Source organism: Pecten maximus, chromosome 16, assembly GCF_902652985.1.
Source record: "Pecten maximus chromosome 16, xPecMax1.1, whole genome shotgun sequence".
NCBI lineage: Eukaryota > Metazoa > Mollusca > Bivalvia > Pectinida > Pectinidae > Pecten > Pecten maximus.
Window position 1 is genome coordinate 1,793,766 of NC_047030.1, and position 72,089 is coordinate 1,865,854.

Here is a 72,089-nt window from a genome sequence, read left to right on the forward strand (position 1 = left end):
TTACGTCCGACCAAAACATCGTCAATTTTAAACGCACACAAAAAGCACATTGTTTTATCTAGGCCACTACAAAAGTTACCACATTAACCAAAAACTATCATACTTATGGAATGTGGTCTTGATTATCATGCACATTGTTGTCATTTATCCGTATTCTCGAAAACCCCAGGGACTTTTCGAAAATTGGAGATTCCCGCCGATCTTTCCTGCGTTGTGCTTGACTTTCATACTCAAAATACAAACACTTGGACAGCAAATTGTGATATATTTCATATTGATGACACTTCTGCACTTTGATATTAATAAAATTAAAGCACATAATTGGATCTTGGTGATGATTTCAAATAGAAATTATCGATAATTATGTGTCTGGTTTTCAAGTTTTCTCCAATATGGCGTCTGGTACAGACTGAACCGAGCGACCGCAAAGGATTGTGGGAAGGTCAGGGACCACTACGTAAACACAAGGGCAAATAGAGAGCTGCCAATCTCTCTGTATATATGTCTCTGATGTTATCTATGGTCCGTTTTAATAGACATTTAGTGAGATCTTACATGTTTTATACGGCCCGTTATAATAGAATATTGCTCAAATGTTACATATGATTTACGGCCAGTTATAATACATATTTAGTGGGAAGTTACATGTTATATACGGTCCGTTAAAACAGAACATGATATAATTGTGACATGTTGTATACGGCCCGTTATAATAGAGCGTTATATAAATGTTACACGTTATATATGGTCCGTTTTAATAGACATTTAGTGAGATGTTACATGTTTTATACGGCCCGTTATAATAGAATATTGCTCAAATGTTACATATGATTTACGGCCAGTTATAATACATATTTAGTGGGAAGTTACATGTTATATACGGTCCGTTAAAACAGAACATGATATAATTGTGACATGTTGTATACGGCCCGTTATAATAGAGCGTTATATAAATGTTACACGTTATATATGGTCCGTTTTAATAGACATTTAGTGAGATGTTACATGTTTTATACGGCCCGTTATAATAGAATATTGCTCAAATGTTACATATAAAATCAGATTGGTAGAAACGCCAAAGGAATAAATGAATTAAATTTACCTACAGTTAAGGATCCACTTCTTGGCATTGGGAGTCCTTTTATATAATCATTATCAAAACAAACTGCCCTACAGGTAAATTCAACATGTTAGAGTTTAGAGATACACCTGTTAATTAAGATGTGGTATTTACCGGGCTATTATCTTAACACGCCTCTGTGACCGCGGCTTGCCGGTCTCTGGCCTTTGTGGTGTTGGCCACTCGTCGGTTATAAAACGGACTCGGATGTATCTCAGTTCGTGTTTCTACGTGTAGATATTCATATAACATTATCATGACCAGTCCTAGGACAGGACTTTTTTTATTGTTTATTCCACAGATCAACCGATTTAGCTCGAGCTCTCCAACAAATGAAATGTAACCCAAAACCGATGAGTGGATGAGTCGAAACAGAATATCACAAATCGTGCAACATCGTTGCCTAAAATATTAGCATCTCTAGAATAAACTTTTAATAGACTATTAATGCAATGACTCAAATACGGTCTCTGGGCGAACCTCACACGTGAGGTCACTGTGCGGAATATATCCCTATATAGGCTATTAGAACCGGTAGATAATCAGTTTTGACGGTATGTATCGATACAGTTTTTGATAATATTTCTCAATATTTATTTAACGGGTTTTACGTCTGCTATTACAGCTGACGACAAAACATGTGCACGTACGCTGACTTGTCGATCATTCTCACCAACCAATGGAATTAACGGACGCCTTTCTACAGTGTTTGATTGACAGAGTCAGAGATCACTGGAGTGTAACAAGCTTTAGTGTCTTGTCAATCATTCTCACTAACCAATGAAACTCACGGATGCCGTCAGATACCCCGTTTGATTGACAGACAGCTAAAATAGAATCATCTGCGTGTGACGAGCTGCCGAGAAAATCAGCGGTTATGGCTGCCATGTTTATGCAAAACACCGCATAAAAAGTGTTGCATTCAATGAGTAATTTATGACTTAAAATATGATTGAATACAAATCATTGAAATCACAGTGGTGATAGAAACAGAAACCATAATTGGACCAGAATGCAAAGCACTCAATATACATGATAAATATAAAGACATTAAATGGTTATCATAAATCGGTACATTTAGGGAATGTATATAAACATTGTACATGTAAATTATATTGCAGAAAGGGCCGTAGTAATGTTTTAATTACATTCTGAATCCATTCTGCTTTTGATGCAATAATGTAATGTTTAATTCATTTTTGTGTTTTCCGTTTAGATACCACATTAACGATATTACATGTATACAAGATACCCAGATAGGCAGTTATTTACAGCTCTTTTGTGTCTACACTTTAGAATAGATACACAACTAGTTGTCACAACATTCGATATTCCGCATATTTTAATATGGTCGGAGTCTGATAACATGATAACACCGATGTTTAAAAGATAACGGAATAAGGATTCAAATGCCGAAGTTTAGATATTTTGATGAGATTTGGTAAAGCTGTTCTTATGTCGCAGTGGTTTTTTCTATTTTCCCAATTCAATGTCGTGTAATGAATGCAACATTTCTAAAATAAATGAATATTTTTTAAAAACGTGAATACGTCAATGGAGAATGCTGGACGGATGAAACAGCTTATGTTAAGTTACATTAAATATTAACGGTGCTTAATATATTGCGATTGTTTTTTAATGTTTATAATATGGCCATAATAACGCTATTGATGGACCAAGGGTCTAAAGCTTTAAATAAAACTTGAAATGTTCTTCAATTTCATCCGAATCATAAAGGCTTATCTACACCGCCAACATGGAACCATGCATAATTCTGATAAACGATACCGATACCACTACCGCTACCGAAAGACGAAGGGATATAACTCGTGTATATCAGAAATGAACAGCAAACAACTTGTACCCACTGTATATCGCGGATCGACATGGACCACGGGCTTTAAAATGAAATGCATGTCCACCACGTATCGCGGATCGTCGTGGAACACGGTGTCTCGAGTTGAACTATGCCCACCACTAATCGCGGATCGTCACATACCGTGATGCCGAGTGGATACCGTATCAGTCAGCTGATGTCCACGATATATGACGGAACGTCGCGGAATGCCATATCCGGTGGGCGAGTGGGGTCCGCGATGCCCACGTCCGTGACGGACGCGTGGAAACCGCAAAGTCCACGTAAGCTGTAGTGTACATACACACAGGGTGATGTCTATTAATATAGACCTTGGTAATATACACGATTTATGTCTGGTATACATACACACAGGGTGATGTCTATTAATATAGACCTTGGTAATATACACGATTTATGTCTGGTATACATACACACAGGGTGATGTCTATTAATATAGACCTATGTAATATACACGATCCATGTCTGGTATACATACACACAGGGTGATGTCTATTAGTACAGACCTTGGTAATATACACGATTTATGTCTGGTATACATACACACAGGGTGATGTCTATTAATATAGACCTTGGTAATATACACGATTTATGTCTGGTATACATACACACAGGGTGATGTCTATTGATATAGACCTTGGTAATATACACGATTTATGTCTGGTATACATACACACAGGGTGATGTCTATTAATATAGACCTTGGTAATATACACGATTTATGTCTGGTATACATACACACAGGGTGATGTCTATTAATATAGACCTATGTAATATACACGATTTATGTTTGGTATACATACACACAGGGTGATGTCTATTAATAAAGACCTATGTAATATACACGATTATGTCTGGTATACATACACACAGGGTGATGTCTATTAATATAGACCTTGGTAATATACACGATTTATGTCTGGTATACATACACACAGGGTGATGTCTATTAATATAGACCTTGATATAGAACTTGGTAATATACACGATTTATGTCTGGTATACATACACACAGGGTGATGTCTATTAAGATAGACCTTGGTAATATACACGATTTATGTCTGGTATACATACACACAGGGTGATGTCCTATTAATATAGACCTATGTAATATACACGATTTATGTCTGGTTTACATACACACAGGGTGATGTCTATTAATATAGACCTTGGTAATATACACGATTTATGTCTGGTATACATACACACAGGGTGGTGTCTATTAATATAGACCTTGGTAATATACACGATTTATGTCTGGTATACATACACACAGGGTGATGTCTATTAATATAGACCTATGTAATATACACGATTTATGTCTGGTATACATACACACAGGGTGATGTCTATTAATATAGACCTTGGTAATATACACGATTTATGTCTGGTATACATACACACAGGGTGATGTCTATTAATATAGACCTTGGTAATATACACGATTTATGTCTGGTATACATACACACAGGGTGATGTCTATTAATATAGACCTATGTAATATACACGATTTATGTCTGGTTTACATACACACAGGGTGATGTCTATTAATATAGACCTTGGTAATATACACGATTTATGTCTGGTATACATACACACAGGGTGGTGTCTATTAATATAGACCTTGGTAATATACACGATTTATGTCTGGTATACATACACACAGGGTGATGTCTATTAATATAGACCTATGTAATATACACGATTTATGTCTGGTATACATACACACAGGGTGATGTTATTTATATAGCCCTAGGCAATCATATTTCGCTATGAGGGGCCGCGGTGGCCGAGTGGTTAAGGTGTCCCGACACTTTAACACTAGCCCTCCACCTCTGGGTTGCGAGTTCGAAACCTGCGTGGGGCAGTTGCCAGGTACTGACTGTAGGTCGGTGGTTTTTCTCCGGGTACTCCGACTTTCCTCCACCTCCAAAACCTGGCACGCCCTTAAATGACCCTGGCTGTTAATAGGACATTAAACAAAAACAAACCAAACCAAAATCATAATTTCGCGAGGTTGACTACAAGGAATGAGCGCGAAATAGTTTTCTCTAATGGTTGCCCCATAGGTGGCACACCTGTATGAGCATGACTGGCACGTGTAGTTGGTGAGCTAATAAATCAGTTCAGGACAACGCATCGGTCAGTGTAGACGGCTGATTGTTTAGTGAAGTCTCAGTTGACCTATTGTGATCGCCTTTTGTCCGGTGTCTTCCGTCGTCCGTCGTAAACAATTTACATTTTCAACTTCTGCTCAATTACCAACTGGCCAAGCTACCTGATATTGGGTCTGTAGCATGCTGGGATAAAGGGCTACAAAGTTTGTTCAAATGGATGACCTCGACCGTCATTCAAAGTCAAAGGGGTCAAATATGCTAAACTTTTTAAACGACTTCTTCTTGATAAATAAAAGGCTCAGGGACCCAATATTAGGTCTGTAGCATACTGGGATGAAGGGCTATAACGTTTGTTCAAATGGATGACCTTGGCCTTCATTAAAGATCACAGGGGTCAAATGTGCTAAAATATATCAAAACTCAGGTGACTGTTAAGGCCCATGGACCTCTTGTTTTTCAATGATATTGTAATTTACAATTTGTCAATTTTTAGATTATTTTTGTACATCTTTTAGGATGTAAATATATTAGAAGGATTTTGCTTTGTGTGTTACATGTATTAAATGTGATAATTAAATGGCATCAATGGTACAGAGGCCGGTGCCTTGTAAACAGCCTATAGGTGTTTGTTGTTGCCACCTGGGGGTGGGTCATTGGAGAAATACGATTTATGTCTGGTATACATACACATAGGGTAATGGCTATTTATAAAGACCTATGTAATATATACGATTTATGTCTGGTATACATAAAACATCGCTTGTGGTGGGATACTAACCAACAGGTGAAGTAAAATTTGGAAAACAAAAACGACAATTTTATATCATTAATGTGTCAATATCACTCTCTCAGGTGTAGTCAAGGAGTCTTTCTGATAGCAAATATAAGAAGATGTTTGGCCTTGATATTTACTTCTTAATTGTAGATAATTATTTACTACAAATTCGATGTACCAGATAAAATATTCTTCGTATCTAAAGTATATCAAACGTATCATCCTTTTCAATCTTATCTCCTGCGTAGGGAGAGAGATATCTGAGATCACGGTGTGATTAAAACCATAAGACGAGATCTACTTTCGATTTACACTTGTCACACCCACCGGGGGTACAACGGAGCGAACACCCATCCAAGAGCTGACCACGCTCGACGTTGCTTCACTTCGGTACACAGATAAACTATCTATTGGATTATGCAGCTGAAATACCCATATCCATGAACCATCACACACAACCGTCCCTCTGGTTGTTATAGCGGTGCCGCATCATGACCAGACCCATGACCCCCCTCCCCCCCCCCCCCCCCCTCTCCTAGTCACCAACAAGTCTCCAGGAACATTGTGCTCCTCATGCTATCCGAGGGCACCCTACAGGATATAAGACCCTCAGTTACTCAACTGTAACCCCACCTCCACATCCCCCAACACTGCCCGACCAAAAACTGCTATATCATTGAGCTACCTTCCATGAACCTACCTTTGTATCAACATTCCTGTTATATAATTTCATTTCAACATATTTTATTGTATAACATTTATACAAATGGGTTAGACAGCAGGTTTGGCCTATATAAGTCTTCCCCAATACAATCCTGTTATACAATGTATGATATATCATTGTGGATATTTATATCCCCCGTGAAATATGCAGTAAGGTATGTACACTGGGGTAGGTTTCTAAAATGTATAAGTCTATAATGGAAAACCCGCAATACATGTACATGTAGTCGTGAACTGACACCGTTAGCAAAGCTGGTTTACTTATGTGAATTGTTGGCACTGAACTTTTGTTGATAATTACAGATAATCACATGGATTTCTTATACATAACAAAGTCACCAACATGTTTGAGTGTCGAGAACGTTTAGGCGTTATAAGATACCACTGTAGTTACTGTACGTTATGTATATATATATCAGCTAATCACGGAGATATTAACATTTTTGGCATTTCAGTTCAATTGTTTGATGTATTTAATCATAGGCAGTTCTCGGTATACACATTACATAGTCTTTACAGAAATGTTTGTGTCTAAAGAGTTAATAGTCGTGTAGGAACTGATAATGAGTCAATAGTATTTTCTATAACTTGCCTGATATAATAAATATCACAAAGACATTTGTTGCGGGTAACCATATACGATATCTCGATACACAAATTACAATGTCATTACGACAAGAATGCTTCGTAAAGCGTCCAGACATGGTCATGGAAACTAGACATATGTTGATAGAATTGGCAGTAGTGGATGATGGCATATGTATTAATATAATCCATGATTTGTCTTAAAAGATATCAGCTTATCAGAGAGAAATTTACATGTTTGTTTTTTAACAGTTTGTTGAGGATACTCTCGTTGAAGCGGTCGACAGATAGCTCCCCAATTCTATACGCTAATCCCTCCAACAATCATGTTGTGGGTAATGACAAGTTTGTTCCTTTGTTATGCTGATCTATCTATCTTGAGTTTATTAGCTCAGGATAGAGAAACTATACCAATTAAAATTTCAAAGATACATGTTTGATTTCAGCTTCGAAGACACAATCAGGATGGCGACCTATAACAGACCATTCCAGTGTTCCATTTGTAGGAAACGGTATAATGGCGATATCCAAAGTATAGGTTCGAAATGCCAAGATTGTGCAATTCGGCATCTTGTTGGTTTTGTTGTCAATGCGCACAGAATGCAAGCATTGGAAATGGAGGAGGAGAGAGAAGAGGATAGAGAAGAGGAGAGAGAAGAAGAGATAGATGAGGGGATATATGAGGGGATAGAGGGGGATCATCACCAATCAGTCGGTAAATAATTTTACTGTGTTATTGTGTTATTATGTCACCAACCATATTGTGTTATTATGTCACCAACCATTTCCCTAATACCTATAACTAATAAATGTCTGATACATGTAATCTAAGCTTGTTTGGGGTTTACAAACAATAGCAACAGTAGTGTAATATACAGACAGTTGACCAGGGGTGGTGAGAGAGAAGTCATTGACATTCTGACCTCACGATTTAAAAGGGATTTTGTGCACTACTTGAAACATATTTGGCTATTTGATGCCTTCTAAGAATTCTGTCTAAAGTGTAAAACAGTTGTCTTTTTAAGGACTCTTTCTAATGACATTTAAATCCATTGCCTTTTAGAACCCTTCTGATGATTTTTTTAAAACGATTATCTTTTAAGAACCTTTGTCTAGTGACTTGTTAAAACTATTGTCTTTTAGGAACCCTTTCCAATGACTTTTAAATTTGTTGCCTTTTAAGAACTTTTTCAAATGACTTTAAAATCTGTTGGCTTTTTAGAACCCTTTCCAGTGACTTTTAAAAACTATTGTCTTTTAGAACACTTTCTAATGTCTTTAAATATATTAGCTTTTAAGAACATTTTCTTATGAATTTTAAAACTATTGTATTTTCAAAACCCCATTTTAATAGCTTTTAAAACTATTGTCTTTTAAGAACCCTTTCTAATGACTTTTGTAAACTATTGTCTTTTAGATACCATCTCTAGTGACTTTTAAAACTGTTTTGTTTTTAGAACTTTTTCTGGTGACTTTCAAATCTAGTTGTCCTTTAAGAATCATTTCTAGTGAGTTTTAAAACTTTTTGTCAGCACCAAAACACCTTTTTTTTGTTAATATTTCCCGTAATGTTGGGCTGTTTAACTATAGTGCATTGAGGAATCCGGAACTGAAAGATCGATGGATCATTTTATTTGTTAAATACACAAGTCTGTTCATATATTAATCATAATTTTGGGATGACATTTTCTTTGGTTCACTAATTTTAATTCTTGTCGATTTTAGAATGTACACAAATATTTCATACTATCCGACTAGGGCATTACAGACCTATTATGACGCATTCTGGGTGGTTTATTTAAAGTGTGCTTCTCTGATTTCGTGAATATTTTTATTTTTGTACCGGTAAAATCTGGAGTGGTAATGAAGTCATTCTGTTGTTTTTAATTAAGACACATCAAAGTGGTGTCGATAGCAATTCGAATTATCACCGAATAATGACTTCTTTTGCTCTGGACACTACAGGTTATTATTTGAAGATGTCTTCACCATGCCGAAGGTCAAAGAAAGACCTATACCAGGCCTGTAGGTAGTGTTATAACGGAAGGCGATAGTTTGGGTATATATAGAAGAGCTATGGACAAGCGGTGCTAACTTTGATATACTGCTTTGTTGGTTTTTTTTTGGTTTTTTTTTATTTTATTATTATTTATTTGTTGTTGTTGTTTTTTTGTTTCTTTTTTTAGGTTCGAATAGCTTACTGAAGAGCAAAATAGCTTTTATATTTGAGTATTTTACATTTGGTCATTTAACATTTTAGTCGGAATCAACGCATTCCTGTAGGTTTGAACTTATGTTTTTTTTATGAAACCCTATCAATACAATTTAAGATACTCTCATATATATTATTATGTTTAAAGTTTTAATTTGTTATAAGAAAATTAATGTAATTGCTTTGTATTTCTTCCACTCAGCACCTGAGGTAAGCGCAAGGTGGATATTTGGCGGTGTAATCTTGGTACTGCTGTTGGCGATCCTAGTCCCTCTCGGTGTTCTTATCCACAGCCTTCCTGCTTATATCGTTCTACCGTGGAATGAAGGTAACTATGAATATACTTGAGAAAATAGTTTGGTCACAATCAGCTGCCCTATTTGGAGGAACAGTTAGTTCCGACCCATAATTGTTGACCAAAATACCCCGTTATGTTCCAGGCGACCCTGCTGTAAATGAATACGTGATATGGTAATATCTTATCCTGGATGGGAAAGCACACTTTTAACTGTGGGGTATTTTCTTTTATTACTGTCGGGTTAATACAGGCTGCACGTGCTCTATGCACGTTCTCAACAATTGTATTACGTCATGGCAACATTAAACAATACAATGGCGTCACTCACATTGGATTGCATTCATGTAATTGCCAATATTAGATACAAATGATGGTAAACGGTAAAGGAAAATAATCATTCACAATCGCTCACACTAACCATAATCACAGGTTTCAAACATCTTATGGATCATGTTGTTATTGCGAGGGTGTTTAATATCTACCGAATGAAACAAAAGACTGTAATTTACTTTAGAATTTAATACATTCAGTAAAAATTGTTATCATTTTCTTCTTTTTTAATTTACAGTCGAACCGGTGAACATGATATGTAGTCCCAGAACAAAAGAAGAAATATACCAAAACTTGAGCGTGTTGAAGAAACTGTCTCACAGGACTTTATGTACATTCAATGTATTCCATTATGATCTGCGAAGTCGAAACAAGACATATTTCATGCTTGATATCGACATCGACATAGCAGAAGCATACAGCGTTAGCAATGCTGGGATGCTGTTTACCATGAAACTGTTCCATTTAAACAAAAAACAAAATACCTATCACAAACAGCGTAACATGTACTGGGCTGTATCGTGGTGTTACTCCAATGACGAACTGGGTCTTTGTTTGGACGATATGTACTACAGAAGAGAGACAAGATTGACACAGAAGGCCATTAGCAAGGTTGTGATGGGACAGAAGAAAGTGGTTTCGTTTCTGTTTGTGGTGAATAATGATGACAAGATTATGCATATTTTTTCACCTATCAATCTGTTGAAGGATGTTGTTTTTCTTCAGCATTACTACGACGAGCAGACCTTAAGTTTATGGATTTCGCTTTCTCAATCAAAACTTGACAAGTATTTATCTGCCAGAATAAGAAGTGGAGCACATGTTAAAATAGGTGATCTACCAAATCCTGTCATTGCCACTAATTACGAGATTATCAAAGGTGCATTTACATATCCATTCCACTGGCTATCTTATCACCTTTGGACATCACGTGATCCGCCTCCTACTGACGATAAAAAGGACGTGGAGGAGACAATGCATTCTGAAACGTAATTGGTTGAAAAACATCAACTTTCTTCACACTTCATACAGATTTTTCAACTTATTGCTTCAATGTCAAAGATTGTAAGCCAAATCCGGAACAGGTCTATGAGATGTCGGGAAATACGGACACTTTTTAATTGTCTGACAAACCACATGTCCCCTACCGGCTTCCGATAAAAATAGTAATAATGAACTTGACATTGAGCAAAAATCCATGAACTTATATAGTCCTTTATCATTGTTTGACGTTTGGTCGAAACCCCTCCAGGAATGAAGCTGCTAGATTGTTGACAATGTAGATTCTACACCGTTATGGAAAGGTACAATAGATGTTCATTTTAACGGTATAAGGTTACATTATTTAATTAATATATGTTTAAATGATGAGTGTCGTATGAATTTCCTCGTACGCCAGGATACCACTTATGCTTTCTTGTTGATTTGTTTTTTAATCAATAAAACTGTTGAAACTGAAAAAAAACTGTCGTGTTGCTAAATTTACTGCGATCAAGTCATCTGATTACAGCTTAAGCAAATAACTTTTATCTACGATGCTTTAGTCCTCAAATTAATTCGAAACATTTTTTTCTCCGTTTTCCTTCACAATATCGTTGTGCTTCTTCAGTAGATTACAAAACCCGGTGATAACTCCAAACTTTGGATACTGTCACACTATATCAAATTTGTATATCATTTCAAAACGTCTAATCAACATCATACTAAATAAACATACAACATATATAACCCGGTATTATATATCATGTTTGAAATTACTTGTGTCACATATTGAATTGTGTTATACTTAAAAAAGTTATTAGTCATTTTGTTTCATAGGTTTTCGCGCTGAAATCATTCGATTAATCTTTAACTGGGGCTATTGCAGCTTTGTAGAATATATAGAGGATATCTAACAGTGTCTTCAGTAATACCAAATATATTTCACGAGTGGGGCTAACATTTTGATATTTTTCACGAGTGCGCAGCACGAGTGAAAAATATCAAAATATTAGCCACACGAGTGAAATGTATTTGGTATTACTGAAGACACTGTTAGATATTCTGTTTATTACATTTTTTATCAACGAAAAACTTACCCCGTATGCTAACTAGACCTACAGCGATAATTTGTAAACAAAAAAAGTAGTTCCCCCTGTCCAGGTGCTGACATATATGTCAGGCTTTCTGATTGGTCAATTATTTTGATATTTTCTAATCATTAATTTGATTGGTCAAATCTGCAAAAGTGATAATTTTTCACTAGTGAAAAATATCACTTTTATAGAATGAATAACTTTTGATATTTCACTGGTAAAAATGTAATAAATTGTTTTCTGCTCCAAGTATTATGGATGTACCAAATCATCAGTGTAATGGGCGTGAGAATCGAACCTGCTGCCCACATAGCATGATGGTAAAAGGCGACTAAATTTGGGATCTTTTCTTTTCTCTCTTCACAACTTTCTTCTTCCTAATGTCTCCCTTGACATTGCCTCACTTTTGGCATTTAGTTCGAGCGTTCGCCCATGTGAGGAAGGCTTTGGGTTCTGTTCCCTTGCCAAGACATGTGAGAGCCTACTACTGGTTAGCACTCGTATTGTGACCTTGTAGGGTATCCTGCTGTGTTTCTTCGACAGTATGCTTCAGTGAGATAGCACTACAAATAAATCGCCATCAGTTCCGCTGTATCACAAGGATACAAAAACAAACATACCACAGCTTCCAAAAATACACACACTCACATAGACAAATAGGAAGATACTGTATCTTCTCAAAACACAATATATCACCACACACATGCGTCACGCGCACAAGGGAAGCCAGCCTTAAATGACCTTAGGTATTGATAGGACTTTAAACAATACGAAACCAATCACTGCGCCAATCTGTTTACTTTCGGTTGTACGCAAAATTTTGAGCCCGTAAAAATATGTACTTTTAAAGTGGGATGATAGATATATAAAATAATGTTTTTGTCTATTTATAATAATTGGACTAAAGAACCAGATTATATGCTATCAAAGCTGTAGACTTACATTACACATTCTTAATCATTTAAAGCGAGAAGACAGGACTAAATACTTATCATAGCTATTTACCATAAAATACCTTTCACTGTAGCAGACTTCTAAGATTTCTTTATCAAGGGGTGCAGAAAAGTTCTACAAAAGCCTGGGTACCCAAGATTCTGTCTAATCTAGTCAGAGGCAACTGTTGTGTTTCATCAACGGTAGAGTTTGTTTGTTTTTGTTTAACGTCCTATTAACAGCCAGGGTCATTTAAGGACGTGCCAGGTTTTGGAGGTGGAGGAAAGCCGGAGTACCCGGAGAAAAACCACCGGCCTACAGTCAGTACCTGGCAACTGCCCCACGTAGGTTTCGAACTCGCAACCCAGAGGTGGAGGGCTAGTGGTAAAGTGTCGGGACACCCTAACCACTCGGCCACCGCGGCCCCTCAACGGTAGAGTAAACCATCAAAACAAAATATTAAACAATAAATCATTTTTTACTGTATCCTAATTTTCACAACTTTGAAAGCAAACAGGAAATACTGCTTATGTATAGAAAACGACCGTACAGCTTCTAGCTAGGTATTAAATAGCACTTACTGGACACTTTTGATTCTAAAATGTAGTTTACTAACGTATCACTAACGACGATATATCAAAGTCCATGATCTCAAAAATGCCAGTACAACTCTTTCAAGATTTCTCCTTCAGAACCCAGAAGATTTTTGGATCCGTCCCTTGGCCGAGACATGCAATCTACCAAAGTATATGGTAGTTTTCTACCCCAGCTTAACTGGTTCGTCCTTCGTCAGTATAATTTTACCCGGTGGGATGTCCTCTTGGATGACTTCAGCAGTATGCTTCAGTGAGGTAGCACTCTAAAGTCGACATCAGTTCCGCGCTATTACAAGGTGACAAGCATGGATATACCACAGCCTCCCAAAACAACAAGGGACCGGAGTGGCCGAGTGGTTAAGGTGTCCCGACAATTTATCCCTATCCCTCCACCTCTGGGTTACAAGTTCTAAACCTACGTGGGGCAGTTGCCAGGTACTAACTGTAGGCCAGTAGTTTTTCTCCGGGTACTTCGGCTTTCCTCCACCTCCAAAACCTAACACGTCCTTAAATGACCCTGGCTGTTAATAGGACGTTAAACAAAAACAAAACAAAATCTCGTTATACATAACAATCCGTGGCACGCATACAAGTTATGCCGACAGTGTGGGCCACGCCCTATAATGACCATCGCGGTTAATTATAATTAGGACACTAGTTATGAAGAATTTCAATCAAAACTCGATGTTTTCACAATACGTGGTGTCCTTGGTCTTTGTTCACATTATCACATAGAGAGATCTTAACCCTAACGTTGGAATTTAGACTGATAAAAGAGAAATATTGACGCTGCAGCTACCTTCCATTTCAAAGAATATCACCAATGAGGTATTGCATATGCTATGAAAGCAGGAGTTTTCCTTTACTCTGCGTTTCTCCTGTCTGGATGAAGCTAATTGTAAAGCCTATCCAGGTTGGATCAGAACTCAATTTCTGGAAATTCCTTCACATTGTTCCTGTTCTATTGACACTGATATTTACACTCCAAACCACGAGGATGCACTACTGTTGTTCTGGGTAAAAGTGAAGACGAACATATCGTGGAAATAGTGTTGAACTCTTTTTAACATGTCAGTTTCCAGGTTTTTCGAAAACTTCATTCCATAGTAAAAACATTGGATATAACTATTGTTCCTTAAGCGTTAGCATCTTACAAAAGAAAACATTCTTCTGTACACAGTGTTCTCCAAAACATGTTTTGGCAAGCGGGCAACTGTCATATTTGACGGTACATATATCTTTAGTCCAAAGAGTTCTGATCACAAGCTTCAAAGGCTCTCCTATTGTATCCAGTAAAAGCGAAACTTTTGACATCCATGAGCATAGCTCTGCTTGATGGTTATACTAGTATTCTGGACACATACACATAAGGACTTTTCCTGTAAAAGATGATGATGCAAAGATTACAAAAGCGATCACGGATAGCCTCTCTTGGCCGAAGAAAGATGACAATGTGGTTGTTGATCAAGGGCTTAGGGATGTTTTGCTAGATTTGGAAGCACGTGTTTTGACCTCAAAAATGCCGTCTTATCCTTAACATGGCCATACTCAATATGACGACTTGATTGCTAGCCTTGATAGATCCATAGCTAAATCCAGATTGGTAGTGGAGTCAAGAACGATTCGAGCAAACACAACTTGCCTCTAAATATTTCATTGATGCCATCGAGACACTCGTTAGAATAGTAACGGTCTGTCTCAATAGCATCACATGACCCATATATGTTGGAACACCAGAGCGAGACGCAAAAGATAGGGTGCTGACTGACATAATGCAAGTGCCTTAGTAATAACAACACCTTAGCTCAGCATGTGAAAGATGAGCCAGATCGTATCAGAAGGGCCTGATCACCATTTTGTCAAACTAGATGCGAATGCGGATGATTTTTCCTTTCAAAAGTTAGACATGGAATACCTTCGGACAATATCCTGTGGCACATACCAAACATCACTGACAGCTAGCTACATCAATGAACATCTCAATAATGATTGTTACTACGAGATCTGACATTCTCACCAGCAGTGGGCCTGCTTTTACTAAAGGTAAGTCTTTTGGTAGAATAACACTGACCTTATTTGTTAGTTTTTAAGGATCTTTATTGCTTGGTATATCCGTAACAAGGTCATTGATTTGAATCGTTTAAACGTATAGGATGGTACAGCAGACAGAGGCCTTCAATAGTAAAATCAGATTAGATTCGGTTTACTGTAGCTTACTATTGATGATCGTCTATATAGTTTGATTTGTATTAGAAACAAGTTGTTAAATAATGCTCTTTCATTGATTATATCCGAAAACTACATTCTTTTTTTCCCTGTATAACTTCAGCTAGCTTATATGTTAATATATTAACAATATCTATAATAGACAATTATGCGATTGATAACATATTTGAAATGGGATAATTTAAATTTTTAAACACATGTAAAGTTTAATACACATGCATTGACTTTCCTCACTGTCGATGTTAATAAATAACAATGTGTTTTAGTCGATTGAATTAAGGGTGCCGTCTCACACGTGGCTTAATTGCCGATCGCGACCTTGTACTTATCGAGTAGACATATGATATCATAAAATCTTAAAATTAACTTTTTACATGCAAGTGCCCGTTTTTCTGACGTGTCAGTATTCTAGTTATTTTTAGATTTATCTTACAGGTGAATACTTGCCAATATTTAAACACAATATAAATAGCATTCTGATAAAACCACATAATTTATTGCCATGTCAAACAACCATGCGTTGTTACCAGACCAAATTACCTCACCAGAAGTGGACCTGCTTTAATAATATATTCAAGCTATTTGTACACACAGCTTATAGGTGGATACTTGCCAATACTTGTAGTCACTGTAAATAGCATTCTGAGAAAACAACATAATTTATTGTAATGTCAAACATGAGTTTATACAAGAACAAAACGTTGTCAATATCTCAACAGGAGTGAGCCTGCTGTTTTCCGAGGTAAGTCTCTTAATTGGTAATGTGACGATAATGTTTACGTACTGACTGTGTTAGTTTAAATTACCTTTATTGGCTGGTCTATCCTTAACATTTGTGTTAGTTATTTAAAGCGTTTAGGCGCTTATGATTATAAAATAGACATAAACGAACCTTCAAATATTTAATTAAGATAGGCGTCAGTATTACTGTATTTTAAATATTAATTAAAGGCCATATATTTTACTTTTGGACCAGAAACACACGAACAAGATGTCTAAGACTATCATATTCTGTTCTATTGCTAAACTATGTCCACTTCGCACATGTTGGTAACTTTTACTCTTTCATGTAACAAAGTCGTCGTAGATGTTCGATGGAGATATCTGAAATCTGTATTCTTTTGTTTCTCCCTAATCTCGTATACATTGTATATCAATATATTTATTATGTTTATTGTTTCCTCTTGTCGTTCCGGATAGATGCGCATTCTATATACATAATGTACAATAGTAACGTATGTTCGTGTATACACTCCATACATGTTATCTTTGTATCTATTGTCATTGGGATTTTGTATGTTTTCCTACCGTCGCCATAAATGTTGGCATTCTTTATGGGCTGTATGTCTCGTGACGTAATTCTTTAAGGGCTGTCTGTCTGGTGACATAATTATATAGGGGCTGTCTGTCTGGTGACATAATTATATAGGGGCTGTCTGTCTGTTGACATAATTATATAGGGGCTGTCTGTCTGGTGACATAATTATATAGGGGCTGTCTGTCTGGTGACATAATTCTGTAAGGGCTGGGTGTTGACATAATTTTATCGGGGCTGTCTGTCTGTTGACAGCACACTATAGGAGCTGTCTATCTGTTGACATAATTCTATAGGGACTGTCTGTCTGTTGACACCATTCTGTAGGAGCTGTCTATTTGATGACACAATTCTATAGAAGGTGTCTTGTGACATCATTTTGTAAGGGCTGTGTGCTGACACAATAATATCGGGGTTGTATATCTGTTGACATAATTCTATAAGGATGTCTGTCTGTTGACACAATAATATAGGGTCTGTCTGTCTGTAGACATAATTCTATCGGGACTGTCTGTATGTTGACATTATCATATCGGGGCTGTCTATCTGTTGACACAATTCTATAGGCGCTGTGTGTCTGGTGACATAAGTCTGTAAGGGCTGTGTGCTGACACAATAATATAGGGGTTGTATATCTGTTGGCACAATTATATAGGGCTGTCTGTCTGGTGACATAATTCTGTAGGGGATGTCTGTCTGTTGACACAATTATACTGTCTGTTGACACAATAATACTGTATGTTGACACAATTATACTGTCTGTTGACACAATTATAAAAACGATATTTCAGGTTCAAGGAGACAGTCGAAATGGAGGCCAGTCATATGAAAAAGACTTTTGAAGAGCTCAGCGAAGAATGTCTAAAATGCTCCGTCTGCAGCAAGCTGTTTGATAATCATGAACATATCCCTAGGTATTATCCGTGCATGCATACGACCTGCGAAGGATGTATGTCTCGGCAATTTATGCCTATTGACACTGGTGGTTATATAATTCGTTGTCCACAATGTGATCGACCCTATCATGCTTCCTCACCACCAGACGTTACCAATTACATACTAAACAATACGTTACTTAGTGTCAAAGAATTTATTTCATCGAGAGAGAAAGAGGAGTTTTGTGAGAAGTGTTCTGACCAGTTGTCGGAGGCAGTTTGTACAGACTGTGAATTGAGCCTGTGTAGATCCTGTACCGATTCAATCCACATCGGCAATAATTCTAACCATAACGTCATATTCGGGACCAGGAGACAGGACATTCCAAAAAACGCGTGTCGGATATGTTTAAATCAGTCAGACATATACTGTTCTACGTGTAAGCTTTTCTTTTGTCAGATGTGCGAGACTATTCACCACAATGACAAATCTGCTCGTACACATGAAGTTATCCAGTTCATTAAAGAGGAGGAGGAGGAGGAGGAGGAGGAGGAGGAGGGGGAGGAGGAAGGGGAGCTTCATGGAAACAGACTTTGGGTAATGGGTAAGCAACTTTGACTTTTTTGAATACGCACTAGTGATCCTGGAGAGCAATAAGGTATTAATGTAAAAGTTAAAGGAGTAGTAGTGTGCAGCCAGCCGGGATCGAACCCGCGACCCTCAGCTTACTGGTCCGCCGGCCTACCGACTGAGCTAAAGGGAAATTCCCCCTTGCCCGAAGCTAGAAGGCGACCATTCAACTATGTTCAGTATTTACAATTAAAACCCGGCCTGCTACATAGACCATCATTTCTTACAGCTAAAAATCAAAGGCATTATAGAATTAGGAAACCCTTCTCTGTGGTCAGTGACTTTGGGCAGGCTAAGTACTGTTTACACAGTGTAGTACTAGCAGTACAATAATTAAGGTTTACTTAGGAACAGGTCAAATGCAGTGTAAATGCTCCGTTTCACTGAAATGCGTTTTCATGCAGACAACCTTCATGTTAACTACACAGACCCCGGAATTGGTCGGATTGGAACCTTTCCTTCAATTGGCCTTATTCCTTAAGAGACCGTCCGTAAATGACAAGATTGATTTAGTAGGACACTTTTGTTGAATAGGCCTGTCTTGACGAGAGTAGTGTAAATATTTACAGTTGCAAATAAAAGTTTCAGACTGATAACGTACATCTCATGTAAAGCTTTTTCGTATCAAATAGTGGGTGGAAATGTTTAATGGTAAATGTAAGAAGACGTCAAGACTTGATAGGAAATTTCAATAACAGATTACACTTGATGTACAGCAGGGATACTTTCTCCTAGTTTATACTTGATGTACAACAGGGATACTTTCTCCTAGATTATACTTGATGTACAATAGGGACACTATTCCTAGATTATACTTGATGTACAGTAGGGACACTATTCCTAGATTATACTTGATGTACAGTAGGAATACTTTCTCCTAGATTATACTTGATGTACAGTAGGGATACTTTCTCCTAGATTATACTTGATGAACAGTAGGGATACTTTCTCCTAGATTATACTTGATGTACAGTAGAGAAACTTTCTCCTAGATTATACTTGATGTACAATAGGGATACTTTCTCCTAGATTATACTTGATGTACAGCAGGGATACTTTCTCATAGATTATACTTGATGTACAGTAGAGATACTTTCTCCTAGATTATACTTGATGTACAGCAGGGATACTTTCACCTAGATTATACTTGATGAACAGTAGGGATACTTTCTCCTAGATTATACTTGATGAACAGTAGGGATACTTTCTCCTAGATTATACTTGATGTACAATAGGGACACTATTCCTAGATTATACTTGATGTACAGAAGGGATACTTTCTCCTAGATTATACTTGATGTACAGTAGGGATACTTTCTCCTAGATTATACTTGATGTACAGCAGGGATACTTTCTCCTAGATTATACTTGATGTACAGCAGGGATACTTTCTCCTAGATTATACTTGATGTACAGTAGGGATACTTTCTCCTAGATTATACTTGATGTACAGCAGGGATACTTTCTCCTAGATTATACTTGATGTACAGCAGGGATACTTTCTCCTAGATTATGCTTGATGTACAATAGGGATACCTTCTTCTAGATTATACTTGATGTACAGTAGGGATACTTTCTCCTAGATTATACTTGATGTACAGCAGGGATACTTTCTCCTAGATTATACTTGATGTACAGCAGGGATACTTTCTCCTAGATTATGCTTGATGTACAATAGGGATACCTTCTTCTAGATTATACTTGATGTACAGTAGGGATTTAATACATGTTTGTCTCTGGTAAATAATATTGTAATTATGGTTCAGATTGCTAAATGAGGTAGCTTTTTCTTAGAAAGCTGTAATCAGCTTTGAAATATGCATGGCACATTATTATCTATAAATAATGAATCAGGAATCATGCCATTATACACCATTCATAACATTCGCTAGATCTTCATGGATTTGTTGCATTTTATCTTATTGTTTTTGTTCCATTAAAAGTGCGGTTTGTGAAGGATATATTCTGTACCGTCGTCAAAGTCTACTTACCGATGATCCAGAAACGTCTTCCTTTCGTGACGTTATCGAACGCATTTGTCACTTTTCTATTGATGCTGTTAGTCCTGCTGGGAACGTACATCAACAGTTTTCCTGCTTACACTCTTCTACCCTTGGACGAAGGTATTATATATCATTATTTTATTATCCCTATTTTATTGATATGATACATTTTATGATCTCCGTTTTATTGATATGTTATATTTTATTATCCCTATTTTATTGACATGTTATATTTCATTATCTGTTTCATTGATATGTTATACTCTATTATCTCTGTAATATTGCTATGTTATATTTTATTATCTTTGTTTCATTGATATGTTATATTTTATTATCTCTGTTTTATTGATATGTCATTTTAAGAATTTACGATGTACATATTAGGAAACGAGGAATCTCCCAAATATCTTTTTTATGCAAATAATATAAAATGAAAAAAAAAATCTTAAATTGTGAGAGAAAGTTAAATGAAATATTTTTTAGGAAACAGCAAGAGCCAACCTAAACTGGCAAATCAAATGAAGTCATATGCCGTCTATTTTGTTTTTCTGATCAATCTTAAAATTGAAATTGTGCAACTAGGGACACAGGCGACCCTACTCTGATAGATAACTATTGAAATTATAACCGTAATATATAAGATATCCGCCTACTTACTGACCATTAGTTTTCCTAACCAGACTCAGAGTTGAACATCAGGGAATGCATACAGGAATCAGCATTTGCGAAATAAATATTAGGAATCAATAATGAAAATACACGATGAGAAATAGAAATAACAAACCTACTCGTCTACATCCAACAGGACCTTCTGTGTTCTGTCTGCCATTATCCACACTAATCTCATGTCAATTCTAATTCAAGTTCATTTTCACATAACCTCGTCAAGCAAACACTCATCATGTTCTCTTTATTTTTTGCAGTTGAACCAGTGAACATGAAATGTCGTCACAGGACAAAAGAGGTATTGCATCAAAACCAGCACGTATCAAAAATGGAGTTACACAGGACTATTTGTACATTTAATGTATTCCATTACGATTTACGAAATCGGAACAAGACATATTTTGTACTTGACATCGACATTGACATAGCAAAAATACGCCATAGAAGCAACATTGGGAAGCTATTTACTATCAAATTGTTTCACTTGAATGAGACTTATAACACTTACCATATGCAGCGTAGTAAGTACTGGTCTGTGTCCTGGTGTAAGAACCCCAAAGATGAACTGGCTATGTGTCTGGATGTCAACGACTACAGGAAAGAGACAATAGTGGAACAGAATACAATCGGCAGGATGGGAGAAAACAAAAGGGTTTCCTTTCTCTTTGTTGTAGATAACAATCGAGAGGTTATGGAAATATTTTCAACAGAAGTACTTTTGAAGGATGATATTCCCCTGAAACGTTACTACAAAGAACAAATACTTAGTGTCTGGATTTCACTGACAGATCCCAAAAATGATAAACACTTGTCAGCCAGAATAAGGAGTGGGGGAAATATTACAATAGGTGATCTACCAAATCCTAGCATCGTTACACATTACGAAACTGTCACAGGGTTGATAACATATCCATTCCGCTACTTCGTCAACCTCTACACAATGTTTTTGGTCTGGAGTAAGGATAAATGACGAAAAAGTAATTAACTGCTTCTTTCATTAAATCACTTTCGATATTTTCTACCTTGATATCATATTTTACCGTATTTTTCTTTGGACGCGCCTTGTCGCGGAACTGGACTGGGTTGAACGCTGGTACCCAGCTGGCTGAAAAGTTTGGAGGTCCCGAGTTCGAGTCCCAGTCTGGTCGTTGCAGTTTACAAAAATACACTGAATTAAGAATCACAGTTAAATACTTATTTAGTATTGTGCATCATATACTTCATATAATTAATATGGATCTACACAATACAGCTGTTCCGTCTTTCTAGGATTCGTCAGTGATGGTATGGACACCGTACAACTGTTTCATCCTTCTAGGACTCGCCAGTGATGTTAGCTGTCATCACACACTTTTCGCTTCCTTCCAGGACTCGTCAGTTATTATAGGGTCACCATACCGCTGTTTTGTCTTTCTTGCACTGGTCATTGATGTAAGGTCCCAAAATTCTGGAAATACAGAAGGAAATTCAGTGAAATAAAAGATGAAAAAAAACCGCAAAAACAAAATATATAGAAAAGAATATTTATTAGCACTATACTATAATCAATTTCATAATTATGAGATAATGAATAATTTTAAAAAACCGCTATAACCGATTGTCACTATTTCCAGGATTTGCCGGGTAACGATATACCTTGGGACCAAGAGTCGACCTTTAGAGCTCACCACCCAGCAAAGAGATGTGCAAAAGTCGCACCGACGAATGAAGCTTTGATATTAATTTAAAAGATGCAATATACTATATGCCAACTTTTGAATAAAGAACTACAACATACGTAGTTTATTCCTGATGCGAGGATTTTAAACGCCGAACAAACATGGAAACACTATATAAGTCATATGTATCATATCTATATAGTAAGTGTCCCAAATTCTTCTCAATATTCTTTTACATTGTACCCTAAACGCAATCTAATTCGTTGTCTTCCATATCATATTTCCATGGTTCTTTATTTCTTGTTTATGCTAATGCCCCCCCCCCCCCCCCCCCCCCCCCCCTTTTTCTGTTTAAGTGTATGCCTCTTTTTTGTAATGCTCCCTAATGTCTGCTAGTTTCATCCAGTAACTTTTATTATATAGTTGTCAGTACGGAGGGGTCACGCGACATAGTATTAATAACGCTTCCAATGGCAAGCTTAAAATCAAAGATGTAAATTCCATAAATCAAATATGTAAATTGCATAAATCAAAGATGTAAATTGCATGTCCATTGATGTTTTCATTTTGCCTTAAATATGCCGCGAGGAATTTTGATGTTAAAGAATTATCATTTCAATTTGTCAATAAGGGATAATATTGAAAGGATTTTTCAAGTAGGTTATAACGTAAATGTATTTTTTATCGCTGCCTTTATGTGACAACTTAGGTTCTTTCTCGCTGTCTTATATTTTCTGATGCAAATTTACCTTGTAAACGTTGACATAAAGTGAAACATGACATTTTTTAAAAAGTGTTGCTGATGTTTGTTTAATTTTTGCCCTCGTAATTGCATTGTGTATCATATATATTTCAGAGTTTTGATTTCTTATCGCTATGTAGAGTTAATTATGCATTTGCTGTGCAATCTTCATACCACCTTAACAAAAATGTTACTATTCAAATAAAAAAAAAATATCCTAGTGGACAGTATTCACTTGGTTTACTAAACGCTCTCGAAATGCTATAAACCGGGACGAGGGGGCCAATATGGACTTCTGTATATCTATGAGTAGGTTATGAACAAAGCGTAACCAAACCTTACAGCATCTCAATTCACCCCTCACTGTTTACTACCTATTTGTCAGATTTAATATAGATTGAATGAAAATACCTGTCACTTTGATTATATGATCGTCCAATTAACGCCTCAGTGTATATACACTTCATTGATCATAATTCCGATTAAGGTGACAATGTATTCACCGATACACCATGTTTAAATATTATAAACAGGCTGTAATATTACTGGTCATTTGTCTGATTAAGCTGACAGGATGTGGTCAACGAAATGTCACGTTAAAACTTCATATACAGGCTGTGATATACCAAAGTCCAATACTGGTCATTTGTCTGATTAAGCTGACAGGATGTGGTCAACGAAATGTCACGTTAAAACTTCATATACAGGCTGTGATATACCAAAGTCTATTACTGGTCACTTGTTTGATAAAAGTGACAGTGTAGTCACCGAAACGTCACACTCAAATATCATATACAGGTTGTGATATACCAAAGTCTACTACTGGTCATTTGTCTAGTAAAGGTGACAGTATGTAGTCACCGAAACGTCTCGTTTAAATATCATACACAGGCTGTGATATATCAAAGGCTCTTCATGTTCATACCTACCAACAAGAAGTACATTTCTCATTATAGCTATACAATATCATTTCAGTAGTATAATAGTTTTAAATACACACACCAATGACGGAAAAACAGTTTTAATATTTTAATATTTTGATTTATGTTTACAAAACTTGGGAAGAAAGAATTAGTTTTGGAAGTCAAAATCGCGTCAAGGCCAGTTTCTTTTGAAATTCCTCACTTGTAACCGTCTTTGAACCCGCCAGCATAAGTTTTTTAAGTAGCTGTTCTTAATATTGTATTTTATGAAGGAATAATGAACGTTGCGCGTTTTTGTATTGTACTATGTATGTATTATGTATCAAGTTTTGTACAAAAGACTCGCACTATTAGCATGAGCCCCCTCCATTCAAACTAGAGAGAAAATTACAGTAATACATGTTGGAATGCAATTTGGATCAGGGGTTAAGTGATGTTTTGTCCCTGTAAGGACAAGATGATCATTTAATTGCGGTATCAACGAATGATACGTCATTTGACCGACTTTTTTTTATAGTGTTGTCATACTGAAATGCCAGGTAGTACTATAAAGTCGACATCAGCTCTCTGCTATCATAAAAATGGCAAATACAAAATACCGTATGCGATTACCACACCAATGCATCTCGCACATAGGTTAGGCCGTCCTTAAAGTTCTGGTGACAGGACGTTAAACAAAATAAGCCAAAACCAACCTGGACACAGCAACTTGACAACTAGCCCAAGCATACTAAGGTATGTAATTTTGCCTACAATATCATCTTAGGTATATTGCGTAAAATGGAAAGAAACCAAATAAACAGCCAATGTCATTTTCAAGTGGGTCATCTAGTAGTAGTTGATATCTACCTCACTGAACAACATACGGGAGACTCGTCACATGCCATCCAACGCAATTATGGTTAAGTGTCCTGCCCATGGACAGCAAAGACCGGCTTCCCGAGAAACACAAACCAACACGTACAAGGAGTAACGAACTTCAGGTTAAGTAACCGACGGAGCTATCGCGGCTCCCTCACCTGAGGTTACATGGCTGGTTCTCTAACCGATTGAGCTATCATTGCCCCCTCACCTGAGGTTACATGGCTGGTTATCTAACCGATTGAGCTATCATTGCCCCCTCACCTGAGGTTACATGACTGGTTCTCTAACCGACTGAGCTATCGCGGCTCCCTCACCTGAGGTTATATAACTTGTTCTCAAACCGATTGAGCTATCATTCCCCCCCCCCCCCCCTCTCAATTGAGGTTATATGACAGGTTCAATAACCAATTGAGCTATCATTGCTTCTTCAACTGAGGTTACATGACTGGTTCTCTAACCGATTGAGCTATTGCGGCCCCCTCCCCTAAGATTATATGACTGGTTCTCTAACCGACTGAGCAATCGCGACTCCCTCAACTAGGGTTACATTGCTGGTTCTCTAACCAACTGAGCTACCATTGCCCCCTTAACTTAGGGTACACTATCGGTTCTCTAACAGACTGAACTATCGCGGCCCTCTAAAAAGCAAAAAAAATGTGTAGCAACAACACTAGCTAACATATATCCACATCTAACGGAATCCTGTATCTATCAAGTTTGTGGAGGGTTTCACGTCCTCGCTATAATAATAACCACGTAATTTCTTACCTAAGACCTACACCTATACCATTTATACCCAAGTGTTAAACTCAGTCAATGGAACACATAACAAATTGTTCAATATCAGATATGCATTATTCTTTTGTTGTATTCAGTATGACGATTTGGGTCGCGGGGAATACCAAGAGATCAGGATAAATATAGCAATCGGAAAACCAATAGAATATCTACTAGGGCGTATATGTAACTTGAATCTACATGACTTCCGAATAAAGTACACATGTTTGTTTGTCAGTACCAAGAACTCAGGATAAACATAGCATTTCGGAAAACACCTCCAAGGAAAGGGTGTGTTAGTAAGGGCTGATCTGTAGCCTGGATCTCATAACTTCTGAACCAGGTAAGTTTGTCAGTAGAGTCAGCTACAGTTTAGGTTTTACTTATATCTGTTATTATTTCATTTCTGTCTACTTTTTGTTTCAATGTGAGTGTGTTCGTCCCTAGATACCTGTCCGTCCATGCATGAACCAGGAAGTTGTGTGGAATTATAATTCTTTTTGTGGTAATTGTATTGTGACTTCACTTTCTATGGCAGAAGGGTCATTGAGCCAGGTAGGTTGTATCTTTTCAATAATCTTAGATAATTCAAGATAATGGTGTCATGATATATTTATATAATTAGTTTACAACTATTGGCAAACAAGTTATATCAATTCATATTAATCTCTCTTGTTGACCTGGGCGTAAGCGCGCGCGTGGGGGTTTAGTGTGGGAGGAAACCGAGGTAACCATGGAAACCTCAGGGTAGGTGACCCAAAACCTTTTCTGTAATAAACGTATTTATGACGTTAGCACAAAATATGAAACTTTAACAGATGCTCAATTCGGAGTTCGTCCTGGAATTAGCACTAATGATGTTATTTTCGCATTACATTCATTTATAACCAAAATATTATCATCTAAGAAACGTTTGTACTACTGTAGATAGGTTAAGTTTATGGCGTAAGTTGACTTGGCTTGACATTCGCGGTAAAATGTTACATGTTATTAAGTCACTTGATCAATTGATTAAATCTTGTGTTCGCTTAATGGTAAATGTTTTATCTTTTTTCGAAAACAAATGGGAAATTCTATCAACTTTGTTGTTATCGCTTTTCGTTACAGATATTGAAACCTTTTGTATAGAGAGTGGGGCTACAGGTTATGGTTTCGATGAACTAAGCTTATTTGTTCTTAGGTGGAAGGTCTACACAATCTTTTGAATAGCATATGATTATTCAAACAATGGAAATTAACTATTAATACAGAAAATAAAATGAAAACAAAACAAAAAATCGTAGTCTTTAAAAAATGGGGGTCGCTTAAAAGACATTGAAACTTGGATATAGAATGGTAATGTAGTAGAAATTGTAGATTTATTCAGCTGTTTAGGAGTTAAGCTCAAGTATTATACTAAATTCAATGTTATACAGAAACGATTAGCTGGTCAAGGCCGAAAGACTATGTACATCTTTATTGCATCTGTTTGATATGGATTGAATAGATTTTTTTAATTTTCATTGCGGCTATGAATACCAGTAGCTAGCTACATGTACATTTCCCGTGGCGCGCGGTAGCGCGCCTCGGAGGATATGTAGCTAGCTACTGGTATTCATAGCCGCAATGAAAATTTAAAAAATCTATTCAATTTATATATTTATATAGCTTTGATTTAAAAAATTTATATCGAGAAAACGAGAAATTTTATTAAAAAGAAAAATTTGTCATGTATACGACAAAACGCCAAATTATTAGAACAGCCGGGAGATCCCGCCTATGCACCACGCCATTGTTTTAATGTCGTTCCGCATTTTCCGGTCTTTTTTGTTTAATTTTGTATAAAACAAAAAGAAAAAAGTATTAAAGTAAAAATAATATTAAATACAATCATTCAATGCAAATCTCGTACCAACATTATCGATCCAAGGGAAGCTACTCTTCCTGTCTTACTGTCGATGGCGTATTAATATGACCCGACTAATCAGGTGATTTGCACGAGAGACAATGTTTTCATACGGTTTTCATAGTGTATTCATGGTCATATGTTTGTTGTTTTCACTTGGTATGTTCATATCAGCAAACCACATTAGGAATGTAAATGAATATGGATTGAATAGATTTTTTAAAATTTTCATTGCGGCTATGAATACCAGTAGCTAGCTACTGGTATTCATAGCCGCAATGAAAATTTAAAAAATCTATTCAATTCATATATTTACATAACCTTGATTTAAAAAATTTATATCGAGAAAACGAGAAATTTTATTAAAAAGAAAAATTTGTCATGTATACGACGAAACGCCAAATTATTAGAACAGCCGGGAGATCCCGCCTATGCACCACGCCATTGTTTTAATGTCGTTCCGCATTTTCCGGTCTTTTTTGTTTAATTTTGTATAAAACAAAAAGAAAGAAGTTATAAAGTAAAAATTATATTAAATACAATCATTCAATTCAAATCATGTTTATTTTATGTGAACAAATTGCAACAAAAACACAATATTTTCATAATTGAAAGGCGGACTATTTTTTTGATGGCGTATTAATTAGTATAATGAATTACGCTGGCGAAGTTTGGGGAGCATCGAAGGCGATTAACATTGAAAAGGTGCATTTGTTGTTTTTAAAAACAATCTTATATTTAAAAAAAATATCTGCAATGTCATAGTGTATTTGAACATGGGCGATGTCCATCGGAATGTTTTAGAAGATACAGAATGAATAAATATTGGTTTAAACTAATGAACACGAAGAGTTGTATGTTGAACTTAGCTTACTCCTTTTTTTTGTAATAATGATACTGGTAATTGTTATAATTGGGCTATCCATGTTAAACATTGCCTTTTTCTCTTGGCTTTGTGATGTATTGTTACACCATTATACTTATACTTATAAAAAAAGTACTGCTAATGATAAAACAAAGAAATTTTAATCAACATCAGCAATATCTGAGAGGTTTACTTGAACATCGTCGGAATGCGTACTTTATAAATGTTTGGCTGATTATTTTACTTTGCAGTTTTATTTGACAAAGTATATAAATATGTACCTGTACCTGTAAAATATAGGTCCTGTCTTACGAAATTACGCCTGTCTGCTCATGATTTAGCTATCGAGATAGGTAGATATGTTAACTTACCAAGAGAACAAAGACTTTGTACTAAATGTCAACAAGATATTGAAGATGGGTATCATTTTATTCTAGCATTCAAAAGTTTTCCTGATTTAAGAATAAATACATCAAACCATTTTAGTGACGCAAACCGTCAAGGTATTAACTTATCCAATTACTGCGTGTCAATAGTATTGGTGAAATTCGTAAGTTAGCCGGATATGTATATGAAGCCAACAAAGTCAGATTGTAGTTAGCATTTTAAAGACATGTGACCTGTATTTAAAAAAAAAAAAAAAAAAAAAAATTCGTGTTTCAGTATTAATCAGAATGTATTCGGCCGTATTCTCCGCCATTTTGTTTGCATAATATGATATAAATCTTGGAATCCTATATGCTATGTTGCATGTGGAAATATATTTATAACAACACCCTTTTCACGTCCGACCGGGGAACTGAACCTCGGTTGCCCAGGTGAAAAGCGAATATGTCAATCGTAGCAGGTTATTAAAAACTTCATTTCCATCTGGTAATAGATAAGGTATATTTTGTGCTACGCGGAACAGATTAAAAAAGCAACAACACTGTAGATACCCCTGTCAGAGAAAAATCGTCAACTAATAAATTTGAATCAAAAAAATAGTTTCAGACTATTTAACTTACTAAGTATGCATGTATATTGTAAACTATATTTTCAGCTTGATGTGGAGTAAAGGGAGTCAAATGGCAGCCAGACAAACGAAAAGAATATTTGATGAATTAAGCGAAAAGTTCCTGAAATGCTACGTTTGTGGAAATCCATTCGATGAAAATGAACACGTCCCTGTACACTACCTATGTACACACTCGGCCTGCCAAGATTGTGTGACTAGGCGATTTGTGTCGGATTCAGATAACAACCTTTTTAATATATGTCCAGTGTGTAAGCACGGTTACAGGTACATTGCCCCAACAATCCCCAGTTTTGAGCATAATTATACTTTAATTAGTATCAAAAACTTCATTTCTTCTAAAAAGATTTGTGACAGGTGCTCTGACCAGATATCGGAATTATTCTGTAGAAATTGTGACTTGAATCTGTGTAGAACGTGCAGTGATGAAACTCACGTCGGCAGAAACCTTAACCACGACATGAAGTTCTCCATACACGAGCGGAACGTCCCAGTAGATGCCTGTCAGATATGTGAGAAGCAGTCAGCTATTTACTGTCCAACGTGTAATCTTTTCTTTTGTTTACCTTGCGGGGATGTCCAACACAATGACGAATCGGTCGGCACTCATGTAGTCCACAGGATAAACCAATATAGCATCCCACCGCTGGCACCTGAGGACGAGAGGAATTTAGTCATGCAAAAGCTGAAGGCATTTGGTGAGCAACACTTGATACGTAAACTTACACACAAATATGTCCGCTAGAGCAGCATTTCGATCATATCTTATCAATAATTAATATACATGGATATAATTCAGACCATTCTGGATTAAAGAATGGTATCCGCGAATTATCGGGGTACAGGGTTTTTATTGTGTCTTCACACTAACATACGGTAATGATATATCCCACTCGAGTCATAGATATACATTGTATTTTGATAATTATATAATTGTTCAATTTGGATTACTTCTTTAGGTGTATTACAGTGTATACTAAATATATTATAATTTAATATATTCACATATAAATGTATTTTGAACTTTACGTATATGAATAACATTTGTATAATAACGAACGAGATATAAACTTACCCTAACCTTAATTAAGTAGCTTTAACTTAAATCCATAACAGGTTATTGCAAATGCTGAGTTTTAATTGTGTTATTGTTTACTACTTATTAAAGGTATTTCAATGAAGAATGCCGTGTATACCACCATCGAAGGATACAAACGACTGATCTCGAATATACAGGTCTATTTGCTCTATCTTCTTACCTTCGTGACGTTAAAAAACGCACTCATGATTTCGTCATTGATCATACTTCTCATAGGAATGTTCATGAGCAGTTTTCCAGCTTACACCATCCTACCCTTTGAGGAAGGTATGTGTGATTAAATTGCTCTCGAACTGTTTTGAGGCTCCTTTCCTTTAATGAAAAGATAATTAGCTATATGAATCAACCACAGTTTAAACATTACAACGCAGATATTGTTCACTTAGTCTAGTCCTATAAATACTTTCGAAGACGGTACCTTCATCAATTTGCCCTGGTTTGAGGCCATTTTACAGCGCTATTAAAATGCCAATGGTCGCAAACGGTTTTAATTTATTCACAAACACCACATTGAAGATTTTAAAAAATTTAGTAATTGAGTTTGGAATCGTTGGTTCTATTATAGAATTATTTTTGAATTCTTGAAACATTTGCCGGGGTTTAACGGAAAATATCTTTGAAGTATGGTTATGTTTTCCCTTTTGTTTTGACCATTGGAGCAGTTGTAAAGAAAACATACTAGTAATTGAAATTCGTCTCATGACATCTCGTGAATTCGTTTATTTATGACAGGCTTGGTTTTAATCCTATCATTTGTGAATACATTGTAGTTTGAGAAAGGCATTCTTATTTTTGACATCAATGTAAATTGAACTTTTTCTCATATCAATATGCATATATTTCATTAATGAAAGTTTATAACTTCAATTTACCAATAAGAATAGCGATAGTGCGATTTTTTTATCATTTACAAAAGAACTGAACGCTAAGAGAAAATAAGAAATCATCGCTCACGACTCTGTTATTACTTTTTATTATTTTCAGTCAAAGCTGTGAGTTTGGTTTGTCGCCGCGGTAAACAAGAAGGAGTCTACCAGCAGGAACCGCCGATAAAAGTTAAGCAGCATAGAAATATTTGTTCGTTTAACGTATTTCACCACGACTTTCAAAATAGACGGAGGACACATTTGGTAGTCGACATAAACGTTGAAGTAGGCAAAAAACCATACTCTGTTGCTGGCGTCTTACAAAGGCTGTTAACAATAAAACTGTTTGACCTAAACAGGGAGCACGATATATATATCAAACAACGCAGCACGTACTGGTCTCTGTTTTGGTGTAGAACCCTCGCGATGGAACTAGCTCTATGTATAAGTAAAGATGATTATGAGAGAAATGTTCGAGAGGAGCAGAAGATAATTAGCTCGGTTAAGATAGGACAGAACTTTACGGTATCTTTTCTCTTTGTAGTAGATAATGACAGAAAGACAATGGAAATATCCTCACGTGCAGTAGATTGGAAAGATGAAGTTTTATTGCACAATTATTACAGAACACAACAATTACGAGTCTGGTTCTCCCTTGACGATACAAAACCTGACAAGGGTATATCGGCCAGAATAAGGAGTGGGTCAAATATTATAATCAATGATCTGCCGAAAGAGCATGTGTTAACTTATCTGGATCACATCATCCGCCTGTTATTGTATCAATTCCGCTACCTCTTTCATCTCGTTGGTGTAGCTCTCTCGTGACTGATTCAAACAGAAAAGTGACACTGTATCCTAGAATATATACTGCTATCCATATGTTCCGATACACTTTGCAGACAATATTTTGAAATTCAGTAAATATTATTATACTATTGTGTTTGTTATTTTTTGTCTGATAACATCTTATTATAATGGATTCAGTCGATACCATTATTGATGATCTACAAACCCTCAAAGGGCAATATTTTTGCAATGTCAAGTCTTTTAGAAATTTTGTTGAGATGAGAGCATGCATGTATTTTTCAAAGAATAAGGCAGATTCATTTCGTTATGGTATTATTTTTTAGAATATATTGGAAAAAAACAACCTCCTCCCATGGCTCTACCTTCAGAGAGGTGGGCTAGTTTCGAAAAAAATGCCATTATCACTGACAATTTAATAATCTTCCAGAAATTGCAAAGTTAAAGTTTGTGATGTACTTATAATATTTCAACAATAGCCAACACACATTGTCTGGAATCTACACTGTAGTTGAGAGGTACATTATATATCCCTTCATAATAATACCATCACTGATCTCATAGATAAATATTGAGTGACATGAATGATCCGTGTCGAAGGACAATATATTTTACTTTTCCATTTTATTTTTTGAGCAATAATATTGTGTCCTATCGCATTAAAATAATATTAAACCCGAAAAATGTGTTCCGATTAATCCTCATTTTCTTCAAACGTTTGGCGAAACCCCTTATGTTTGACATAAGAATACAGCCCTAACCTGAGCCTTATCTACCTCACAAGGAATTTCATAATGCGAGTAGAGGATCCTAATACTTTCTTATATCTAAATTTACGATTCGTTGTTTCTATTAAAACCATGCAAAAAAGAATTATCGTTCAAATGATTCCCTTCGTGCATTCAACTTAATATTGGGTTAATGAAACACGATTCTTGGGATTCAATTGCATTTTTAGCTCGATACACCTAAGTTGAATTATGATTCATGTAAATAAATTCGTGTTAAACATTCTTGACACTTTTTCACGTATATACGACCATATCCTGTAAACAATATTGATTTAAACAGAGACCCCAAACTGTTCCCGAAGTCTTCAAAACAAACTTGACGGAAATCTATATTCTTGACCAAATATAATCACGTCATAGACCATGCGTGTAACAAAATACATCTGGTACATAATACACATGTAAAGTTTCATAAGTATCGGATCAGTAGATTTCGAAAAAGGTAAGAGGTATGAATTATGATAATAACAACACACAAAATCAAGTCCCAAACTTTGTATCAGTGATCAAATGTCAGTTGTGCTTTTACAATTATGTAATATATAATTTTATCTTCGTTAAATGAAATATACAATGGAGCTACGCAACATGTACTTAATTTGTTATATTTGTTATGAGAGTTGCCTCTCTTCGTCTGAACCTGTACAATATCAACTCTTCATGTAATTACAACGCTTATTGTAATAACGCTTATAGTAAGAACATTTGCTTTTTGATTTATGTCAGGGAAAAATAATCGCCAATTAGCTGATGCATGTTTTACGAACGTTACAGAAGACCAAATACCAAAAAGAATCTTTCTCTGGTATGGCAACACCGAGGCGTCAAGGAGGTAGAAAGAGGGGAAAACAAAGGACAGAGTGAAAGACAATAAAAAAAGGAAATCCTTCTAAAACTTCAAATGAAGGTCCAATGTTGGGACAGCTTGTTGGCAAATTACCGACATGTAGCCATCATAGATGTACCGATTGAGGTTTATTAATGTTTTCTTCAACAACTGCATCATCATTCCCCAAAGATTTTCTAAACTTTATTGTTACATTGTAGATACTGCTTTGCTCTTAGTTGTGCATTTTGTTCAAATTTAGGGAACTGAGGAAGGAAGGTCGTTATATTTTGGTAATACCAGATGTCGATCGGATAGACAGTCAAGAAGCATAAATGACGAAAAGGGAGGTCAAGGTCACGCGGATCGACAGGTGTCCACATTTTTTGGCTCCGACAAATTTTCACTTTTTGTCGATCTTATACCTTTTGGAAAACGACCAAATTTGGATTATGTCTTACTGACGTCATAGGAAGTCAGATTTTCGCTTTGCTATCAACAAATTTTTTGGGGAAAAGTGAGGTTTGGACATGGAAAGAAACACAATGGTATAGTGAGTCGCCGCGGTGACAACTGCTAACGGACACGCCTGTGTACGTAAATTGTATAGGTTGGATCTACCTGTGACTTTCACTACACACCGCTAACATATAAGGATTTTTTTTTCGAGATCTGGGTTTCTCTAGAACGTGAAGATGGGACCAACAAGTAGATCTTCTACGTCATCAGCCAAAAACAGTGAACAGTCTATCACTCAACGATTAGACGATATCACCAAAATTTTATCTAACATGGTGACGAAGTCGGACATCGACAAGAAGCTGTCCAGTCTCAAAGATGAGTTAAAAGATGACATTCGAGCGGAAAATAAGGAACTCGTGGAGTCGCTACAGTCAAGAATTACAGACTTAGAAGAGGAAAATGAGAACTTAAGAGAATCAGTTAGCTATCTGGAAAACCAAGTATTAGAACTTCAAGAAAGTAAGACAGAGTGTGCAGCTAAATATAATGATTTAGAACAACAAGGCAGAAAAAATTCCATCAGAATTTTTGGATTGGAAGACACGAAGGAGAATGAAACAGTGGAAGAATGTGTGGAAAAAGTTGTTAAGTTCGCAAAAACTAAGCTGAAAGTGCCTCTTCACACAGACGACATCGATATCGCCCACAGACTAGACAGGTTCAATTCCAGTAAAAGGAGATCCGTGATCGTGAAATTTACTCACCGAAGGAAAAAACATGTGGTTCTGAGTGCCAGGAGTTAACTAAAGAACTCGCAATACACTGTGTCCGAGGATCTTACGAAAATTAACCAGGAGAGGCTGCGCCAGGCATACAGACTTGAATGTGTACAGAACACGTTTAGTATAGACGGGAAACTGTTCGCCGTACTAAAAACCAAAACCCAGAGAGACAAGAATAAGATAAGGAGAATCTTACATGACACTCCACTTACTGAAGAGTACCTGATGAATGACTCAAACTTTAGACGCACCACTTAGTTACGATCATTTGTAATTTTTTATCGGCTAATGGACATAACCGTGTTATCCGCGGTAGCCGATTGAAAAGGGAAAAAACTGCGTAAAGTGTATATAGACTTATATTTGTAGAAGTTTTTTTGTGTTTGTGTTATTTTCGGTTGGGAGTATCTATTGGAGTATATTTTCTATACACAGGTAAGGTTACGCACTAGTGATCTCATTCTATCTTTTCTTACGATACTGTATAGATAGCAATACTCATTTGATACCAACCCTTGTATAATTTTCATAATGATTTCAGTTTATACATATTATTAGACATCCGAAAGAAATATAATTATATATTTGTGCATGCAATATATGATTAACAGACGATGTCTTTTACTTTTCCGGATCTTTTTCTCCGCCTCCCTTATTGTAAGCCGTTCCGGATTCCATTACCCGGTTTTTGGATCTAATTTCCCAGTATAACTTCCGGTCTATCGTATTTACTTCCGGTTAAGCAGGTGATGTTACGGAAATGAAAAGGTGTGTAAGTTAGCAGTTGTCAACGATTTTGACCAAATATGTTCTTTTTAGATATCTTTTCTTTACTCTTCTCGTTCATTTCTTTCCTTTCTCCTCCATGGGATGTTGAATTTCTCTTACAATACTACTTCATAAAATGTCTATATAGTAAAGTAACGTTGCTGTTACACTACAAGCTAAGTTACCTCGCTATAGAGCACGTGGAATGGTTCACTGTGGAAGTCACTGTATATCACCACGGGTCGCTGGACAGGTCAGGATAAGGTGATGATATAGCAGTCGAATACATGTCCAATAGAATATACTGGCTTAGTGTCCTAGCTAAAAGCCCAGAGCACTAAGGAAACTGGCACTACTTACGTAGAGATATACTGGCTCCGTTAAAAACAGAGGACGTCTAACACACGTGTGGTCCCGCGGCCGACCAGGTGTGAAGAGACGCTTACACGGTTCACGGGGTTGATCTTTACCTGACACGGGCCAGTTGACCGTCACGCACTTCCGGCGGCGTAAACAATGTGGTCAACTCGGCCCGAGACACTACATTCCTCCCAACTTTATAATGAAAGTCCTTGATGGTCGGAGGCTTCGTAATGGTTATATAAAGATCTTCCGAGTCCTGATCAAATTCCTATATAAATTGACTCTGCACACTAAAAGCGTTGCCATGAAGTCACTCTGGGTACTACTGTTGTTTGGTTCCTCCAAAATGGAGGAATAAGTAGGGATAAAATCCCTTTTGACAGTAAAATCCTAGGTTAAGGTTTGGATTGTCTCTAAAAAGACACACCACCCTGTAAAATACATGGATGTAATCCTGACCTTGATGGCAATGATATGATAAAACACCATCTGAGTTTACCAACTTTTCTATTCCACCAGTAGTACTTAGCTTCTCCTTGTCCAGGTTCTGATCCATCCAGTAGATATTTCCGGATAAACTGGAGGTCTGCATCTTTTCCTAATCTGGAGCTGGTTGTCTAGAAGCGCTATATCGAAACTTGATCCATCCGTGTGATCTGTCATCTTTAAGTCCACTGTCATGTCTACCACAATCAGGATGTGGATAGTCAAGGAAAACCGAGGAAGCCGTATTTACCTGATGACTCCCCGGAGTTTGACTCGCAGAAGGTGGTTGGCCAATACAAATGGCCCTGTCATCTTTAAGCCGACTGTCATGGCTACCACAATCAGGGTGTGGATAACCAAGGAAAACCGGAGTAGCCCTATTTACCTGATGACTACCCGGAGTTGACTTGCAGAAGGGGGTTGGGTCGAACTGGCATCTTTAAGTCCACTGTCATGGCTACCACAATCAGGGTGAGGATAGCCAAGGAAAACCGGAGTAGCCCTATTTACCTGATGACTACCCGGAGTTTGACTCTCAGAAGATATACTGGCATGCATGTTCAGGGGACACTCAAGGAAACTGGTAGGCTTATTTTCTTTACCGGCAGAGTTACACACGGAACCAGCCGTGGCACTTTCGTACGGGCGTTGATCGCTAGCAGGAAAACTGTCATGAGTGCCTTGACATGCAAGATAACTGTCATGTTCACCTGGAGGGTGAGCAAGGTAACTCGAACAACTCAAGAATGAATTGACCCCTGGCATGAGTGTCGAGTTGATTGTCCATTTAGGAGGCTCTATAGGGCTAGAGTCCCCTAACCGGTCTTGCGGATCTAATGTGGCCACATTGTTGGTACCTACAAGGTACCCCTTATCACCGCAAGTCTTACTTCCCGTCAGGGCGGTTACGTCGTCTACTTCCAGTGAGAATTCGCCCCACTGTCTGTCAGCACGCTTACAATAATTGCAGCCTCCACAGGGCAAGTTTTCAGGCTTGATTCCAGCTATGTACGATGGGCATGGAGTCAGTTCATCCGGGATTCTGGATAGCGCGTCCGCATTTCCATGTTTGGTTCCGGGTCTGTGCTTCACAATCATATGGTATTGAGAAAGTTCCTCCATCCATCGTGCAAGCTGTCCCTGCGGCTCCTTAAATCGTAGCAGCCATGTTAGACTTGAATGGTCCGTCCTGACGGTAAACTGTCTACCTAAAAGGTAGTACTTAAACTGTCTTGTAAATCTCACAATACTAAGCAATTCCTTCCGAGTGGTGCAATATCTTTCTGTTCGGCTGTGAGAGAGAAACTGCTAAAAGCAATAACTCTCTCAACCCCGTCTTGTACTTGATTCAGCACCCCTCCAATCGCTACATCCGAGGCATCTGTGTCTAAGATGAATGGATCCTTAGTATTTGGCAATGCTAAGATGGGAGGTCCTGTCAGCACCTTCTTAAGACTATCGAAGGCCTGTTGCTGTTCTGCGTCCCAATGAAATTTATTCTTTCCTGTGAGATTATACAAGGGTTGAGCTAACTCGGCGAAGTCCTTAATAAAGGAACGATGATAGTTCACCAATCCGAGAAACCGCTCCACATCTTTAGAGGACGTTGGTAAAGGCCAATTAGCTACCATGCTGGTGTCTGTATCCGACATCGCTATCTGGTCCTTTCCTACTATCCGACCTAAAAACTCGACTTCCGGTTGGAAAAGTAGACACTTTTTTGGTTTTAATTTCATCCCATGTTGTCTGAATCTTTCCAACGTTTCTCTCAAATTACTGAGGTGTTCCCTGAAGGTGTGTCCTAATACTAGGATGTCGTCCAAAAAGGCGAGAACTGTTTTCCAGGTGAGACCCCGCAAGATGAGATTCATTGCACGAGAAAATGTAGCGGGAGCGTTAGTCAGACCAAAACCCATACGAACATGTTCAAATAATCCGTATTTTGTAAGAAACGCCGTTTTCTTTCGATCCGTGTCCTTAACCTTGATTTGCCAATACGCGTTGTTGGCGTCTAGTTTGGAGAACCACGAACTTCCAGCTAGGGTGTCCAAACAATCCTCAACTAATGGTAGTGGAAAGGTGTCCTTAACAGTGACATCATTGAGCGCCCTGTAATCAATGCACCAACGCATTGAGCCGTCCTTACGTCTGACGAATACAGGTGCTGACGCCCACTCCGACATGGACTCCTGGATGACACCTGCGTCCAGCATTTTCTTAAGGTGAGCCTCCTCCTCCCCGGCAAATGATGCTGGCGTGCGACGCATTCGCAATTTAACAGGCTTGGCGTCGCTGGTGTCCACTGCATGCTCAATTTTGTCAAAAGTCCCGAGATCAAATTCATTCTTAGCGAAAACGTCCGAATAATGACGGAGAAGTTCAACTAAGTCCTTATTCTGAGATTCTGTCAAATATTTACTAGAATCAACAGCTAATTTCTGGAGATGCTCGGGTACCTTCCCAGTATCGGATGAGGTTTTGGTTTTGTCTGACTCGCTAACGTTGCGACATGTTGTCCTCTCATTTGTATGCCTCTGAATAGGTCTGGCGCTTATATCGGAGCGAATAAAATCCGCTGTTTCGGGGTTAAAATAATCCCGAACCTCAAAAGCGTTAGCTAGTAATTCTCCTTTCTTAATGGTCCTAAAATTGTCGCCTAAATTTACCAAACAAACAACGGGCTTAGTATGGGCATTACGAACTATTCGGGGTACTAGAAGATCCAGGTTCCCACTAGGCTCGATGCAATAATCCTCCAAGTCCGCGTTCATTTTACCGGTTACTCTGACGACAGTGTTGGGTGGTACTACAAGTTTCCTTTCAGCTGTAACCCTGGCAATTATTGGTCTGTCATCTCTGAATTTCGTGTTTAAGTACACCCTCTCCTCCCCTATCAGAAGAGTATCTGTTTTCATATCGTGGATGGTGCCCCATTTGTGTAGGAGATCATGTCCTAATAACATTTCATCACTGATGGGGGCCACATACACGCTTTCCTTAAACACGCTGGAACCAATTTTCAGACTAATTGGCGCAATCCAAGTGCCATTCAGAGAAGATTCTGTGTCCGCCAAGTGCATTACAACATCTTTCAACTTCTTAGGTTTTTTCCGAAGTCTGTCAAATACAGATGTGGAGATAATAGTCATCTCTGCTCCGGAATCAATCCTGGCTGTAATGGGTACCTCTCCAACTGTGACCTTAACTAATGAGGAGCTAGCACAAATCCTATTGATATAAACAACCTCAGGTTTAGAGGTGACACAAAATGCATCATCTACTGTACTAAAAGCACCAGTAGCCTCTGAGTTAACAGGTTGTGAAATTGGTAAAGAAGAAGAAATATCTAGCAAAACATTTGCTGGATCGGTTGAAACAACCATGGGAGTAGTAGGCATGGGGTTAAAAACCTCCATAGAGGTAGCACACCACAGTAAGACAGCCTGGCCATGGGCATTTTTTTTGTTAAGCAAATAACTCCTGTATTATGATATGTATAAAAAATGAAAAAATAAATGTACACTATAATTGGTATATCCAGTATGAAGTAGTACATACAGGCTTCACATTTATTAAAACAAAAATCAATAAATTGGTTCCGGATTTTAAATATCCGGATTTTCCGAACGTGTGTTTACACAGGAAATTTAGTTTGGCCTACAGCGCAAAATGGAAGCCCACAGAAAAGGTAAGATAGCGGAAAAACTTAATTTACAACATATGTCCAAACAAGATTAATTCTGTCTTTGGGATAGAGATATTTAATTTTAAATAGGTTTCAGAAAAAAAATTGTGTAGAGAATTGTGCCATTTTGGGTCAAATATCATAATATTTTGCAATTTTTGAGAATTTTTTAAGCTGTTACCATGGTATTCACAGCTCTAAAAATCACAGAAAATATCAGTTTACTTATCCTTCAGAGCTCTATTAAAATTGCAAATGTTGTACAGATTTCAAATATATATACTTTATTAGAGGTTATATGTAAGGTTAACTGGCAATGTTTACATATCTAAAGCATGTGCCATATTTTTCAGAATTTGGCATTTTTACTGTACACTGCTACCTTATAAGGGCTGAAAAATGTTATTTTTTGGAAATTGTCCTTAATTATGCTTGATTAAGCTTCATTTTAGTTCATTATTGCTCAAAAATGCATAAAAACAATTTAAAACTTGTTTATTATCAGGCTTGTCATATTAGAGGAATAAAGGGAGGTAACTCGCATATTTACCCATTTTAAGGGTGGGTTAATTAAGCATAATGTTAATGAGTCAGTGTAAATTGAAAAGATATTCTATGTTTTATAACAAACCCAAAATAACTTATTGGGTATCTAACAAACCATATAGACTGAATTCTGGTTTGTTTTACCTGATTTATTACCCCGTATCCATGGAAACTATTACAGTAAGTGTTATTTTTTGAAATATTTGGTGAAACCATTATTTTCAATTTATTTATACATTGGTAAGCATGTAATTTCAATTGATGGAGTGTACGGTTGATACAATATTGTCAATTATTGTCACTTCCTTCGGTAAAGCAGAAAAAATAGCATTTTCCGCATAAAATGGGATCAGCGGACACCTTCATATGATCATTGGTACATATCTGAATTACCGGGGTGGAAACAGATGACTGTGATGTCATAGGCATGACATTTTGAAATCTTGGATGTCATGTCATGATTTATCAGTTAGAATATTGCATGTGTTGCTAAGCTGAGGTTTGGAAAGGAATTTGGTTATTTATTATGACACATTGAGTATTTATGACGTCATAGATACCATCTGATGACGTCATAGTTACTGATGACGTCATGGTAACTATGACGTCATATTACAAGGCTAAATTTGATAGTTGTATAGTATTTTTTGCTTGATTACATGCACAGAGACTCAAAGTACCACATTCAACTCAAAACACAACTTTATTCAAGAGATATACAGAATTATGGGAGTTTTCATCTTTAAAATTACCTCCCCTTATTACTGGATTGGGAGAAAAAGTTGTCAAAATACACCTCTCAGGGAAATCAGCAATACTCGGTGACTATTAAAGATACACAGTAACCCGATATGTCATTTTGTTCGTCGGAACATATTCTAGACATTCATGGGGTTTTTAGTAAAATTAGAATTAACAAAAGTGATGTATAAGGTAGCACACCACAGTAAGACAGCCTGGCCATGGGCAATTTTTTTGTTAAGCAAATAACTCCTGTATTATGATATGTATAAAAAATGAAAAAATAAATGTACACTATAATTGGTATATCCAGTATGAAGTAGTATATACAGGCTTCACATTTATTAAAACAAAAATCAATAAATTGGTTCCGGATTTTAAATATCCGGATTTTCCGAACGTGTGTTTACACAGGAAATTTAGTTTGGCCTACAGCGCAAAATGGAAGCCCACAGAAAAGGTAAGATAGCGGAAAAACTTAATTTACAACATATGTCCAAACAAGATTAATTCTGTCTTTGGGATAGAGATATTTAATTTTAAATAGGTTTCAGAAAAAAAATTGTGTAGAGAATTGTGCCATTTTGGGTCAAATATCATAATATTTTGCAATTTTTGAGAATTTTTTAAGCTGTTACCATGGTATTCACAGCTCTAAAAATCACAGAAAATATCAGTTTACTTATCCTTCAGAGCTCTATTAAAATTGCAAATGTTGTACAGATTTCAAATATATATACTTTATTAGAGGTTATATGTAAGGTTAACTGGCAATGTTTACATATCTAAAGCATGTGCCATATTTTTCAGAATTTGGCATTTTTACTGTACACTGCTACCAGAATCCATATCTAGGCCTAAATCTACAAGTGGCTCAGGGGCTTGGCCCGTAGTCCTGGGCCCTACTAGTTTAAAGAATCGGTAGAGTTCTTTGCCTTCTTGACCTTGTCTGGGTTCTTCTCACACCACTTTTTGTAGCGGCGGCAGTCTTTTTTCATATGGCCTGCTCCTTTACAAAAGAAGCAGGTTATTTCGTTGGACCCAGACTGTCATTGAGCCTGTAGATTGGACTTCCCCAGTTTAGCTGCAAGTTTGTTGACCTCCTTCTCAATTAGAGCTTTAATCTCATCTTGAGAAGACTTCACTGCATTGACTGAGGTTTCCTCCCTTCCTTTTTTCTTCTTTCCATCCACGGCCTGGCTAACATACTGATATTGTTTCATCAGGTTCAGAGCTCCTTCCATGGACCGTGGTCTGCTGAGAAACACATGTTTCCCTGCGTCTTTGTCAGTGCTCCCTTGGCAAAATCTGGAAATGGCCTCGGAACGGGCATGTTTCTCCGGTAGGTGACGAAATGCGGGTGTGGCGAGGGTCATAACTCTATCGGCCCAGTCATCGAGTGACTCGTCATTCTTCTGAGTGGCCTGTTGGAATTTGACCGTCGACGTCTCGGGTAATTCCTTAGCACCAAAACGTCCCTCCAATTTCTTCATAATTGTACGGAAAGAACATTCCCGTCCCATGCCGACATTCATCGTGAAATAATCCAAGGCCTTACCATCTAATGCCCACGTCAGGTAGTCACGGCATTCTCCCTCTGACCAGTGAAGGACCGTACGGAAACTGTCAAACTTCTGCTTGAATGACAGCCAGTTTGTTGAACCATCATACTTGAGGTTTTTCGGTAGCTTCTGTGGCTTACCCCGTGGTCCCAAGCTATGATAATCATCTCCACTGGACTCGCTACCAGAACTTGAGGTGTCGAAATAAAATCTCGACTTCTCACGACTGGAGCGAGTGTGATGACCGCGACTGCGATGACGCGAAACAGAGCGCTTGTGGCGACGCGAAACAGAGCGATCGCTGTGACCTTTCCTTGAAGGAGACCGAACACTCCGGCTAGTGCTCATACGGTCATGACGACATGGCGAATATCCTCGGTGCCTAGAAGAACTAGGTTGCCTTCTAGACCTGGATGTTGACCTGGAGTCATGACGGCGCCTATGGTGTCCAGACCTACCCTTTGAACTGGCTCTAGTATCTGATGGTGACCTAGTTTTGTGATGATGCATCGGCTTTCCAGGTGACCTCGATGACCTTGATGATCTTGGTTTAAGAGACCTGAAAGACGATGTCCCTTTGCTAGGTGACCTCGAAGACTTACATGACCTTTGAGGTGTCTTGTCCGACCTCGATACTTGGACACTAGCTTTGTCCTCAGTTGGGTAGTAGCTGGGCGCATGACTGGGTGGGGGTTGACTGGATACTTCGGGTCGATTTAACCAGAGTGAACTAAGTCGATGCCTAGTCATCTCATCATATGAAGATGGCGGCTCCAACTTCATAGGTATATGTAACTTGGCTGACTCTGGCTGCTTAGACTTGGGAATGGCCCCCATTTCCTGTTTGGGGTCAAATACCGGGACATCTGGATAGTCCATTGGCATTAAATCCATGCTGTTGACAGGTTTCACCAAAGTATTAACTGGTGACCATTTTTTGTCTGTATCGTCAACACCCGTGTTATATAAAATACGCGTGGGATTCCCTACATTAGGGAACCCAACCATGTTGGCGCGAGACATGGGATCAAATTCCGATATTTCTGAAAATTCCAGAGTCCCATGTCTCTGCATTGACGGCTGCGATGTGGTAATAGGTACCTGGGGTGGGGCGAGAACTGGGGTTAGGAATTCCCCCATGTCCAATAAATCAGCAAACTCCGGTGACTTATGGGACTGCCTGCCTGGCTCTCCAAAATAAATAGAGTCCCATAACTCCTGACTTGGTTTTCTGCCACCAAAAGCCGCTGTAATGTGCTCTGCGGTTAATTTCCCATAATTAAATCTCATATTAATTAGGGTCCTTGCACGTGTCTCCCCTATTCCAGGTAAATACCGGACCATATCTTCAAAAGTTGCCGTGTTTATGTTTCTAGCCGGAAGCGACGCCATTTTAACCGGAACTGACGCCATTTTGATGAAACAGTAGAGGTTGGATATTTTTTATTCAAAAAATAGGCATACAATAAATACAAAATTCCACCGTAAAAAATACTCCGTATCATAAAATAACACAGGAATATGTGGTGTAGAATAATGTTGTGCAATGAAAATGATACAAATTTAATCCTCGTATTATAAAATAACACACAGGAACGGTATCATGAATCTGTAAACCACGTGACTGCTGGCTGAGGAACAATTCGATAAAATCGTAATTGAAACCACAGAAAAATCAGGAAAACTGCGCGAAAATTGATAAATACAGGACTCAATGAATAAACATTAATTTATCAATTACTAGCCAATACTTCTGACACCATTAAAGTAACGTTGCTGTTACACTACAAGCTAAGTTACCTCGCTATAGAGCACGTGGAATGGTTCACTGTGGAAGTCACTGTATATCACCACGGGTCGCTGGACAGGTCAGGATAAGGTGATGATATAGCAGTCGAATACATGTCCAATAGAATATACTGGCTTAGTGTCCTAGCTAAAAGCCCAGAGCACTAAGGAAACTGGCACTACTTACGTAGAGATATACTGGCTCCGTTAAAAACAGAGGACGTCTAACACACGTGTGGTCCCGCGGCCGACCAGGTGTGAAGAGACGCTTACACGGTTCACGGGGTTGATCTTTACCTGACACGGGCCAGTTGACCGTCACGCACTTCCGGCGGCGTAAACAATGTGGTCAACTCGGCCCGAGACACTACAATAGCAATGGGTGATATCTCCATTCTGTCGGCAAACTGCCAGGGTTTAGGCGACCGACTAAAGCGAAAAGACATGTTCTCCTTTTTCCGTGACAAGAAATGTAATATATACTGCATACAGGATACACATTTCGTAGAGGATTATGAAAATATTATTCGGAACGAATGGGGCTATGATTGTTTTTTTAGTTCGTTTAAGTCAAACTCTAGAGGGGTAGCTATCATGTTTAATAACAATTTTGAGTTTAAAGTTAAAAAGGTAAAAAGAGATACAAACGGTAATTTTTTAGCTATTGAAATTGAGACTGAATCAGTAACTTTTACACTAATTTCAATTTATGGACCGAATTCAGACAACCCAGATTTTTTTAATAACCAGTTGAAGGAAACTATTGAATCTTTCGGTAACGAAAAAACGGTAGTATGTGGTGATTTTAACCTAGTTCTAGATCCTGACATTGACTATGATAACACATACAAAAACACTCTAAATCCGCATGCACGAGAAACACTTTTAGAATTAATAGAACATGAAAATCTTATTGATGTATATAGACAGTATTATCCTAATCATAGGAGATACACTTGGAGAAGAAAAAACCCACTGAAACAGTCTAGGCTCGATTTTTTTCTTATTTCAGAGAGTTTGTTACCTAGCATAAAAAGTACTTCAATAGAGCCAGGATATAGATCAGACCACTCCTTTCCTAAAATCTCTCTTAAATTTAATAAGTTTACTAAAGGCAAAGGTTTATGGAAATTCAATAATTCTCTATTACATGATCTAGAATATATAGAATTGGTAAAAGATATCATCTTGGATACAAAAAAACAATATTCTTTGCCTGTTTATGATCATGAACATATTGACCAAATTTCAGATGCGGAATTGCAATTAACCATTACTGACCAACTATTTTTAGAAGTTCTTTTAATGAATATCAGAGGTAAGACTATATCCCACTCCTCTTATAAAAAAAGAGAAAGAAATAGACGAGAATATGAATTAAAAAGTACCATTCAAAATCTTGAAAATAAAGAGAACATAGATATAGTAGAGATAGAAAGTAAGAAAAAGGAATTAGAACAGCTGAGAATCCTGAAATTGAAAGGTAGCTTAGTGAGGTCAAGAGCACAATGGACTGAGGAAGGGGAGAAACCGACAAAATATTTTTTGGGGCTGGAAAATAGAAACTTCACCTCTAAAATAATTCCTAAAATTGAAACAGATGAAGGAACTATCATTACAAAGCAAGAAGAAATTTTAGAAAGAGTTAAGTTATTTTATGAAAATCTCTACAAGGAAAATGGCACTTTATTAGATATTGATATTGAAGAATACCTCAACTTTGTAAACATTCCTAAACTCTCTGCTGAAGAAGCAGAAAAATTAGAAGGTTTAATTTCTCTTGAAGAAGCCGGCAATTTTCTAAAAAATATGAAAAACAATAAGAGTCCTGGGTCTGATGGGTTTACTGTAGAGTTTTTTAAATTTTTCTGGAATAAATTGGGAAATTTTGTTGTAAGATCTTTAAATTATGGTTATGCACATGGAGAATTATCTGTCACACAGAGACAAGCTATAGTCACCTGTCTACCTAAAGGAGATAAACCTAGACACTTTCTAAAAAACTGGCGTCCTATTTCGTTATTGAACATTACTTATAAAATAGCATCCGGGGTTATCTCATGTAGAATCAGAACAGTATTAGACAAACTTATTAGTAGGGACCAAACTGGATTTCTATCGGGGCGTTATATCGGAGAAAACACTAGATTACTCTTTGATTTGATGCAATTTACAGAAGACAATAATATACCAGGCATGATACTAATGATAGATTTCGAAAAAGCTTTTGACTCAGTTTCGTGGAAATTCATTGAAAATGTCTTAAATTATTTTGGTTTTAAAGATAATATAGTTTCTTGGTTTAAAACTCTACATAAGAATGTATCGGCCACCATCAATCAGGGGGGTAATTTATCTACCTTTTTCGATATAAAAAGGGGTTGTAGGCAGGGGGATCCAATAGCACCATATATATTTATCTTATGTGCCGAGGTTCTAGCTATTAAAGTGAGAAATAACAAAAAAATTAATGGTATTAAAGTGGGTGATTTCCCCATACTTCTCTCTCAGTATGCTGACGACACTTTTTTCACACTTGATGGATCACAACAATCATTATCTGAATCTCTGAACGAACTAAATACCTATGCAGATCTCTCAGGGCTTAGAGTAAATATTGATAAGACACAGATCATATGGATAGGGTCAAAAAAATATAGCCAGGACATACTTATGCCTGAACTTAATCTACAGTGGGGACGGGAACGGTTTAGTCTACTTGGGATAGAATTTGATGTGAACCTCCATGCTATGCCAAAGATCAATTATGACAAGAAAATTGTAAAACTTAAAACTCTTGTAAATACTTGGAAAAGAAGAAACCTCACACCGATAGGGAAGATACACATAATTAAATCTCTTTTTATTTCACAATTCATCCACCTTTTTACAGCTCTGCCTAATCCAGATGAAAAAACATTCAGCATTATTAACACTATTCTATTTGAATTCCTATGGAACAGTAAAGTAGACAAAATCAAGAGAGAAACGGTTGTCCAAGATATCATAAATGGCGGTTTAAAAATGGTTAATATCAAGGCTTTCGCGGACTCATTAAAACTAAGTTGGATTAGAAGACTTTATCGTACACCAGGCAAGTGGTCCTTGATATTAAATACTAGTGTAAATACTAATGTTTTGCTAAATATTGGAGGTGAGTATATACAAAAATGCCATAAGAATTGTACTAATAAATATTGGAAGGAGGTTTTTAGAGCATGGTATAAATTACATATTTCCTTAGAAACTACTATTCCTAAGGATAATTCAATTTTACAAGCACCTATTTGGTTTAATAGGAATATTACTATATCAGGTAAACCAGTTTTTTACAATCAGTGGTACAGAAAAGGAGTAATAAATGTAGTGGATATGTTGGAATCTGATAGTATTGAATCTTTTCTAAGTTATAAAGATTTTGTTCAAATATATGATATAACAACTAACTTCCTTCAATACCAAGGACTTGTATCTTCCATTAAAAGATTCATTGCTGATAGGTTACCATTTGAAAATACGGTTGTGCGGCCAATAATACCTTTTTATATTCAGATTATTTTGAGGAACCAGAAAGGTACAAAAGGTTTTTATAAATTGTTAAACATAACTAAAGCAGAACCAACTGGTAAAGCAAAATGGGGGGGACAATTTGAACTAACTCGTAAAGATTGGGAAAATATTTACAAATTACCATTCCAGGTAACAAAAAATACTAAGCTTCAATGGCTGCAATACAGGATTACTCATAACATTTTAACTACCAATTCAAGACTGTTTAAGGCAAGACTAGTTATCAGTCCCTTATGCAACCTATGTAACTATGAAAGAGAATCAGTCAGTCATGTTCTATGGGAATGCCAAGAAGTTCAAAAACTCATACAGACACTAGAATCACTTCTTGATGCATTGTTTATTCCCTTTTCTATCAATAAACAATCCTTTCTGTTTGGAATTACTAGTTACAATAGCCCAAGTGTTCGAGTTGATAATGAAATAATTTTGATAATTAAACACTACATCTACACAACACGATGCCTGCATAGTTCTCTGAATATCAATACTTTAGTAAAAACTATACAAAGTCATTATTCTGTGCAAAAATATATTTCAAATAGCAAAAATAACACTTTAAGATTAAAATTTATGAATGAATGGAGAAAATGGGAAAATCTTATTAAACTTGAAATCTAATCCTGACATTGTGCTGACAATAACACCTGTACACTGTAATTCGGATAAGAAGGAATTCATCATCCCATGACCTCACTCTATCTCTCTCTGCTTTATCCCTTTCCTTTTTTGTTGTCTCCTTTTTTTTTATTTTTTTTTTTTTTTTGCTAAATGATTTATATATAAGTCAAAATATCAAGTAGACTATTAAATGCAATTATGTGTGAATATGCATGAGTATGTGTGTGAGAGTATATGTTAGTGTGTGTGTGTGTGTGTGTGTGTAGGTAAGGTAGTTAGTTAGTGCACATTTAAGTAATTTTGAATGTGTATACATATGATATTGTTTTGAATGTGTATGTGTGTTTTGTGTGTATATGCTAGATTTAAATGGTGCAGTCAGTGTGGAGCCTGGTCAATGGTGCCGATGACTCAGTTGATGTGGCAAGAGTTGATATGACCAACACAGAAGCTGAGCCCTCGACAGGATTGATCAGGCTACCAGGAAACTGAATATGTATGTAGGTGTGGATGGATGTATGTTTATCAGAATATGTATACAGGTATAGGAGTATGTTTGGTTTGTATGTATTTATCCTTGTAGTTAAATTGATGTTGATGATGAGTATGATGATGATGATTATGGTTATATGATGATTAGTATGATGATGAGTAAAATGATGATGATGATGATTATGATGATGACTATATATACATGATATCATGATGAGATTATGATGATGATGCTGATGATTTAAGGTTTATTATTATCATTATGATGATGAAGAAGATAAGAATATGATGATGATGATGATGACTATGATGATGATGATATCAGGATGAGATTGTGATGATGACTAATGATGATGCTGATGATGATGTTATGATGGTAATGATTCTTAGGATGATATGATTGTGAAGATGAGAATATGATATAATGATGCTGATATGATGATGATGATGGTGATGATGATTTTAGGATGGTTATGAGTATGATGATTATGATGATAATGATTTGTAGGATGATTAGTATGATTATGATGATGATGATGAGATTATGATGAAGATGCCTTTGAGGATGATTATGATGATGATGATGGGGATGAGTATGTTGAAGATGACGATTAGTATGATGATGATTAGTATTACGATGATGATTTTAATGTTTAAGTAGGATGATGAGACTATGATGATGAAAAATATAAGTAATGATGACATTGAAGATGATATTAAGAATATATGTGGATAACAAACCAGTCATACTGGAATCGATGTGCGTTTGTGTGTGTGACTTTTATATATTTATGTACTGATAATGTCTTAAAAATAAAACAAATATAAAAAAAATAAATGACGAAAAGACCAAGAACATAGCTGTTGATTGGATGTTAAACAATACTAAATCAAACTATTGTGATTTTGGCTGGTTTCTAGTATACCATTTAACTACCTTTCTAAACAGTATAATACTCATTCAGCTGTACCCCTAACCCTCCCTTGGAAAATCCCTGATGTTTTAGTGTAGGAACAGCAATGATGGCTGAAAGGTTCAATTAACTTTAGTAACTTAAATTGAAAAACAGAACAGGAAAGGAAATAGGTATTTTAAAATAAATCACGTGATCAATGAGGACATCAAATCAATTTTGACTTGTTCAATGTTCTAGTCAACGTTTAGTCGCCGTTTACGGTGACCATGCAGCGTGGCAGCTGCAGGTTTATTCTTAAGATTTATTTTCGCCTTTAGAAGAAATGTATTAGACAATTCAATTCTTTATCATCTTGTTGTGTACTTTTGATCCCACAGTACTGTACAAATGGGAAAAAAGCATGAGCCGTGTGATAGCTGTAAACACAAAGATCTCGTTCTGTTGCTAAATGGCTAATTTCATTTCAATTCAATTGCGTGGAAATGTTTTTAAATGGTTTGAACTATCTGTTGGCTATAAATCGAATTCGTTGTTGTCTTGACTGATACCTGGACTCTAAGCAATGTAATGATGGTGCTCTTTTCCTAAAATCACACCTTCGTATAACAGGGACCAGAACTGAACAGAATTTTATCGCAAGACACTGCCTGTTTATTTTCACATCAGAACGAAGTCGTGGAATGAAGCAATAGATGAGTCAGATTGGATTTTGATAGAGTATTTATCGGTGTTTAATTGATATTAGAGTTCTCCCACAAGCTTTATAGGATGAAATGATCCTGTTGTGGTAAATATCGGGTACAATTACTGTATTCTTAAAAAGTAAATCAACTGAGAACATTTGATCAGGCTAAAGGAATGATGAACTAATGAACGATTGTTGTCGCATCTAAATGTTATGATAGATGGCTCCTGTTTACAATATACGTACATGGACCCTGGTCCATGAAGTAGCTGTGTCTGATTTATATAGTGGTGATATCGGTGTTCATTTCTCAGAGCTAGGACCGGTAAGTAGAAAACCAGGAACTGACAGTATCTCAAAGGGTTCATTTGTATAAAGATTAATATTACAATCTAATGGAAGCTCGCCCGAAAGAAGATTAATCTGACACATTAACGATACGTTGGTCATAGCAATCAAAGTTACTTCCCTTTAAGCAGTTTTGAAATTTTGACCAAAATATAGAATTTTTTTTCGGTCTCTGATACTGGGTACTTCGGTATCTAGTGACCTATCAGAGGAGCGAGTGCAGTGTTTTATATGTTTTGTTTTTATAGCTTGAGCAGCGGACATAGCAGTAAGACCAACAACAATAGTAAAGAGTAGATAGAAAACAGCGATGGATCAATCGGAAATGTTTTTCCCTTTTTGTTACTTAATTTTGGATGTTTTTAAATTCAGAATTAGATATAAATACTATGGTTGTAACAATATCTCTCATTATTCTTATTTGTTTGTTTGCTTTTTAAAAATTTCGACACGGCTAGATATCTAATATTCTGTATCTCATTTATCACACTTGAATTGATCTTGAAGGTCATCATGTCAAGTTAAAATGTCACAGCTATAAACTTTGGGATAATTGTTTTCTGCACAAGGTATTTTATTAAACCCTGATATTATAACCCACCTGGATAGGTTCTGGTGTTCATCGGTCAAGTAAAGATTACATTTGACAACTTCTGAAGGTCATTACGCGTATACATATAATAGTTACATGTATTGCGTCAGCTGTGAAAATAAGCTGTATGACACAGGTATTCCGTCCCAGGTAAATGAAGTTATAAATAAACTGTATGACAGAGGTATTCCGTCCCAGGTAAATGAGGTTATAAATAAGCTGTATGACACAGGTATTCCGTCCCAGGTAAATGAGGTTATAAATAAGCTGTATGACACAGGTATTCCGTCCCAGGTAAATGATGTTGTAAATAAGCTGTATGACACATGTATTCCGTCCCAGGTAAATAAAGTTATAAATAAGCTGTATGACAGAGGTATTCCGTCCCAGGTAAATGAGGTTATAAATAAGCTGTATGACACAGGTATTCCGTCCCAGGTAAATGAGGTTATAAATAAGCTGTATGACACAGGTATTCCATCCCAGATAAATGAGGTTATAAATAAGCTGTATGACACAGGTATTCCGTCCCAGGTAAATGATGTTATAAATAAGCTGTATGACACAGGTATTCCGTCCCAGGTAAATGATGTTGTAAATAAGCTGTATGACACAGGTATTCCGTCCCAGATAAATGAGGTTATAAATAAGCTGTATGACACAGGTATTCCGTCCCAGATAAATGATGTTATAAATAAGCTGTATGACACAGATATTCCGTCCCAGGTAAATGAAGTTATAAATAAACTGTATGACACAGGTATTCCGTCCTAGGTAAATTAAGTTATAAATAAGCTGTATGACACAGGTATTCCGTCCCAGGTAAACGATGTTATAAATAAGCTGTATGACACAGGTATTCCGTCCCAGGTAAATGATGTTGTAAATAAGTTGTATGACACAGGTATTCCGTCCTATGTAAATTAAGTTATAAATAAGCTGTATGACAGAGGTATTCCGTCCCAGATAAATGATGTTATAAATAAGCTGTATGACACAGGTATTCCGTCCCAGGTAAATGAGGTTATAAATAAGCTGTATGTCACAGGTATTCCGTCCCAGGTAAATGAGCTTATAAATAAGCTGTATGTCACAGGTATTCCGTCCCAGATAAATGATGTTATAAATAAGCTGTATGACACAGGTATTCCGTCCCAGGTAAATGAGGTTATAAATAAGCTGTATGACAGAGGTATTCCGTCCCAGGTAAATGATGTTATAAATAAGCTGTATGACAGCGGTATTCCGTCCCAGGTAAATGATGTTATAAATAAGCTGTATGACAGAGGTATTCCGTCCCAGGTAAATGGGGTTATAAATAAGCTGTATGACAGAGGTATTCCGTCCCAGGTAAATGATGTTATAAATAAGCTGTATGACAGAGGTATTCCGTCCCAGGTAAATGAGGTTATAAATAAGCTGTATGACAGAGGTATTCCGTCCCAGGTAAATGATGTTATAAATAAGCTGTATGACAGAGGTATTCCGTCCCAGGTAAATGAGATTATAAATAAGCTGTGTGACACAGGTATTCCGTCCCAGGTAAACGAGGTTATAAATAAGCTGTATGACAGAGGTATTCCGTCCCAGGTAAATGAGGTTATAAATAAGCTGTATGGCACAGGTATTCCGTCCCAGGTAAATGAGATTATAAATAAGCTGTATGACACAGGTATTCTGTCCCAGGTAAATGAGGTTATAAATAAGCTGTATGACACATGTATTCCGTCCCAGGTAAATGAGATTATAAATAAGCTGTATGACACAGGTATTCCGTCCCAGGTAAATGAGGTTATAAATAAGCTGTATGACACATGTATTCCGTCCCAGGTAAATGAGATTATAAATAAGCTGTATGACAGAGGTATTCCGTCCCAGGTAAATGATGTTATAAATAAGCTGTATGACACATGTATTCCGTCCCAGGTAAATGAGATTATAAATAAGCTGTATGTCACAGGTATTCTGTCCCAGGTAAATGAGGTTATAAATAAGCTGTATGACACATGTATTCCGTCCCAGGTAAATGAGGTTATAAATAAGCTGTATGACACAGGTATTCCGTCCTATGTAAATTAAGTTATAAATAAGCTGTATGACAGAGGTATTCCGTCCCAGGTAAATGATGTTGTAAATAAGCTGTATGACCCAGGTATTCCGTCCCAGGTAAATGAGGTTATAAATAAGCTGTATGACACAGGTATTCCGTCCTAGGTAAATGAGGTTATAAATAAGCTGTATGACACAGGTATTCCGTCCAATGACTCAAGGTCTCAAGGAGAATCCGAATGTGACGTTTGTGAAATATCCCTCCAGTAATTTTCCAGAAATAGCGATAACAAGTTCTACTGTCAAAATCCAAGATGGCCTTTAGTACTTCTCAAGAAATAATGGACCACGGACGGACCACGGACAACGGACCACGGACAACGGACCACGAATATTCGTGACAATGGACCACGGACAACGGACGGACCACGGACGGACCACGGATGGACCACGGACCATGGACGGACCACAGATCACGGAGATGGAAGAACCAAGGACCACGGACCATGGACCACGGACGGACCACAGACCACGGACCACAGACCACGGACCACGGACGATGGACGGACCACGGACCACGTACCACGGACAACTGACCACGGGTCGCGGACAACGGACCACGGACCACGGACGGACCACGGACGATGAACGGACCACGGATCGAACATTGACGGACCATCGGCGGATCATGGACGGACCACGGACGTGAAATACGTGTGTATTGTCTACTATTTTTCATTATTCGTGAAATTTTAAGCGTAGCATGGATCGTAATTAATCAGATAAGCGACGAAAGGACACAAGAGTTATATAAAACATTCAAAATACTGTCAACATCAGATATCGAGATAGATCGAGTAGAATCAGAAATACATAGTGATTTTACCCTTATATGATTATTCAGTGATGTTAAAGGCCTATATTGTTGATATATTACGAAAACTTACAAAACATGGTAACAACGTAAGACATATTCACCTATATCCAGTAACAATGTACGCTGTCGGATGAAATTATATTTGCATCGTTTGCTGTTTTCTATTGTCTTAGAAATTAATGTTTAATTGGCGAGTAAATGTTTTGTGACGCCATTTTGGTAGGGACAAAAAGAAATGACGTTACAAAACGTTCGCGAAAAATTATTTTCTGAAAAGGAGTCAGCGAACCATATATAATGCCAATATCATCAGCCGAAGGACATTTTCTACAACTGTGCGAAATTTTGAAGAAATGCATTGAAAAATAAAACCAGGAAAATTCAAAGAAATCAGAATATAATGCATGAAATAAAGAAGAAAAGCGGACGTGTTGACATATTATGTACGAACGTACAAAATACGGACAGAATAAAAGATACGGACACATGTTAGTGTTTTATACTTAGTCTTGTTGTGATTATCTGTAAATGTAAAAGTGTCGGACATGTGGTCCGATGATCAGAAATGATGGGTTGGGATTGGAAATCAATGAGAACAAAACCAGGCCGAAAATGACAAACGGATCTGCTTGGTTATTGATAAATTCTCAACTGTAATAGCATGCGATCACAAGTAATTCGAAATCTGTGTCTTTCAATGTGGCCGTGATGGCATACGAAGAAATATTGTATTGAATACTTGTGACCCCTGGTGTTATTAAGAGTATCGTTTTATCTTTGTTTTATCTCAATAGCCAATACCATACGAAGACGGTCTCTCTCTCTGTGCTACAAACATAGGTTTCATCTCGACCAGGTGTCGGGACCCGTCGCATTCTACACATCTGTGACAAGGAGACATAAAGAAGAAAAACGTATACAAGGGGGAGGTAAGGTCCCGATTACAAACGGCAGTCTGGTGACATTTCTATACGATGGTACAATGAATTGATAATAAGGCCTTCATCATCTGTTGACATGGCCTTAGGAAGGAAGAAGAATGCTAGAAATGTCAAAAGGAGAAAATAATAAAATGGATATAAATGTGTAGTGTATTATACCCAATGTGGGAGTTTGTGACGTATATAGGTTAAAACTATGCCATCCTTAATGGTTATTAGGACCTTCCGGAACACCTCTCGTGTGATCAATGTAACACTCGATCAATGATATCCGAATATTGTGCAGCCATTGTGGTCTTGGTGTGGTTTGTTAGAGCTCCGGTGATAATGCAGCTGATATATAACAAAACTGGGTTTTTGTTTTGTTTCATAGTTAGCGGCTTAGCAACAGAAAAAGGGCTATGAGGGACAGGATGAGAAGAAAAGTTGGAAATGAAACAGAACCATTCGTAACAAACATTGTAAGACATAATATGAAGCTATATATAACTACTCACAATGTTCTAATGACACCAGCAGATTATCAGGATATTTCCTAAGCCGAAGACATTTAAAATCAGAATACACACTACTGACAATATACAGTAAGTCTTTATTGCAATCTACGATCCACATGGATGGCGTTAGAGTCAATATATATGTATCAACGTCTACGGAAAACTGTCATTTGGAAATATCTTTCAACATAACAAGCGCATTTACGTGATACAAGCGTATCATAAGTGTTATTCGGAGAATAGGATTGAAGCACGATTGTTTTGATATGAGCGTTTTTGAACCAAAAAAGACATTCAAATGATTAATTATCTGCATGCATCCCTACAGTAATATTCTCTGAAACATAACACTTGTTTTAATTGCCATTGGAGGTCATAAACAGGAGTTACTGAAGGGTTTTGAAAGTCTTATGAGGAAGATGTACGAGTATAGAGTGTAATATTGGTGGCGATACACACAGCATAGTGTTGCAAACAAATATTGAACATCCTCTCCGGCCCAATCGTTATCGTAATTCCTAACGCCGGTTCTTGATGAATCCACTTCACACTTTGTTAGTGTGAGTTTACACGTTTATAATTGATGTTCCTATTCCCGAAAAACAACCCTTTGTTATTGTTACAAGATGAGTAACCTAAACAACTGTATTATCTAAAAAGAAAGTTATTTTTGAAAATAGATATCGATGATTGTCAAAAAAAGACACCCACATGAATAGTACCTTTGAATAAAGAAGGAATTATTCTTGTTTCCTTATATTTATAATTAACCTGTTTTTATTTAAGGATATTAAGAAAATAAATTGACATTACTTTGTCCGGCGTTATACGGATAGACGTAACAGCCGGACAATTGATGGAACCGCTAAACAGCTGATTCAAATCTGGAGGGGAAGTTTGTCAACTACAGGAATAGCAAAATATAATTCAAAGTCGGGAAACTAGGTCACAAACGTTACTAAGAGAACAACAAGATGGCGGATATATATATATATATACACTATATGTAGGCAATCAATATAAAAGTACATCACTAGACTAATCAGAGGAAATGTTGGACACTGACGATATTTTTCTTGCAAAATGGCCATATCATGCTATATTCGAGTGTATTGTATCAGTAAATCGTGACTTGAAGGTTTTCAATTAATCACTCGTTGACTATCAATTCCAGGGTGTTATTGATGAGCTGTCATTTGGGTATTATAGTTTTTGTTAATCACGTCCACTTGTAAGATAGGCAATTGGAAGGAATAAGTGTTGCAATAGGAAATTTGCTTTTACGGAGTGAAACTTCGTCGTAAAGCCAGAGTCAACTATAAGGCCAAGGACAAGGTATTGCCACCATTGCGCAAACAAATGAAAATGAAGACAATAATTACATTAAATATGTCGTGGTTTTGTAGTTGTCTTCGTATCAACATAAAACAGAATATGATCGGTTCGAAGCAATCAGCATTATTTACTGGCTTAACCTGAAAGCACTGACTCAAACATTCATACATCTGAATATTTCAGACAAGATATTAACCGTAAGTAATAAAGAACACTATTGGCATTCAAACCTTTCTGTTCTTGTTCATTATCCTACTGGATCTAGTAATTAGGATCTGACTTCAAACGCGCTAACTTATTATTAAACCAAGGCTATAGTTACGTAGGTTCATTAGTTTCGTTTCCGAAGCAGTTGACCGTTGTATTTTCGGAATCGCTGATGATAATACTATGTATTTTCCGTTCATTACCGACTAAATTACGGCTTCCAATATAGGTGATGTAATATCATTGATCCTATCAAACCATTTTATTATGTAAAACATGGACGTTAATGAACGACACATACCAGGAATAGGCAGAATACATGTCGTATTTTACGTATGTTTTTATCTAATGCTTTAGACGTATTACGCATGCGTCACACTTCTACTGGATACCTTAAAATACATTTCCCTAGCAGCGTATGGATTTTACCAACGTCAACATGATGTGCCGCTTTTATATCACATCCAAAATGACGTAGGTAGGTTTTTGTAATTTTTATATCTTGCCTAATCATTTATTTATTTTACTTAAACATAACAGACACAGAAAACAGAAGCATTGAACAGATTACCACGCTTTTACAGTCCTATCACACTGAAATGTCACATCCGGGTACATTATACCGACACTGTGTAACACAGACCTTAATGGACGTCATACATACAATGCAGGGCTGTATTGTCAATACTTCGGTTTGTCTCCACAAGGGGGCAGCACCTGGAACCTTCACCACAGTAATGCCCACTCAATCAACTGGTGGCCCGAATTGAGGCGATGTCAAAGAAGACATTCGGAAGAAAAAAAATGTGTAAAAAGAGAAGAAAAGGTGAGACCCGGAATTTATTCGCCTCTTACGATTTTTAAACATTTGATACAACATCAGGTCGTATGGACTGCCGGGTGACTGCAATACAGACGGAGTAGCTGGTTCACAGTCAAGCAAGACAGTTAGAAGTAAACAAAAACAGAAAGAATATCACATCCAAAGCTGCTGTGGGTCAACAGACACAGTTCTGTCTTCAGCCTGACCTGTAAATAAAATAAAATTTTACGGGTGGAATCTATCGATGGTTGGCCCACAGCTATTAGCTATTATTTTTATTCGTCTACGGCAATATGCAAACCTACCAAATTACGTTAAGAAAAATAGGTATTAATTGCAATTTATCAATAGGAAGCATGCAGTTAGACGCCTTTTGATGTTGATCGACAATTAACACCCTTCATCATTCATTTAACCAAAATTCTTTAATGTCTTTTTGTTTTACTTTAATATTTTGTGGTCACAAACGGTCCCACATTTTATCAGTCTCCATTCGCGAGTAGCATTCTGTGGTTCCTTTTCTGAACGGTCCCACGTTTTATTAGTCGCCGTTCGCGAGTAACATTCTGTGACATACAGCCTGATGCTATATTCTACTGTGTTCCTTAAATAAAACACGTCGTAGCCAACCCTCCCCCGACCTGCAAATAACCCCCTCCTAAAGCGACTCCTTACGACAAGTCTTGAGGCATTGCAAGGCAATTTCTTTCCTCGGCTCTGTTAAGTATTGACAATGGGCTGACCTGTCGTTATAGCAACGTGTTTCCTACACCCACGGTGATCTATCAACGGAGCAGAAGGACATGTAATCCAGCGTAAATAGCGTACAGTTATTGTTATTCTGACGGGAATGTGCATCCGCATTTAGATATTCCATGTATAAAAAATCTGAGGAATTTGTTTTTCAATTACCGTTTAATACGTTTCAGCTCTGAACCTAATGTGTTAATGGGATCTACCACTACAAGTCCTGGGCGACAATGGCAGCATTATTACACTGCATTAACGTACCTAAACAGAGGCCTTTAATGGGGTAATTTGACGAAATGTCAAAGTGTCTAAGTACTTAGATATCAACAAAAAACATGAATGGATGCTAACAAGAGAAACGAAGAAAAGGTAGTAAATAACAATGCATAGACGGGATGAAATCAATATTATTCCAAGATATGTTAGTACTTTCCGATTGAATGAGTTACAATTTATATAAAATAGAAAAATTCTTGATTTGCTATTAACCAAAGCCTGGAACCATCTTATCTAAAGGATTTAAAACCAACTAAGGTTTGATGGTAACTTGTAAGTGGTCGTATGGGTAGTCCCTTCCTATTGTGAGTATTGCCTTGCATGGTAGTATACTCAAACTGATCTATTGTTAATATAATGGACAGGGAAGTATGTCATGACGTCATGACGATATTTCAGTAGATTTGAACCATCAATATTTCCGCTTCAAGAAGGTATAGTCCTAAAATTATACTTGTTGATATGATGTTTAGGTATTTAACACCCACTAAACAACTACCAGGAATAAACGTTTGGCATATCGAGGTAAGCTTGAAGATACTGATTGTTACAGAATTTGTCTGTAGTTCATTAAAACTCTATTGTTTAATCTAGAGTATGTCCCGGATGTTTGTTTACCTTGTGCATTTAATATTCCCGAAATTTTAAACAAATATCATTGAACTCCTTTTTATTACGAAACATATTGGTCCTCGTCCTTGATGGGTCGATTGGTTTACTTAAGCATTGAACTGTTTTTGTATGGTATTTATGGTCTATTTGAATGCCAGAGCTTTGCAAGCAAACAAATCATAGCACATGATTTGTTTGCTTGCAAAGCTGTGGCATTCAAATAGATCATAAATACCATACAAAAACAGTTTAATGTTTACATTTACATTCCTTTTACTTTTTTTAAATGTTTAAATGCTATAATTCATATTCAAAATTCATAATTCCCGCCTTACCGACATTCAGCAGATTTTTGTCAGTCGTTGGAACAGCCGGAACATGGTCGCGTGCTTTTTGGCAAATAAAATAGTACATGGAATTATTTTTTTTAAATCAACTTTGTTAATCTTTTTATTATCAACGTTATGCGCGAATGGCATTTTTATAACAAATAATGTAGACAAAATAATTAGTCGTTAAACTTAATTATAAACAATGTTTCTATTTTTCACCCCAGATATTGTAGTTCCGGGTTGTGTTGTATTAATACGCTAATAAATGTACATTTTGTAGCGTGTGATAGATGGCATTTAAACGTACATCAATGCTAGATCTCTCAAACAGACTATATAGTGGCCAATGCCAGACACATGTAAATATATGGCTATGTATGACTACCAACCGTGACACACAGCGTACGATACAGAGGTCTCCGCAATAGACGCCGACCCGTCAAAAACTAGACACTACTTTCATTGTTCATTTCTAGGACGGACGTAAAACATAACTGTATTAAGATTTCAATGCTGCATGTTAAAGATTATACATATACTAATATACTGGGGGAATCCGTTAGACATGTAGATTGCTAAGTTGATTGACACAATAATGCATCACATTTGATATAAAAAGAATAGTGGAGCACAAGGAGATTGTACACGCCTTTACTCTGTATCACATTCCATGCTCTAAAACGTTAACAAAAGGTGATGCTTATTTTATAGTTTCCGTCTGGTTGAGAGGAATTTGAAAAAAGCATGACCATATCGAAGCCGTAAAGATAAAGATATCACTTAAGTGTTTAACAGTTTATTGGCCCGACCTTTTAAGCCTAATGTCCAATACAATGCTACCTTAAAACGTTATTGTCATTGTTTTAAAAAGAACTCTTTGATCTGAACACACTTTAGCACACGAGTTATCATGGCCCCGATCAGGCTATGGAAATTGACACCTTTACAACCCATCAGTTTCCCAAACGGTTAAAAACATTGTAACAAAATACGTGCCTGTGGGTCCTTTATCCAAATACCCTCACAAAAATGTCTGTGACATTAATTATTCATTGTTTCGTGAAAAATCGTTTTTACCGCGTTTGAGAATGATTTATGGAATGGCAAAGGATTGGAAACACGTGGGGGCATGGTAACAGTATATCGCAGAGGGATCCTGTGTGGCCTACCATCGCTTTTATTTGTTTTATGTAGGTTTGCTATTATTAATGAATGATTTTACAAGTACACTGCACAACATGAAATACCGTGTCAGTAAACTCATGTGGTCACCAAAGATTTATATCACCAAGGTTAAAGGTTATAGGATCTACGATGTTCACGTGAAAAATGTATTTCCAAATAATTTTCTTGGAATCTTAGAAACTGACGATTGTTTTCCGTCAATTACCTACCGACGTTTAACATACAAAAACGCATTTCTAGCGTAATATCGAAGGAAACATAAACAGGAAAACGTAATGATTTCGGCAAAACTTCCATCGGTGAACAATTAACCACGCTACCGCGGACGCGTGGTTACAATACTACGGAATATGGTGACGCTCAACGTGCAGTTCTGACGTCATTTCTAGAGCTGCTAGGAGATTCGGATCTTTTTGGGCACCTTTTCATAAGTTTTTGTTTCTTTGACACGTTATATAATTATATAAGTTAAATCAGATGATGTTTTCTCAGGAAATGTCCATGATCCTACGAGTTTTATTGCGCTCTTTAAACAATTGACAAGAATGGTTAAGTGTAACATATAGACCATCGTCGGATAACCATGGTTGGTTGCACTATACAACCCTACACTTATCTCCGTGGGTCAACTCAGTGAAAAATCCTCGTTTCAATGACGTCACTCTATAAATAATAATCAATTAACATACATGTACCCCTTTCAGAACAAAAAAAATATCAGTTAAGATGAGAAAACATTAAAAATATGGCTGTGCCATGAATTGTTTAGATTCTGCGATAAACATATAGTGGACAAGAAATCCTACATGTCTTTATGCTTTAAATCGAGTATAGCCTAGTAAGGCAATGTCTTTAGGATGTTATTAGGAAAAGTGTGCAAAGCATGTAATTTGTGCGGCAATAAGCTAAAAAATATCGAAATTTAACAATGACTCGGCGGTGTTCACGTGGACGAAATGCCTGCTTTTCCACTTAGACATGTTTTAATTGATATGTATTAATGATATTCTCCTAAAATCTGATTGGCTGAAAATCCGATAGGAATATGTGACGGAGCAAATGAAATAACCTATATGCACACAAACGAGATATTTCTTCAGTACGTTCTATGAAATGTCAAAAGAATAAGCCCTATTCTTTTTGCCACTATTGCGAAAGAAGTTATACAAATTAGTTTAATCACTTTTGTTGGCGAGGGGTCTTACTGTGGGAGGGGTCTTATTGTGGGATGTGTCTTACCGTTGGAGGGTGTAACTGCGGGAGGGTGTTACTTAGGAGGGTGTTACAGCGGGAGGGTGTTAATGTGGGAGGGTCTTACTGTGGGAGGGTCTTACTGTGGGAGGGACTTACTGTTGGAGGGTCTTACTGTGGGAGGGTCTTACTGTGGGAGGGTCTTACTGTGGGAGGGGTGTTACTGTGGGAGGGTCTTACTGTGGATGGGTGTTACTGTGGGAGGGTGTTACTGTGGGAGGGTCTTACTGTTGGAGGGTCTTACTGTGGGAGGGACTTACTGTGGGAGGGGTGTTACTGTGGGAGGGGTGTTACCGTGGGAGGGTGTTACTGTGGGAGGGTGTTACTGTGGGAGGGTGTTACTGTGGGAGGGTGTTACTGTGGGGGGGGGGGGGGGGTGTTACTGTGGGAGGGTGTTACTGTGAGAGGGGTGTTACTGTGGGAGGGACTTACCGTGGGAGGGTGTTACTGTGGGAGGGGTGTTACTGTGGGAGGAGTGTTACTGTGGGAGGGGTGTTACTGTTTGAGGGGTCTTACTATGGGAGGGTCTTACTGTGAGAGGGTCTTACCGTGGGAGGGCCTTACTGCTGGAGGGGTGTTACTATGGGAGGGGTGTTACTGTGGGAGGGTGTTACTGTGGGAGGGGTGTTACTGCTGGAGGGGTGTTACTGTGGGAGGGTGTTACTGTGGGAGGGTGTTACTGCGGGAGGGACTTACTGTGGGAGGGTCTTACTGTGGGAGGGTGTTACTGTGGGAGGGACTTACTGTGGGAGGGTGTTACTGTGGGAGGGGTCTTATTGTGGGAGGGTGTTACTGGGGGGGGGGGGGGGGGTACTGCGGGAGGGTGTAACTGCGGGAGGGGAGGGTCCTATTGAGGAGGTTGGTACTGCAGAAGGAGTGTTACTAAGGGAGGGTGTTACTGTGGAAGGGGTCTTCCTTTGCGTGGGTTCTAACTGTGGGGAGATTTTACTGTGGGGGGTCTTACAGTTGGAGGAAACCGGGGGACCAGGAGAAAACATACGTGGTCGGACAGGTGACTCTCAGCTAAAAATCTCGTTTTCTTGGGGTACGAAACGAAAGCAAAACGAAGCGCAACGAAACAAAAATCAAACGCAACGAAAAATAAAACATTGAAAAAATGAGGAAAAAATAGACTGTACATAGGCCTACGTGTCCCATTCTCATCGGTGTAAAAACAACACACAGGAAAGAATGAATTTGTATATATATCGCAATGTTCACTCAGTTCTTTAAATATAAAATAACTCTAGATAATGTGCTTTATCCACGATTTATAGGCATGCAAATGGCGTCGTTTATTTGTGTACGCTCGATCTAAAATCACGTGACAGAGGTGATTGTAAACAACTCCGTTTAAAGGTAGGAAAGCCAGGTGTGTATCTGACGGTGAAAATTGAGAGTTTCCGGAAAATTGCTGCACTTGAAAGGCGCGATTTGTATAAAAACGCCGGCTTAACGCGCTGTTCCCTATTGCTGGTCTGGAGTGTGGACAGAATGGAAGTATTAAAGGACGACTCCATTTCTGTAACTTTGATGAACTGTGAGTAATTATGGATATGTTTTAGACAATATTTAAGAACTGGATTAGTTTAGTAGAGTTACTATGGTCGAAAAAGGAATATTCATTTTGAATAATGAATCTAGTTGGTTATCAGTGATTATTAATTAGTAGGTGGTAAGCAATACTGTAAATCCCTTTGTATATTCTGTTACTGGTAAAGAAAAACATTGTTATTTTTATGCAATTTTTGTGTACACCCAATACACTAAACGATTTGCATGACTATAGATCGTTGACTAGGTTTATTTTCTGAATAAAGATATTCTATATTTGAAGAAATGAGTGAGTATTGCAATATATTTGTTCTTTCCTGTATGCTGTTGTTACTCCGGTGAGAATGGGACACTTAGGCCTGTGTACAGTCTAATAATATTTTTTTTAATTATTTTTTTCAATGTTTCATTTTTCGTTTCGTTTGATTTCGTTTCGTTTTGCTTTGGTTTCGCACTTTACAGTCACCCGTTTTCTTGGTTTCCTTTCGATACCAAACATGTAGTTTTTATGAAAATAAATTACTGTAGTTCATAAATAACACGTACCTCACAATATACCCAGAGCCAACTCCAAACAAACAACCTTTTATTGTGTATTTTCTCCTGTTGGCGGTGTCCCTAATGACCCTAACAGTTGTGACAGCGTAAAACCTCGAACACAATAAAGGCTCTATCTAAATAAATGAATTGTTCTATCAGCTTTTAATTCTGGCTGTGTGGAATACACACTACAAAATTATCTAGTTGGTTGCGTACTTACTTGTCAGAAGTCTGAGGTTATTGATAATTAAACCAGACACTGACATTTAATAGATTTTGTTATAACCCTTGGGTAAAAGTGTCTCATAAATTGATGTAGACTTAAAATAAAACTTGAAATGTCTGCACGATGGCTGATTGATCCCCGCGCTCCCCAATCATTATTTAATCCCTTTCTTCCTCCAAAGCGTGCCCTTTGTGTTAAAAATTGATACATTAACATAGTATTTTCAGACATAGAGATTTTTCTGATAAAGGTTAAAACAGTAGACAGATTTTTATTACAGAAGGCACGGCTCCAGTCAAAATGTAACAATTCAAAATTGTGTTAGTGAGTAACACGCGGCCTATTAACGCAGTGCCATGGAAGATTCCACAAATGAAGTTGGTGCTGACAAACAATTTTATAGTGCCGTCACCCTGAAATATCACACCGTGATACGGTAGAATTACATCCTATCTGGAAGTCATGACTACCAAATCTAAAGCTGAATGTCAAGCAGATAGAAAGTACCAATTGGATGATAGAATTTGATATGTCGACTGCAGTACATGACCCGTAACATTTATCACGGAGGCGAGCAGGAAATGAAAAAAAAGAAAGAATAATGAAATAAAATAACTATACTTTCATTCGAATTTAATACCCCTGACGATTACATCTTTAGTATTCACCCTGCCCCTTCGGATCCGGTGGACTCAGACCTACCTATGATGCTTCTGACACGATTTAGTCAATATGAGTCCCTGTGAGAATAGCTACTCTGTCCCGGTGTCATCGTAAGTCAGAGGGACCACGGAACCAAATGACTTCCCATAGACGGTAATGTTAACGTTTATCACTGTACTGCTTTAAATTGAGTTTTCAACACTGGTCCAGTAGCAATAATTTTGAAGTATGTCATCTCGGAAACCTCTAAATGGAATTATAAAAAAATCTACTAATTTGGACTTTTTTTTATATGGGGGCCGCCATCTTGTATTGAAATCAGCACCAATAATCCATCTAAATTAACAACAAAATACACACTTACTTACCTCCCCCTGACAAAAACAGGCTAGCAAAAAAATAACTGTTTTTCTATATATTTTACATCTATATGTATTGCCCGACCCACATATTAAAACTTTGGAAACTTCTCTCACCTTAATATCCAATCAGTAGGCCCCGATGTATTCACCTTCCTATTAAATCTTCTGCCCAAACGGGGAAAACCCACATTCTATTTTTTATTTGGTTCTGTGGTCCCCAAAAGCGACTACTTTTTAACCAGGTTATCCCGACAACACACCTTATGTTGGAAAGACACGGAAGAAAGTAAAAACACGAAAATTAAACTGAGTAGATCATTCGACTTCTGAAAAACCTTGTACGGATTTCAAAAACAAACAAACAAGCAAAGATGCAGAACAGATATACAAAATGTATGGCCAAAATTATTTATCTTCTGAAGGGCGGGGCCCAAAGAGAGATCATTTGAGCATGTTTAAAATCTTCTAAAACGAAGGTGCTGTCGAATTAAAATCTGTTCATGCATAGAAAGTCAAAGAGGGTTTTGTCGAAATTGTAAATTCGATTACCATCGGAACCAAAATCTTCCCTGGAAATTTAATAAGCTTTTCCAAATAGTTTAAATAGGAAAACGATCCTCTAGGGTTTGTTTCTGGTTGATATTATATCTATGTGTGGTACAACAGTTAGGTGTTTTGCATGTGCTGAGCCGTAAGGTACTGGAAGGGTGGAGGAGTGGGGCCCACATACTGAAATTGGGTGACATTTTCAATAGTCTTCTTCTGAAACAGGTGTCCTAGAATGACAAACAAAAATCCCCATTGGAAATGTAACGGTCTCTTTAGATGTTTTATCCAAATTTCGAATTTCATTATACCAGAGTATCGACACCGCGTCCATCCCAGAGGAGGTAAAATCGCTATTGTTTATATAATTGTTTTAATGGGTATGCATGGTAACGCTGAAATAGGTTAACTTGATATAGGAGATTTTTTTTTTTTTTTTTTTTACAGTTTGTATTTGTAAAATAATGTATGTATTGGTCACGTTCCAACATTATTTTGCTATAACACGTGTTCTGGCTATGAGTTTAGTAGAACCAAGGCTACCATTGGTCGTCTCGGAGAAATTGATGCATTGGTCGTCTCGGAGAAATTGATGGGCACCGCGCAGAGCAATAATCTGACCGGTCCTTAGGTGCGTGATTCAGGTGGAGTATCGAAATAAATTCTAAATAAATATTGTAGTCAGTAAATAAATATCGATATAGCTTTTGATTTCTTAAGTTAAATAACCCTAGTGATACTTTCATCAGTTAACTATACATACTTGTTATCATTGTTGACATATAATTCGAACAGTTTCAATAAACAGTAGTATTTGAGAGAACGTTTGTAGAGTCGTACACATTCGTTAGCAAAATCTCGAGAAGTTAAATTGAGTTCTCATTGTTTTCTTGCAAGAAAGAAATTAACTTTTAATTAGTTTAAAGAAGTGTTGAAATTGACACTCCTAAAGTATTTGTTGCATATTAATCTAAGATATTGGCTCTACCGGTGGGTTTCTGCTATTCAAGCCTAGATTCCGTATCGATCGTCCAATGTACCGATTTGGCTTAGAAGCCGCTTCCCTACGTACTGGCTTCTATCTGAGACATCAACAAGAAGTTAATTTGTTTTCCAGAACTGATACTTGCTGTGTCGTAGTTTCTGTGACCAGGTAAGTACTTTTTTTATAGTTGCTATCTTAAAAGTATGTCCTGAAGTAATTAGCATTTTGCATGTGACATTTATTTTTTCGCGTCATACATGTTAAACCGTAACAATCATATAAAGCAATACTATATCTGTACATGTCGATCGCACTATTTACTGTTACGGCCATGAAGCCCGTCGAAGATCACCAGCGTATTTTTGTATTACCAGAATTATTTCCGGCGTTCGTAACCTTTGAACCAGCATATATTAGCATCACAAATGCATATTTTTTATAAAGTTTCACCACAAATTCTAGTTGTCATGAAAAAATATTGCAAATCTTAAAACATTTTTTTTCCCTCCAAATAATATCTTATTAAATGTTAAGTGGACAATTCATGGAATGTTTATACTTAGTATCATATCATAATGCCTTCATTAAATAATTCTTTATGTATATGCCAAGACAAAAAGTTGACAAAGGCCATTGTGTTCTTGGCACTTGGAACTTATGAATTCGACATTACTTTTGTACGATTGTACATTTAAGAAGATGTTTACCATCTCTGTAGCCAACTTAAGCCGAAGCGATTTAAAATTTATATATTGCATCAACATTGATTTTACTTGAAATAAATAGGAAGACATTTCTTTAATAATGTCCCGATCATCAGCACGAAATATGGATTTATCTTATGTTGCCATATCAATGTGTCACTTGTCACATCTCGGCAGATTCCGTACCTATGACGTACCGGAAGTTTGCCGAACGATTATTACATAAGCGACGTATTCAGATAAAATACACTAGGGAGACCAATATATCGGGAGACTTAAATCTACATGTGGCAATGCACATACCGTTGGGTATCTCCTTACATGTAAGTTCTGTTTTGTTTGAATAAAATTATGAACAAAAACAATGGACAACAAGCAATTTACAATGACCATTTAGCAGCGAACAATTTTCAACGGACATAAAACAACGGACATTAAACAACGGACAATTTACAATGGGTAGTCAACAATGGACATTAACAGAGAACAATTTACAATTGACATTTAACAACGGACAATTTACAATTGATATTTTAAAATGAAAATAAACAATGGGTAATTAACAGCGGACACTAACAACGGGCAATTAACAATGAAAATAAACAATAGGCAATTAACAACAGACAGTAACAACGGACAATTAACAATAAAAATAAACAATGGGAAATTAACAATTAACAATGAAAATAAACAAAAAAAAATTACGACAGAACATTAACAATAAACAATGCACAATTAATAACGGAAAATTTACAATGGCCAATTACCAACGGACAACTAACAATTGGCAATTAACAATGAAAATAAACAATGGGATATTAACAATTAACATATTAATAACGAAATTTTAACAATGGACATTTAACAATGGCTATTTACTAATTGACACTTACCAATGGAAATGAACAATGGGAAATTAATTAAGGATATTTAACAGCGGGCAACTTACAATGGACATTAAACAACTGACAATGACATTTTAGATGGTCCCTGTATAAACATGATAAGAAAGCTTTATAGGCAGATTCCATTTCAAACCGATACAACCATCAATACACCAAATTCGCATTTAAAAAACGTCACACTTCTAACGCAACTTTGACGAAGGCGTTACGGGAGTATTAATCATATCTTTGGCATCGTGTCTACGTCATCCTTGTGCCGTTTTTATCACAGATCTGTGTATATTTATAAAGTCGAAACCAATGTTCAAGGTTGGATTCAACTTTCAGTCTGCGACTTAATAACGATTCTCATAAAATAAAAAGATAGACAGTTGTGCCATACAAGTGTGTCCTTGTTATAAGGTTAATGCTATTTTAAAAGGTTAAATTGTAGATACATTTAAATCACTGGGCAGCACCTGCTTTCCCGGAGAGATAGCATGCCAATGTGTCTGCTACATAACGTGTCAGTGACATTGGGAGGTTGAGACGAGAACGTTAACTTGGTAAGGGACGGCATCGTAACATAAATATCCCTGCTGGTGTGAGTGTACTGAAATGTAATATTCGTTTTTTTTATATAAGTTTCCGTTTAATTATAAATATCTTGTAATAAAAACGAAAGGAGGACACTATAAATACAGTCCACCCACCATTTTGTGTTCTGTACATCCTGATTGTATGATGGTAACTGTATATTATATGTGCTATACGTCTTTATTTGTCAGTAAGGTAGATATACACCCAACGTCTACATTTGTCAGTAAGGTAGATATACACACAACGTCTGTATTTGTCAGTAAGGTAGATATACACCCAACGTCTACATTTGTCAGTAAGGTAGATATACACCCAACGTCTGCATTTGTCAGTAAGGTAGATATACACACAACGTCTGTATTTGTCAGTAAGGTAGATATACACCCAACGTCTATATTTGTCAGTAAGGTAGATATACACACAACGTCTACATTTGTCAGTAAGGTAGATATACACACAACGTCTACATTTGTCAGTAAGGTAGATATACACCCAACGTCTACATTTGTCAGTAAGGTAGATATACACACAGCCGCTACATTTGTCAGTAAGGTAGATATACACACAACGTCTTCATTTGTCAGTAAGGTAGATATACACCCAACGTCTACATTTGTCAGTAAGGTAGATATACACCCAACGTCTTTATTTGTCAGTAAGGTAGATATACACCCAACGTCTACATTTGTCAGTAAGGTAGATATACACCCAACGTCTACATTTGTCAGTAAGGTAGATATACACACAACGTCTACATTTGTCAGTAAGGTAGATATACACACAACGTCTACATTTGTCAGTAAGGTAGATATACACCCAACGTCTTCATTTGTCAGTAAGGTAGATATACACACAACGTCTACATTTGTCAGTAAGGTAGATATACACCCAACGTCTATATTTGTCAGTTAGGTAGATATACACTCAACGTCTACATTTGTCAGTAAGGTAGATATACACCCAACGTCTTTATTTGTCAGTAAGGTAGATATACACCTAACGTCTTTA

At 37.0% G+C, this 72,089-nt stretch overlaps 4 protein-coding genes across 4 annotated transcripts; all 4 read left to right on the forward strand.

Annotated features, from left to right (window-relative positions):
* Nucleotides 1-7,646: 7,646 nt before the first annotated feature.
* On the forward strand, nucleotides 7,647-11,495 carry LOC117345215. The gene is made up of 3 exons (XM_033908231.1): nucleotides 7,647-7,911; nucleotides 9,611-9,736; nucleotides 10,275-11,495. Exons 1-3 carry the CDS (start codon nucleotides 7,662-7,664, stop codon nucleotides 11,027-11,029), a joined length of 1,131 nt encoding a protein of 376 aa, XP_033764122.1. The 5' UTR covers nucleotides 7,647-7,661; the 3' UTR covers nucleotides 11,030-11,495.
* Nucleotides 11,496-17,991: 6,496 nt separating this feature from the next.
* Nucleotides 17,992-18,675, forward strand: LOC117345416 (E3 ubiquitin-protein ligase TRIM56-like). Its single transcript, XM_033908489.1, has one exon. The coding sequence runs from the start codon at nucleotides 17,992-17,994 to the stop codon at nucleotides 18,673-18,675; it is 684 nt and encodes a 227-aa protein (XP_033764380.1).
* A 1,962-nt stretch (nucleotides 18,676-20,637) lies between these two features.
* On the forward strand, nucleotides 20,638-23,114 carry LOC117314692. The gene is made up of 2 exons (XM_033868779.1): nucleotides 20,638-20,810; nucleotides 21,614-23,114. The coding sequence occupies exons 1-2, from the start codon at nucleotides 20,681-20,683 to the stop codon at nucleotides 22,324-22,326; spliced, it is 843 nt and encodes a 280-aa protein (XP_033724670.1). The 5' UTR covers nucleotides 20,638-20,680; the 3' UTR covers nucleotides 22,327-23,114.
* Nucleotides 23,115-26,567: 3,453 nt separating this feature from the next.
* On the forward strand, nucleotides 26,568-32,989 carry LOC117314829. The gene is made up of 4 exons (XM_033868935.1): nucleotides 26,568-26,663; nucleotides 30,113-30,783; nucleotides 31,254-31,451; nucleotides 32,169-32,989. The coding sequence occupies exons 2-4, from the start codon at nucleotides 30,117-30,119 to the stop codon at nucleotides 32,876-32,878; spliced, it is 1,575 nt and encodes a 524-aa protein (XP_033724826.1). The 5' UTR covers nucleotides 26,568-26,663; nucleotides 30,113-30,116; the 3' UTR covers nucleotides 32,879-32,989.
* Nucleotides 32,990-72,089: the final 39,100 nt, after the last annotated feature.

What these genes read in the sequence shown, in the direction of transcription:
- LOC117345416 (XM_033908489.1), top strand. Translation starts at nt 17,992, where the DNA reads ATGGAGGCCAGTCATATGAAAAAGACTTTTGAAGAGCTCAGCGAAGAA.
- LOC117314692 (XM_033868779.1), top strand. Translation starts at nt 20,681, where the DNA reads ATGATCCAGAAACGTCTTCCTTTCGTGACGTTATCGAACGCATTTGTC. An exon ending in TCTTCTACCCTTGGACGAAG is followed by an intron (nt 20,811 to 21,613) that starts GTATTATATATC and finishes TATTTTTTGCAG; the next exon opens with TTGAACCAGTGAACATGAAA.
- LOC117314829 (XM_033868935.1), top strand. Translation starts at nt 30,117, where the DNA reads ATGTGGAGTAAAGGGAGTCAAATGGCAGCCAGACAAACGAAAAGAATA. An exon ending in GCAAAAGCTGAAGGCATTTG is followed by an intron (nt 30,784 to 31,253) that starts GTGAGCAACACT and finishes TACTTATTAAAG; the next exon opens with GTATTTCAATGAAGAATGCC. An exon ending in CATCCTACCCTTTGAGGAAG is followed by an intron (nt 31,452 to 32,168) that starts GTATGTGTGATT and finishes TATTATTTTCAG; the next exon opens with TCAAAGCTGTGAGTTTGGTT.
- LOC117345215 (XM_033908231.1), top strand. Translation starts at nt 7,662, where the DNA reads ATGGCGACCTATAACAGACCATTCCAGTGTTCCATTTGTAGGAAACGG. An exon ending in GGATCATCACCAATCAGTCG is followed by an intron (nt 7,912 to 9,610) that starts GTAAATAATTTT and finishes TCTTCCACTCAG; the next exon opens with CACCTGAGGTAAGCGCAAGG. An exon ending in CGTTCTACCGTGGAATGAAG is followed by an intron (nt 9,737 to 10,274) that starts GTAACTATGAAT and finishes TTTAATTTACAG; the next exon opens with TCGAACCGGTGAACATGATA.